Source organism: Mus musculus, chromosome 9 (genome assembly GCF_000001635.26).
Source record: "Mus musculus strain C57BL/6J chromosome 9, GRCm38.p6 C57BL/6J".
NCBI classification, from domain to species: domain Eukaryota; kingdom Metazoa; phylum Chordata; class Mammalia; order Rodentia; family Muridae; genus Mus; species Mus musculus.
Genome location: NC_000075.6, coordinates 51,127,147 through 51,199,235, shown reverse-complemented (window position 1 = coordinate 51,199,235; position 72,089 = coordinate 51,127,147). Strand labels below are relative to the sequence as shown.

At 46.4% G+C, this 72,089-nt stretch overlaps 1 protein-coding gene across 1 annotated transcript; it reads left to right on the top strand.

Moving 5' to 3' along the window:
- The first annotated feature begins 30,411 nt into the window (after window positions 1–30,411).
- On the top strand, window positions 30,412–67,017 carry Gm32742 (predicted gene, 32742). The gene is made up of 31 exons (XM_017313740.1): window positions 30,412–30,526; window positions 38,929–38,971; window positions 39,194–39,411; window positions 40,005–40,166; window positions 40,961–41,143; window positions 41,581–41,686; window positions 41,973–42,068; window positions 42,170–42,341; window positions 42,434–42,596; window positions 43,252–43,431; window positions 44,803–44,977; window positions 45,954–46,069; window positions 46,714–46,833; window positions 47,007–47,242; window positions 47,402–47,523; window positions 48,200–48,430; window positions 49,086–49,421; window positions 49,792–50,172; window positions 51,232–51,402; window positions 51,630–51,787; window positions 53,027–53,167; window positions 53,764–53,881; window positions 54,099–54,283; window positions 54,470–54,595; window positions 54,711–54,903; window positions 55,943–56,065; window positions 57,169–57,317; window positions 57,973–58,059; window positions 59,936–60,082; window positions 60,475–60,672; window positions 67,012–67,017. The coding sequence occupies exons 3-31, from the start codon at window positions 39,253–39,255 to the stop codon at window positions 67,015–67,017; spliced, it is 4,740 nt and encodes a 1,579-aa protein (XP_017169229.1). The 5' UTR covers window positions 30,412–30,526; window positions 38,929–38,971; window positions 39,194–39,252.
- Window positions 67,018–72,089: the final 5,072 nt, after the last annotated feature.

Below are 72,089 nucleotides of genomic sequence, written 5' to 3'. Positions count from 1 at the left end.
CTCAATGGCTTCCAATTGTCCCTGGGTCCTGGTCCAAATCCTCCGTCTAACTTCCTAGGCTCTCTGGTCCATGCTGAATGCCTTCCTTAGCCCTTCTCCTACCACATTCCACCATGCTTTCTAGGGTCCAGCACACTCAGCTTACAGCTAATAAAGCTTCCATCCCAGCCTCTCTCTGTTACAAGCTCTCACTTGTGCTCCTCCCTCTCTCTAGAATGTTCTCCTTGTCACATTCTCCTCCTCTCCCCTGCACCATTTCACCTGGCTGGCTGCTATATTTAACCTTTAGTTTTCAGATAAGGAATCCTTATTCAGCAAGGACTTACTTGCATCCCAACATAGCATACAGCCAGTTGCTAAATGGTCATGCAGCATCTTAGGTCTCCTCACCATCAGCTGTCTTGTTTCCCTGCCAGACTCCATGGCTATTGATGGTATCTCTCTTACTCATCCTGTGTCTTCAATACAGAGAGTGTACTAGTTAAAGAGAACTGAAATGTAAATAAATTTCATGTAAATGATTGGGAAATCTTTGCTGTCCACAATCCTTTCAGGTCTTAAAGTCACTACCTTCTGATGTTTGGGGAGACTACTGCTTTAAGATTAAAACTTACAAATAAAATTTTCACACATCGATAGATTGGGTAAAATTTGATATACACATGTGGGGGGGAGAGAGAGAGAGAGAGAGAGAGAGAGAGCAGAATTTGAATCACCAGAACTCACAAAAATGTAATTCCAGTGTGTGGAAGAGAGAAACATGGGACCCTCAGAGAAAGCTTTCTGGATAGACTAGCTGAATTGATGAGCTCTGGGTTGAAGTGAGGGTCTCTGCCTCAATATAAAAAGTCAAGAGGATGAGGACCAATACCAGCCTCTTGCTCTACCACATTTGTGTGCACATACCTGTACCACCTCTGCATACATTCACACATGCCCTCAAAAATGCCATGCCAAGGAGCTCCATAGCCTATAGCTCCACACAATTTAGCTTAGCAAATGAAATCATTTACATCCCCTGCCGTAAGTGCCGTTATCCTTGGCACTTTCCAGAACCCTCATTTGTGGTCTGTGGCTTGTGGGACACGAGAGGGAAAGAGGGTGTGGTTAATGCCACTGACATAATTAATTACCTCCCATTTGTACTATTAACAAACCTGTGTTTGCCACATTTGGTAATTAACCCCTTTCCTCCCTACTTCCTGAGCCCCAAGACTGATGCTGATGTGTAAATCTGAGACAGTTTCACGGATTTAGAAACACTCACAGATGGCCTTGTGTGTACATGGACTACCAGCCACATTTGCAATATAGCTTCATAGTAACCTCAATCAGATACAACTTAGTTCTCGGGTTTAAAGCAATGGCCCTCAGACCTCAGAACTAAGGGCACCAGAGCCATGAGAAAGACTATAATACACAGATTGCTAGCTCTCACCCCCAGGACTTTGCAATATGCATGCGGATGGCTTGCTTCCACCCCTGAGTTCCTGATTTGGTGGGTTTGAAATTCTGCATTTCTAAGTTCCCAAGTGGCACTGATATTGTATTTACCCAGGAGTCACACAGTGAGAATATGATACTTAAGAATGCTTTATGACCTGTCAGGAGCCATCTAGGACAGGATAAAAGTTAACAGATGACTTTCCTGGAGGTGGCTCACTGTTTTTTTGGATGGTCTGCTATGAGTGAGCTCTGAGAGACATCATCCCAGGATTGCGTCTTGCTATTGATATGCCTCTCCTATCACTATTACATAGTCTAACAATTCCTGGACATCAGACCACCTTATTTGGCAAATTTCCTGCAGATCACCAGCCAGGATTGAGAACCATCTATAAGCAAATGTTTATATCTGATTAAAGACCATGGTCTCCACAGACCTCTGTGAAAATGCCCATCACTATCTCTAACACCCAATTCAGAGTACACAGCCAGAAAATAACAGCAGACTAAAATGATATGTTTTTAGAGGGTTAGGGGATGGTTCAGTCAGTAAACTGATTATCACACAAGCCTAGATACCTAATTTCAATGTACAGGACTGCCATCCCCTCAAAAACATCAAAACAACTTCCTTGGTAGACATTTGATAATTTTAATTCTGGCACTAAGGAGGTAGAAACAGGAAGATTAGCTAGCCTAGCTTCCACATGCATACACATAGCATGAAAGGTACTACTATTCTGGGTTCTAAACAAAGATAATTGGATGAACCTAAGTCTGTCTTCTTGGAACACACAATCTAAGAAGGTATAGCTGTATAATTGTATCTATATACTATCTATATAAGAAAATAACTCAGATTTTGTTATATATTACTCATCCAAATCTGAAGACTGCAAGACATATGTAAAGCTTAAGTTTCATGAAAACATTTTATATGGAGCAAATATATACAAAAACATCAGGAAGAGTAGGGCAATAGTCAGTCAGTCTCAGGAAACGTTGTCAGTGGGAATCACTCCTCTTTTTTGTTCCTGTTAAATGCTCAGCATCTAGGATAGGTTTGGCACTAAGAGAGACTCAACAAATATTTATTCAATGGATGAATGGACTGAGCCTCATATAGCAGCCAAGGGATAGGCCTTCTAGATCTTTCCAGGGATAGAATGTAGGAAGAGCGGAGTTACTGCAGAGAAACCCTCAGCCTTCCCAGCCTCGAGGCGAGATGGCACGAGCTGTGTTTGTGCTCAGTGTTCCCCTGAGATGCCTGAAAGCTTCTCCCACACAACCTTCAATGGCCTCTCAGAATCCATGCTGTGCACAAAGGTCTGACTGTGCTTTTAGCCAAAGGCAAACAAAAAAAGGTGAAATACCGCATCGGAAATGTCACCACAAAATCATTTCCCGGCTGCAATTGTGTTGATTTGGTGAAGAAATTCAACGGAACCGAATACTTCTTTACACACTGGGACTTTAAATGAGAACTCCCTAGCAAAAAAAAAAAAAAAAAAAAAATGCAGATCAAGTCTGTTTGCTCTTCTGAATTATCACACCAGATCTTTCCAGGGAAGGACCTCTGTGAGGGGGCTAGAGGTGCATAGCTGCTCAGGGCTATGACATTTATATGTCCACCATCCTCAGAACTCTTAAGCAAGCATGTCTCTGGCCACACCATTGGAAATTTCTCTATTTCAGAGACCCTCAAAGTATAGCTGCAGGTTACAGAGATGGATAACAGTTGGGTACGTGACATCGACCTGAGATGCCAAAGGTGATTCTTGTGCTTCTGAATTCCCAACCTCAAACAGCCCTGTGTGCTTCTCTGAGGACTCCTATTAGGTCATCTAAAGTTGAGACAAAGCATCTTCCCTACACCATGATGAGACAAGGGAAAGGAAACTGTGGTCTGTTTTACCTAGACTGTGGGAAAATAGAGACCCCTCCATTGTCACCTGTTTATCATGGGCAGATCTAAGAGCTACAGAGGATTCAAGCTGGGAAGGATCCACAAATCCATCCTGAAACTAAAACCTACTCCCTTCTCTCCCACCACCAGCCCTATAACTATCCTGTCATCATTTCCACTTTTATGCATCCATTTTACAGATGGGAAAACTAAACCTCAAAGAGATTAAGCAACACAAAAGTCAACCAGCTAGGAGAGAAAGGACTGGAATCTACCAAAGAAGTAAAATGGCGGCCAAACCAACCTAGTTAGCAATTTCAGTGATATTTGTTGGTGTTCATAATAATGGTGGTGGCAACAGCTCAAGTAATGCTAAATAACAGGAAAAATCAGTTTTTAAAAATATGTGCTATTTACATTGCTACCCTAGGAAGGAAGAGTATGCCACAAAAAGCCACAGAGGGCAGGGGTGGTGGTTCCTCCTTGTGAACTTAAAAGAATTCGAAATAATTTAGACAGTAGCCCTGTATTGGCTGAGATGGGGAGATCTATCCTGAATGTGGGTGGCACCAACCCATGAATGGGGGTTCAAGACTAAATTTAAAAAAGAAAAACCTGGACATTTGTAGCAAGACAGAATTTTGTTTTGTTTATTAAAAAGGACATGAGTGGAAGTGGGTAGGAGAGAGAATGAATTACAGGAAGGACTAGGAGTGACTATGATTGAAATACATTGTATGAAGTTCTCAGAAAAAACAAAGCATTTTATTATTTTTACAAAAAGAACAAAGGTGAGCATAGCACCCGCCTTCGTCATTCTCTGCTTCCTGATTGCAGATGCAGTGTGACCAACTGCCTCATACTCCTCCCCCCTACTTCCTGATTGCAGATGCAGTGTGACCAGCTGCCTCGTGCTTCTCCCCCTACTTCCTGATTGCAATTTAATGTGACCAGCTGCCTCGTGCTCCTGCCTGCACAGCTAGGGCTGCCCATTCTTTCCCACATGGACTAAGCCCTCCAACTGTGAATGAAAATAAACTCTTACTATGTTGCTTTTGTTCATTCTTTTGACATGGCCATGAGAGAAGTAACTAGTTCATCAGAGAACCTTCTGCCCTGGCAACTGGCCTCCTGTGAACCACCTCACTATGACAGTTCCTCAAGAGTCAGCAGACCACAAATTCTCTCCTAACTGATGATGGCAAACATAGGAAGAAAGTAAGATATCTAGGTGTGTAGGAAGCCAACTCTAAAATGGCGCCGGGCGCCAGGTGTGCCGTTGTCATAAACAATATCAGCACAGGTGTAAGTCCGAGTCTGGCACCAACCCCTCCCGGGTGCATACAAATTAGGTGTCGGCAGACTGACCAATCCCAGGAGGACATGAAGCCTTTCCCTGTGCTGGAGAGTATATAAGAAGACCTCCCTGGGTGCCCAGGGTCCCCATAGCAGCATTGAGGCGTTCCTGTAATAAAGGCTGTTGAGAAGAATCCGACCGTGTTGTGTCTTCCTTGCTGGCCAAGGTGGGCACAACATAGGTGGATTCAGAAGGAGCTACCAGATGGAGAATGCTATTCAACTTGAAATCGTTTCCTTGAAAAGAACAAGCAGGTCATCCATGCTCGATGGCAATGATGTCCCTGCAAACACTGATAGCTCTGCACAAGAGCAGATGACTAAGGTGCAGTTGGCAGCATGACCCACTCATCTCCCATAGTTCCCATCACTGATACGTAACAATTCCATGTGTTAGCACATAATCACATAACGTGGCCATCCTGTTATTCTATTATTTTACTATATGATTTTACTAACTGGATTTCTAACTCATTGGTGCAGTTACCATTATCTTCCTCTGTTATATGTTATTCTCCAGACCCTGCTGTATGCTGTGATGGTACCCATACGTAATGGATATTTGTGGTATGATTTACTGAGTAAAATCCACTTCAGTCAGGTTCATCTATCATGGAGACTCTGTACATTAAGAAATTGGAACCATGAACCCAGAGAGTTTGTTTGTGATCCAGTTGAAAACCAAGTTGACTCTCCTGACCTGACATAATAGTGCTGGTCTATAATTCAAGTGCCTGAGAGATAGGAGCAGGAAGGTCACCAGTTTGAGGCAAGCCTGGTCTACATAGTGAGATCCTGTGTTATGGATAACATGACATGGGTATACATCACAATTCAACTACAAAGTACTATGCAAGTTACTTAGCCTCTATGAGCATTAGTTTGCTCAGACAAATTTTGGCAAATAATACACACTCCTGATATTTGGCAAGGCTTATATTAAACAATGTTTATAAAAATCTTTGGAACCATCAACAAACAGTGAATATTTGCTATGGTGACTATTCTGTTTTATAACTATATCTTTACCCTACCTCATCATAAATAGTCACTCTTTTCTTGGTGTTACTACAGAATATTAAAAAACATACCATCATTTAAATAATGATATATATGTAATGATATATAATACACAGGAGATATATATATTTGCCATATACCGATACTAATCATGATAACCTTAATTACATGCTTAGCCTGTGCTAAGCTTTGTTCTACAAGCTATGTTTGTGTTAATTCTCCAACTCCTCATCAGATAGAAGTGAAACAACTCACCCTGAGCTATGAAGGAAGGGACAGACTAGCATCTGAGATGAGGCAGGCTTATCCACAATGCAACTGGCTATACATTGGCTATGCCAGTCTTCTTGGGCTGTGAGTTTTACAGTCATGCTCCCCTTGTTTGGATAACCCTTAACAACTCTCCAGCACTTGGCTCCAGGCTTGTGGCTGTCTATGAAAGGCCTGAACAATGGCGATGCCATCAGCCAGACATATTGGGACTTACAGAGAGAAGATGCCAGCTCTCCAGTGTTCAAATGCCTGGGACCCAAAACCCTGCCCCCTGAACATTTCTGCCTCAATGAAATAGGACATAGCTGAGCTTGATGGCTGACAGATTTTCATCCCTCAAGGAAAATTAATCATTAGGGTTAATAGACCCAAAGCCCCTGGTGGCTCATTGTGCAGTGGGGACATTGTACCTGAGGAATGAGCAGAGACACAGTCTTGGAAGTAATCATGACCTAAATGTAGGGTGATAGAGAGTGGGTCCTTGCAGTTTGATCCAGAAAACAACCTGTGTGGATGACCTGGTCTTTCTTTTCAAGGAAACATTTCCAAGTTAAAGAATTTTCTTGAGTCATCAGAGTCCAAGGGACTACCCAACTTTCCCATTCTAGGAATGCACAAGCTGGCTATAATATGAAGGTCACTGTCATTAAAAGATACTGGCTTGCCATGAAATGAGTACAGATTTATTTGTAAGCCACTTATGACTTTGGTCTTAGATTTCCTCTTCTCTGAAGTTAGTATAATAATTAATCTGTCTCATCGGTTTGATGGGAGAAAGCAATGTTGTTTACATTGTACCAAGTGATTAAGAAACCCTCTGCTTGCAGAATGGTCTACCAAAGCAGCAATGAGGTCCAGCTCATACTCAACATGCGTCATACACCAACAACTGTACTAATTGTTTATGTGTTTGATCCTCACAGCAATTGTATGGGTTGAAAATATGCTCGTTCAAAGATTAAAAATGAAGGCACAGAGTGGCTAGCTAAATTTTTCAAAGCTATACAACTATTAAATAGCTTAGCTGCCACTCAGACCCAAGAGATCTGGTTCCAAGTCCACTCTCCTAACTGCTGAGCTACTTTCTGATAAGCTCCATTATAAGTGCCACAAAACATGGTCTCAGGTAGCTTTCCCTGCTCCCTGAACACAGGGAATCCTTGGCACAGACAGTATTTGCTCATTCTTTATATTGTGTGGAAGCTATCTCCTAAAGAAAACTCTTATATAGTCTTTCTCGGCAGCAGAGGAAAGCACATGCTCTTGATCGACCAGTCTCTGGATGACTATGGCTTCCTCGGAGAACCATGAGTTTGGCCACTGGCAATGAAGACATATTCTCTCTCTGGGAGAACAAGGAATTTAGCATTCTACACAAAAGCAAGCCCACCTCTTCATCAGTAATCCTCAGCACTGCCTATACCTCTACTATCAAGAGTTTCAGACACAAGAGACTGTGTTCCTTAGTTGTCAAAAGTGAACACATCTGCTTTCTTTCATTGTTGTCCTGTGTTTAGTGTGCTAAGAGGAAGGCCAGATAGCATGAAGCCTCTTTCCTCACTAGGAAATTTAGGCCCACAGGGATGACAGTAATGAGGTCATCATTGTTGTCACCCATATTACCATGATATGTGTGCATCTATGCACACCAAAGTCCATTACTATGAACATTCTCTAAACTAGGTACAAGGTTGAATTCCTACCTTCCAACCAAGGAGGCTTTGTAAGAAAGCAGATCTTAGAAGGTGTCAGGATTCATGCTGTCACAGAGGAGCCAGGAATGATGTAAAAAGGCAGAAAGGGCAGCTGAAAGAAGATGGCTAAGGGCAGGATGCAGTGACCTCTGAGAAGAGCAAGTGGGATGCTGGATATGTAGGCACATGTGTGAATGGGCGTGCACTACATACATGTACATGCAGTCGAGTCTAGAGGTTAACCCCAGGGGTTAGATATTAAGGTTTGTCTTTTACTGTTTATCGTAGTGCTAAGTGCTAGCCTCCAAGATTTGGAGTCTGGAGGTAGCCTGAGGGACCCTGACTCCAGCTAATTATGATTGATAAATAAAGATGCCATCAACCAATAGCTGGGGAGAAGAGACATAGGTACATAGTCAGGGTTTAGGTTTCCCAGGCTAGAGACCACGAGGAAGAGGCTGAGGTTCTTCACCATGGGATAGAGAAGGCAGAAGACTATGGACACTGCGTTAAGAGAACATGGCCCAGAGGGCTGCCTAGTTGGAGCTAAGAGCAGCCCAGATGAAGCAGAGTAAGTAGTAACTCAGAGTTCTGGGCAGGAAAGTGGATCCTAACAGCATGGAAGTTAGGCAGTTACACAGCTATTGTGCTGCTTAGGGCATGCTAAAATATAAACACTGTGTGTGTCATTCATCTGGGGACATAAATGGTCTAAGGCAGGAAGGAAACCCACAATGGGAGGTGGGATTTTTAAAAAAATATTTTTACTACAGTTGCACTCAGATGTTACCCACTGGCCAGAGACTCCCGGAGATCCTCCTGCCTCTGAGTTTCCAGCACTAGGATTATCACACCCGGCTGTGTTTCCCTCTGCCAGCCATGGGCTCCGGGGATCCAGTGCAGGTCCTTATGCTTGCCCAGCAACTACTATGTTGATTGGACTTCCTCTCCAGCCCTGAAGTCCTTTCTCCATTCCAGTTTACATTGAGCCTCTGCCAGTGTCCTAGGACAAATTTGTACAGTTTCCAACTCTGTCACCTAAGAGGGTGGCAAATATGACTAGAGATTCTAAAATGGCTGCACAGATTCAACCCATGAGCCCTCTGACCCAAGACGGAAGTCTTGGCAGAAAACATCAGAGCTGGGATTTCTTATAGTTCCATATATCCATAGGCTGGGGGATTCCCCTAAGTAAACAATTCACCTCAATTATTCACTTACTTAGAATTCATCCTTAGAGGTGGCATATAGTGAGAATAAGGACAAAACCTAACCTCCATGGCCAGTGACATGGTTGAAGCTCCTCACTTCATGCAGATTTGGTTTATCAGCTGTGAAATTAGCTAAGAAGTGACCAAAGTCAATCCTACCTCAACTATTTCCGAAAACTCTCAACATCCTCTGCCTGTCTCGCTAACCTTTCCCTTAATGTGTCTAAAACAGGGAGTTATTGAGGTGGCTCCGTGGATAATGGTGCTTGCTGCCAGGTCTGACGAGCTGAGTTTGATCTCCACAACTCAAACAGAAGAAGGAGAGGACTGACTCCTGAAAATCTTCCTCTGATCTCCTCACAAGCACTATGGTGCGTGTGCCCACATGCACACACACATAAATACAAATAAGTAAGTGTTTGAAAATATACATGTTGATTGGGCCTGGCACGTGCCTGTCATCCCAGCACTCAGGAGGCAGAAGCAAGTGGGTCTGTAGAAGCAACTGGGGCTCCAGAGAGTGGGAGCCTGTCACAAAACAAGACAGGTTAAGAGCCTTTTCTCCATGAAACAAGCTCCTCCTGCAAATGTCAACAGGGAGTCTTAGCCTCTCGGCTCTAAACCTTAGAGTCATCCTGATCGATCAGAAGATTCTATTGCTCTACTTCAAATTATGTACACAACCCAATTGCCTCCTAGCCTTTCTCCTCTACCACACCAACCCGAGATATCGCCATCTCCCCCACATTAGCATGACTCCTTCCAACCTGGTCTGGCCTCCACTCCTGTTCTGCCCCAGAGAGTAGCTAGAGGGGGTTCTAAAGCCTAAGTGTACCCTTGTGGCTTCCCATCTGGCTGTGTTCATACTCTCCACTGCCAGGCACCCTCCTGCCTTTGCTCCTTCTGTCCTTTCTCCACTCCGCTCCAGCCACAATAATCTTGTGCTGTCTCTTGCCCAGGCCACTTACGTTCCAGTTTAGGGATCTCTGTGCTTGCCGCCTCCTCAAGTTGGCATGCTCTTCTCTCTTCTGGTCACTAAGATGCTAACTTGTCAAATCGGCCTTTCTGTCCACGGCACATGAGATAGCCACTTAGACATCTCCCTTTCCCTTCGTGGCATGGACAGTCTTGTACAAACAACATGTCTCAAATGGTAATACGCACACAAATCACCTGCAGGTCTTATTCACATACAGATTCTAATTTTGTAAGGTGACACTCTGCATGTGGCCCAGCCACGGGTTACACATGGGGAGTATAGACTTGAGGTCCCTAAGCACACCCACCTGCTTGCTGCCTGTCTACTAGCCCAGCTAAAATGAAGCTTGTATGAAAACCAGAACTTTTTTTTTTTTTGGCGTCTCTATTTATTTATTTATTTATTTATTTATTATATTTTTTATTACATATTTTCCTCAATTACATTTCCAATGCTATCCCAAAAGTCCCCCATACCCCCCCCCACTACCCTACCCACCCATTCCCATTTTTTTGGCCCTGGCGTTCCCCTGTACTGGGGCATATACAGTTTGCGTGTCCAATGGGCCTCTCTTTCCAGTGATGGCCGACTAGGCCATCTTTTGATACATATGCAGCTAGAGTCAAGAGCTCCGGGGTACTGGTTAGTTCATAATGTTGTTCCACCTATAGGGTTGCAGATCCCTTTAGCTCCTTGGGTACTTTCTCTAGCTCCTCCATTGGGGGGTCTGTGATCCATCCAATAGCTGACTGTGATCATCCACTTCTGTGTTTGCTAGGCCCCGGCATAGTCTCACAAGAGACAGCTACATCTTTCAATAAAATCTTGCTAGTGTATGCAATGGTGTCAGCGTTTGGAAGCTGATTATGGGGTGGATCCCTGGATATGGCAGTCTCTACATGGTCCATCCTTTCGTCTCAGCTCCAAACTTTGTCTCTGTAACTCCTTCCATGGGTGTTTTGTTCCCAATTCTAAGGAGGGGCATAGTGTCCACACTTCAGTCTTCATTCTTCTTGAGTTTCATGTGTTTAGCAAATTGTATCTTATATCTTGGGTATCCTAGGTTTTGGGCTAATATCCACTTATCAGTGAGTACATATTGTGTGAGTTCCTTTGTGAATGTGTTACCTCACTCAGGATGATGCCCTCCAGGTCCATCCATTTGGCTAGGAATTTCATAAATTCATTCTTTTTTGCTCTTACATCTCCTATCATTTCCTTTAGGGTCTTGTAAAGGAGACACCATAAATGTCATAGGATGGATGTATTAGGAATCGTGACAGGACAGAGCAAGTACAGATGAACTCTAGAAAGACATTAAGTAAGTCCTGGGAGCTAGGTAGAGTCACTCATGGTGGTTTCCTGGGACTGATGTAAATGTGGTGAGTTGGAGGATGAAGCGGTACCAAGTCACCTGAAAACTGGCCACTGAAATAAAAAAAAATTAGTTAATACAGTAATGACAGAGGAAGCCCAAAGGCTAGATGGACCAGAAAACTACAGAGATGACATGGGAAAAGACAGGTTCAAGAGAAGAGCTTTAGTTGAGACTGTACTGCCCAATATCATTATTTTGGTGTGGATATTATAGGCCCATAAATACACTGCTGTGATCTACAGACACAAAGATGGGAAGAACTGATTCTATTTTATTTCAACCACCCAATTGGACTGTAAGAGACATGTCCTCTGAAGTTTACTACTCCCTCTGTTTAACTAGTCCTCTGTCCACTTCTTTCTAACTTCAAGGATGTATTCGAATGAATACGAAGGCTTGCTAGCCTATCATCTACTAATGCCGCTACTGATGACGATGATGACGATGAGGATCACAGCATAATCTCATGACTCAAAAGGATTTGAAAATTTGAAACAGCAATCACATCTGTAGAGGCTTGCCAGATATCAAACACTATTCCAAAGACTCATTTGATCCTGCCAACAACTTTATGAGGTAGGAACCATTACTACGACTACCGTATAGCAAGGGGCAGGGGGGAATTGCAAAATAGTGATACTTACAATCAAATACAAAATAATGCATGTCAGAGCCATGTCTTAAAAAGGATGGTGAATGAGAACAGGCTAATTTTATCAGAAAACTTGGTGGAGGACGGGGGTAGGGCAGGGTTGCTATAACTGAACTCAAAAATTAGCTATGAAATTTCTGGAGGGCCAGAGAAAAAGGAAAACTTGACAAGCTTTAACCAAGGGTAACCTATGAGACAAAGGGTAACCTATGAGACAAAGCCAGGAACTTTAAGGAGGCACAGTCAGGGTGAGCAAGGATAGAGTGAGAGAGGAAAGCAGACCCAAGTGATTAAGAGGCCAGCAGTAACAAGTCGGGTGAAGCCAAGGTTAGAGGAGGGAGATAAGAGGTACCACATGCTGAGAAAGCAACAGTTGAGGCCATCAAGGCAGATCAAGGTCAGTCAGGACTCACCTTCTTACCCCTGGTGCAGTGCTTGGACCAGTGACCACTAGACCAGTTGGGAAACAATAGAAATATGGAAAATCCGGTTCCACCCAATACAGAGAATCTGCATTTTTAACAAGATACCCCCTTGGGTGATTTGAATCTCCATGCAAGTTTGAAAAGGATGCCTGGCACTCGGTGGTGTGCAGGGTCTGATCTGTGTTCCAGAGCAATCATACAGCAATGGTATCCTTCCCCTACCCACTCTCCAGCTGAGGAAGCTGGGGCTTACCATTGCTAGAGAGAGGATAGTGAGGCTGGATCTGTTCAAATTCAACTCACTTCTATTAAGGATTCTTTGGGCATTCAATCCAGGGGGGGGGGGGTTGGGGGGGAGGAAAAGGGAAGACAATAGCAGACAAACTGTGGGCAGCATCTACCCTGGAGGTCAGAAGCATGGCCGGTGTCAGCTGGCAAATAACAGGAGCCCCAGGAATGGAGAAAGAGCGGGAGGGGAGGGAGCTGTGTGACCGAGCCAGAGCTTTCTGAGAGCACTGCCAAGCTATAACTAAATCTAGTTCAAAAAACAAACCTTTTTACGTTGTAACAGAACAATACAGGTACCCCTGGCCAAGAAGCTGCCTTCTCAGAGACGGGCCACCATTCCCCCACCCCCACTTCAGATACCTGCAGTGCTGTGACACCTTTCCGGCTGTTCCATCCGTTTAGCAAAATGTCAGTGTGGGAGCAAACTGAGAAAGAGCATGTCTTTCATTTGCCAATTAGTCATGTAGCATTTGTAACAGCTCTTGTGTGTAATTTGTGCTGTCGTGTGTGTGTGTGTGTGTGTGTGTGTGTGTGTGTGTGTGTGTGTGTGTGTTGCATGCCATGTAAACTTTCTCTTTTCTTGTGGTTGGTTCTGTTATGTGGGTAAGGGCTGTCCTGTGTTCAGCTGGATTTCCGAGAGCCAAGGAAGGACACACCACATATATCTCATAAACTTTAGGAGGCATAATGATCCCAAGTTCAAGGTCATCGTCACCTACATGGTGAGCTCAAGGACAGTCTGGGCTACATTAGACCTTGTGTCTCAAAAACAAACAGGAGGAGGCGGGGGAAAGGGGGGAAGGAGGAGAAGGAGTAGACACAGAATGTTGCTGGATTGGCTTCTCCTAAAAGAGCTGATGGGACCCTTGGTGTTCTTCCAGGGTGACCAGGCAGGATCTATTGCCATGGGTTGTCCTCATGGCCCCTGCCTGCCCCACTGAGCTTCAGGGAATCCCTGCTACACTTTTCTCTTTCATCTTCATGGGAAACGGCAATTTTACCACACGTGGGTGTGTGATGTGAAGGCAGCAGCTGGTGTTCTTGTCTAGGCTGCTGCTTTGCTGTGCCTTTCCCTGCGCCTTCCTGAGAAGATAAGATCTGGACAGGCTTGTGGTTCTCTCCCACCGGCCCTTTAAGGTGATGCTAGGCCAAGTTCCCATTTCACAGGCCCCCTCCTCACCCTGTGTTTCTAATGAGCCCAGGCTCACTGGAACACAACAGTGGGATATGCAGCTTCCCAAAGCATAGGACAAGATCAAGGTCTCTGGGCTTCCCTTTCTTCTCCTAAGATCCCCAAGCAAAACCTACCCGCATGCCCTCCCAAGCCTACACCTCCCAAGGGGAGATGTGAAACCTGAGGTTGCTAGAGATGCTGCCGCCTTCCCAGCTGATGAGGTTGGGAGAATGAGTGCTTAAGGTTACAAAACACCTAAGATTTTAGGAAGAATCAACCAGTTCTGTAAGACTAACTAGCTAGTTCTGTAAGACTAACTAGCTAGTCCTTTTAACCCAGGAAGAAAGAAACCTTCAGTCACACCTCTTTTCTCTAAAGTTCCCCATCTCCTCCAACCCTCTTCAAAGCCCTTGGCTGTAAACAGGCCATTGGTACAGTTCACCCTGATGCTCCTTCATCCTGAGACATCACTGGAGGGAGATTAAAGCAGTTCTGTGTGCAGGACTCCCAAGGAAGGAGGGTAATGGACAGGGGGGTTATTTCTTTACTTAGAAGCATTAAGGCCGCCTGGCCCAGGACTCGGGCTGAACAGAGAGAAAAGCAGAGGTGGGGTTTGCAGTATGCATCTGTGAGAGCAGGAGTCTGGTGAGGCTGTGTCCCTGTGTGACCTGAGGACAGCCTCTACTGGTGGTGAGTCCAGCAACCTCCATTACCTAAGCCAGAGAAGCAGGCTGCACACTACATCCACCAGAGCATGGGGCCAGAAGCAGGGGGAGGGACAGCTCTGGGGCTGGAGGTGTGGACATCTATAGGAATAAGACAGCCTGAGTTTGGAAAACAGGAGGATAAGGCCTTCATTGTCACTTCCTTTCCTGGCCCTTCATGCAATAAACTTAAGTCACAGTCTCAGTCTCTGTCTGTCTGCCCATGACTCTCTGTCTGTCTCTGACTCTCTCCCAGCCACCCATTTCCTGTCCGCCCTCCCCTCTCCTCTTTTCTCCTCTCCTCAGTCATATCCATGACGTTCAATCTTAAGTACGTATGACTCTCATTTAGTGTCCCCCAAAATCCACTCACCCAGACCTCCAAGGAACCTGAAGTGACACCCTGAAGAACATGTCTGAGAATCAGTTGCACGACAGAGTAGAATAAGATGGGATGCTTCACACAAGCCCAGAGCAGGCTTTTGTTCTAGCATCCATGACTCTTCCTAGCATAGACTGACCCCCACCCCCACCCCACCCTGAAAAAAGGGCCCAGGTGTCTCCTCAGTGCAGCGAAGTGGGACCATGTGAGCACAGGCTCTGGCCCTAGCTCTCCTCAAACTGTATTCTAGTTCCATTCTCTGTGACTTTGCAAAAAAAAAAAAATGGATTTCTCTACACCCCATTCTCTCATGTGTAGAAAGGGGACAGAAATGATCTTTTATAGGACTAAGGGAGACAATGTGTACCTAGCAAGGGACTTGAACAGATCCAATGCTCAATCAGCAGTAGTCATTCTTCTTATTTTTACTACCATAAAAGTCATTGTTAGAACCCCCAACACTTCCCAGAGTCCCAATAAGCTACTATGGACACTGACACCATTTGCCCTGTTAACTAACCCTAAGGCAACCAGAATAGCTGAGGAAGGCTCTTACATCTTGAAGAGCATCTGATGACTTCAGTAATCCTGTCTTCCATCTTTGGTTGAAACCTACTCTTTTGGTTTTGTTTGTTTATTTGTGGTAGACTGAGAGGTTTCCTTGTTAAAGTTTAATCAGATCTGACCGAAGGATTCAAAGCGAGGTTAAGTTCTGATGGGGCTTCTGCCAGTCACGACTTCACATGGCCGCACCTGCTTCTCTTCCTCTTCCTCTTCCTGCCCTCTTTGCTGGTCTGGACTCTGCCTGATATTCTTGTCATAAGGTCATTGCCCAGGTGAGCTCAGCTCAGCGTGAAGCAAAACAGCCCATCTGAAGGCACCACACAGCCCGTGCCGGGAGGGACCTCCTTCCCCCATCTGCTGTTTTCTTACCAAAAAAAGGACTTTTTACTTTTCTGCTCCACATTGCAAAAGGCCAGCCAGAAAGGATGGTTATCTAATCCTGAAATCCCTCAAATGGGGAGCAGTAAGCTGCCTCTAAGTCTTCAGATGCTGGGTACCCAGACTGATGGCCAGCAATCATTCCCTGGGGTCTCTGCTTGGGACAAGCCACTTGGCTTTACATGGTGTCTGGACCCAATTTGTTCTCCAAAAGCTCACAATGTCTGACAGTTTTTGAAGTTCAGTTTTCTATCTGTTTGGGTAGTCTCCAGGGCAGAGCAGCCAGCTGGTCCTGATTGGCACTGAATCTTTCTCTTATCCATACTTACCCCGCTCCCTGCTCCTGAGCGTCTAGGATCCCTCCCTGCTGAACCAGCTGCAAGTTTGTGCACACGAAGTGTTTTTTACATACTCAGGGCACAAGGTGTGTTTTATAAACACACCATTTACACTGCCTGGGAACTTAGGGGCTTTCCTCTGGGCGGGAAACAGCTGTGAGGAGCTTGACCAACCTTCGTTTTGCGGAGAACAAGATGTCACCTTTGACCATCGGTGTGACTATATTAAGAGCTAGGGGTTTTAAAGAGGCGTAGGTATAGCCAGCAGTCATGACCAGGTTCCTGTTGTTGGGCCTCAGGATCCTCCCAGAAATCTGAGCTAAGGAAGGAGGCTCACTGTACACTGCCTCCCTTGTTTCCAGTTTGATTGCTCAGAAATGACTTTGCATACTGCATTGCTCCACATCTGGGGTCTGCATGCCACCTTCCTCCATTACCTTCGGCTGACTGCTGTAGGCTTCTTACATCACAGACTCATGGACTCAGAAGCCTGGAAGGAACTTCAAGAGAGTCCTTCACTCACTTGGCACACTAGATAGTCACTCCTTTCTCTGTTCGAAGAATAGTGTGAGAGTACACAAAGGTGAGGGGAGGTGAGCAAGACCCAGTTCCTGCCCTCAAAATATTGACAGACATCAGGCCCATCTACCACCTCTCCGGTCTCCTCAAGCGGGATTATGCCCTCCTGTTTTGTGTTCCCCTATCTCTGCAGACCCTTATCATGGTACCTACCACACTGCCTATAAAACACACGCTTCCAGAAGACACGCTGCCATGCTGGTGATACTGATATTCTGTGGGTTCTTTTACGTGGTTTTCACAGAAGGAACTAAGACCAGACTAGATACACTACATTTATTGATCATTTCAAGTAACCCAAACGAGATAAGGTTGATGGCTGCCTAGACAGAAAAGGATGGAGAAGCCAGAGAGATACTGCCAATCTTGAGATCTCAAGGAGAAACTGATCAAAATAGAAAAATCTAGCCCAATGCTCTCTTGGCCCTCTGCAAACCTTCAATTATATCTGAATTAGGGTTGTTTGTTTGTTTGTTTGTTTGTTTGTGTTCTAGAACTGCCGAAACAAAATATCACAACTGGGTGGCTTCAGGAAAGAAATTACTTCCTATCAGTTACGGAGAATAGACAGATGTGCACCGTCATCCATCTACTCTCCTGCCATGTGACAGGGTGTCAGCAGGATTGGCATCTTCTGAAGAGTCTCTTCCTGACTTGCAGGCAGCTCCCCTCACATCTTCACCTTCACATAGCCTTCTCTCTGTTCATGTGCGTGATGTAGTCTCTTCTTACAAGGACATTTTCATATTGGCTTATGGACCATTCATGAGTTTGTCTTATTTTCATTACTTCTTTCAAGACCCTGTCTCCCAGTATAGTCATAATCTGGCAGTTCTGGGAACCGGAACTTCAATGTACAATTTGGGGAGAAAATGACACAATTTCCCATAAGAAAAGCAACTCTGGTAGCCAGGTATGGCAGAATATACCTACAATCCTAGTGTGTAGGATATTGTGGTAAGCTTGAAATGAATACGGGCCACACACCAAGACTGTAGAAGAAGGGGGAGGTAAAGGAAGAGAATGTGGAGGGAGAGAAAATGAGGAAGGAAAGAAGTCAACAATGGCACTTGAGAAGTGCTAGGGAGCTTTCCTTAAAGACAGAAACAATCAATCCCAGAGCCAAGATACTGAAAGAAAACTCCATTCACACCAGTGACCAAACTTAATTCTATTTTGCCAACACCACTTGATGTATACACTGCCTTGTTCATTCCCCTTTGCTGAATAATGGGGTCACCCGAATACTTCTGTATTTAAGTCAAGGGCAAAAGTAGTCAACAAATGTCTCTCCATTGGGACTATGATAGAAAAAATTATATGGATGGAGACTATCTCCAAAGAAAACTACTGGCTTGTTTCTCAAAACTCATCAGCAGAACACAGAGGAAAGTTCCAAATGCCTAGTGTACTGGCTCTGTGGAGAAGTGTCAGGCTACCGACAAGCAGTGCTGGTGGATTTCAGAGTGCCAGCCAGAAATAGGGTGAGCAAGACAGAACCAACATGGGGCATGAAGAGATCCAGTCAGTGGCATGACCTCCCCTTCCTGTGGCTCCTTCTGTTGGCTTTTACAGAGTCTTGAATCCTCAGCAGCCTCGGATGCTCTTTACCACTGCTTGCCAGCTGGCTGAGCATCATTTTGGAAAGGATTACAGGATGTGGGCTCCCTGATGAACTGATGCATTGTAATCGGACTTGGCTTAGCTTGATTTCACAATGCCAAGGCAACGGAGGGGGACGCTGCTGACTCAGTGCGAGAAAGCCTAAAGGCAAGCTGTTGGGGGAGTGATTGAGGATGAGGCAGGCCCACAATGAACAACTAAAATGGCTTGTGATGCTCAGAGCCCAGCACCTAAGATACAGCCCAGTTGTCTGAGGAAAAGAAAGTTCCTAGTCTTCTCGGTGGCACCTGAGTAGACCTCAAGGTGAAAAGCCCTGGAGTGCTCACAGAAACCAGCTGCCAATTTCCCTGCCTGATGTTGAAGCTTACCCCCAAACCATCTCAGGCAGGCTAGATGCCACCTTCTAGAATCTCATCCTGAAATTGCATCAATGCCACATACACCAAACTAAGATGCTAGATCTCCAGCTGCAAGCCAGAATATCAGCACCAACACATCTTCCTGAGCCAGGTGATAATCTGGGATTGGCCTGGAGAAAACCACTTTATTCCCCCTTTAGACAAATACTGTATCGATAGAAAGCAGGCAGTAAGCATAGTGGGGAATTGTCTCTGTGTCAGTAGAGACTCTGGAACAGACAGGACAGGTGAGACCATGATCATCTCTCAGAAGAGATGAGACTCAAAAGTCCCAGGAGATACACACAGAACTACATATGCTGTCTACTGTCCTCCCCTTTGGTTGATAAGAAGAACATCATCTACACAACTTGAGGAATCTCTCTTCACAAGACCAGGAGAGTATTTAGCACTGGCCTTCTGGTGAACCTATTCATTCATTCAGTCAGTCAGTCATTCAGCCAAAACATCTTGTCCAGCACTCAATTTATACAAGATATTATATTGGGTATAGGAAAGGATAAACAATAAGTCTACATGCTCTTTCCCAATGAAGTTCACATTCTTTCAAAGAAGAAAGACACCTAGGCTGGAGTCTGGAAGGTGAATGGCAAGTACCTGAATTAAAAGATGAGCTCCAGAAAACAGGCGTGCATGAAGGCTTTAAGATTGAAAGGGTGTGGCAAAATCAAGGGATCTAAGGAGATATGTGTCAGATGAACCAGAAGAGCATATCTCTCAGGGAGAGCATTATAAACTTTCTAGAGGGTTGTTGCTGTTTGAGTAAGGACTGTTCCTTGAAGGCTCTAGTGTTAAAGGGTTCTAGTTTATGGGTTTTTGGATCACAAAGGCTCTAACCTCATTGGTAAATTAAGTTCTTGATGGAGCTATAACTTGGTGGCATTATTTGGTGGGGGAAAAGATTAGGAGGGATCTAGTTGAAGAGTGTGAGTCACCGGGGGTGTGCCCTAAAAGGATGTAGCCCATCTATGGCTCCTCTTTCTCTGCTTCCCAGTTTCCATAAGTGAGTGCCTTTCCTTGCCACACCCTTCCACTACAATGCACCACAGATCAAGAAACATGGGGCCAAGTTACTACGGCCTGAACCCTCTGACAACACGAATCAAGGTGAACCTTCTTTGTGTTGGTTTTCCTTGGGTATTTTTGTCACAGCAATGAAAAACTGACTGACACAAAGATTCTTATTTTCATCTGAGAGCAATGTGAGCTATGGAAGAGTGTAAGGGAGAGGAAATAATGATGTAATAGGCTATGTTGGCCTGAATACTCACCTACCTACCTCATTTTACCTAGAAGCAGAGAGTAAACCCAGCCTTTTGTCTGAGCCCATCAGGATTTGCAAACACCAAACTGGGCAATTTTAGAGCATACTTTGCTTCTAGCAAGCAGAGATATCTAAGTGCTTTGCAGAGGTAACATTTAGCCTTGTGCTTTCAGAGAAGCAGGACATCCCTATAGGCTCCCATCTGAGTCACAAAGCACAAAAAGTGCATTGCTTGCAAAGCCTCCCCTCTCATGGTGGCTGAGAAGCAAAGAGAGTGCTTGCCTCTATAACAAATGTCCCTCTCCTGAATAATCATTAAGCTTTGAATCCATCAATGGATTCTTCCATTCATGAAGTCAGAGCCCTCATGATCCAGTCGCCTCTCAAAGGCCCACTTCAAAATATTGCCACATTTGGGGACCATGCCTTCAGCACATGGCCTTTTGGGGGACACTTAAGAAAACATAACCACAACAGTGGACTTCCACTTCTTTTCTAGCCAAGTCCCTATGCTGCTGACTCCTGATTTATCCTTTGCAGTATACATCGGGGTTGTTCTTGAGGAAGGTAAAGCCCACTAGCTACCCCTCAGGGAGTTTCTCTGACTCTAAACACACTCTGCACCCAGATTCTGCTAGGAGAGCCTCCATAAGTAATGGGGCTCCCCCTACTGACAGCTCATGTGGTGGGGGTACCCAGGGAGAGTGTGGGGATGGGACTCTCTCCACTGGCTGTCTAGAAAAATTAGTTTTCAGGAGTACCCCAAGCTCACCCACAATCTACAACTCTCTCATATGCATAGCTTCATCCTGGAGATTAGAGGAGCCAAAGTCCTTTATGTAAGTGCTGGGGATCCCCAGACAACTGAAAACTCAAAACAAAAGCCAAGCATGGCGATGCAGACCTGGGATCCAAACACCGAGGAGTCTGAGGCAAGAGACCAAATCTGGGCTATAAAGTAAGACCTTGGCTAAAGTGGGGGGTGGAGAAAAGTTTAAATTATAAACTAGGATAGGTCCTTAATTCAGTGCTAGACCATACTGATGGGGTGAGTTTGGGGGTTCAAAATATGTCAAGCTCAAAGAATCAAATATGCCGAGCAACTCAGTTAAACAGCCAGGCTGACAGCCTTCTAGAGAGCTGGCTTACCTTCCCCCAAAGGTGTTACAAAACACTACTCACAACTAAACACAAACTGACAATGTCCAGGGACATGTCACAGAAGTAACTATATGAAATATAACATACATTATTCTCAAAGTACCCTGACATCTAGATAACCCCCAAAAAAAAACCTCTATATGTCTGAACATATATACATGAACAAGCTGAGGTGGACTGAGGGTGCACATAGGTCCTTCTGCAAAACTCCACCTTGGGAAAGATGTATGAGCTATGGTCAGAAGGAAAGGCCTTGGATCCAGAAGTCCCAGAGGCCTGAGCCCTTCCCCAAGTCCTGCCAGGGTAGGAACTCAGAGAGCCCGACATCCCTGTTTAGGTACTGAGTCACCATGAAACCCCTTCATAGCTTCCACAGTTTCAGAAACCACACACAAGAAGCCCAAAGTCTTGGGGGAAAACATTAGTCTCTGCTACCCCAACCAACACTGTGAAACAGTCAGAAGTGGTCAGAAGAGCATGTGGTTGTAAGGAAGATGGAGGCTCTGTGGTTAATCTTAGGGTAACTCCCATCCACAGTCAATTTCACAGTCTGGTACCAAGGATACTGAGTGCTGCTCAAGTAGACGTTACAGTAATCCCCCATTATCAAGATTCCACTGTGTGTGCTAGCAGTTGCCTTTGATCCAATAAAATCTGAATAACCTGCTAAAATCTTACAGCATCCTGCTCCATCTTGTCCAGAATGTCACTCAAGCTGTGTACTAATGGACTATGCCCATTACACACTTAGTGTCTCAGATATCAGGTTGACAGTCTCAGTATCACAGCGCTTATAATGGAGATAACCCTTACATATCAACCTGATGATAGATCATGATGTGTCACTTCATCTCATCATAGACATTATGCTATCTCGCATCATCAAAGGGTGAAGAAGTTAAGTGCAGCATAAATACAGTATTTGAGAGAGAGGAAGCACTCATACAAATTTTATTATAGTAGTTTTATAAATAATTATGTTATCATTTACTGTCAGTCACCTACCATACCTCATTTATAAATTAAACTTTAGCATAAAAGTATATGAAGGAAAAAAAAAATATATATATAGATTCAGTACTCTTTGTGGTTTTGGGAATCTGCTGGGATTGCATAACATATCTCTTTGATTAAGGACGGCCATTATACTCAATTTGGGAGCTGGCTAGACATAGAGGACGAGACATGGGAAGCAATGAAACTGAGCTAGACCCAAGCCAAGGTGAGTCCTATGATACTGGTGACATCATCAGATCATAAGGGAGTCAAGAAGATGCTGCAGTGACAGAGGACCTGATGAGTTGATATGCACCCTCTGAGTCTGACCTACCAGTGAGGCCTAGGGCGGTCCATCCAGTGAACGATAGCTGAGAAATCAGGAAGAAGAGAATGTAGGTAGCCAAGCAACGAGGGGAGAGGGGCTGGCTTGTAAGCAATCACATTTCTTGAGGTCCTAGTACTACCTCTACTCTAAGCCCTTTGGAAAAATGAGTTCACTTTCAAAAGCCTTAACCCTTCCCCCAGGGAACACATAATGGAGAAAGCATGTCTGTGACTGGAGATATGCTTCAGTCGGTAGTATGCTTGCCTAGTATGTACAAGGCCTTGGGTTCAAACCCTGCCATCCCATAAACTGCCTGTGGTCCCAAATAATACTGTAACACTAGAACTTGGAAGGTGGAGACAGGAAGATCAGGAGTTCAAGATCATCTGAAGCCACACTGGTGGGCTTAACATTAGCCTGGGCCATATATGATCTTGTGATGGGGACACACCCTTAGGTCTGTGTGGTGCGCCTGTTGGGAGGGTGCACAATGGGGTTCCATCACCAATGTCCTTTGCAGTGCTGGCAGTTTACCTGGAGTTCTTGTCCAACAGTGACTTCATCTTCACTTTCTAGAGACCCTAACTCCTTAGCTTTTCCCAGTAATTGAAGGACTAGAAAGGCCCAGCTTCCAGATAGTGACCATCACTACACCAGAAGTTACTTTCTTACCAGCACCCATAACTTCTTACCTCTTCCTACATCAAGAAACAGACATGCCTGGACAGGCCTGACCCAACCAGCCCCCAGGGCTAGGATGAGAAAGCTGACATCTCCCCAGAGGTGACTCAGAGTACACATGTACCAACAGACCAGGTCCTCTAGGCTGTCCCGGAGCCTAAGGGTTTCCATCAGGACAGTTACCAGGCAAATAGCCTTCTTCAATGCATGACCCATCAGTGAAGTCTCAGAAACAGAAGTAAAACTGGCTCCCCACAAATAAGTTCACTTCTTTTGAGACCTTAAAATGTGTTTATAGCAGCATTTCTTCATAAAAAGGTAAAGAAAAAGACCCTGCCTATCTCTATGGTTTACTGAAATGTCTCTTTTCTCTCACAATGCTGTAAACCCAACCCCCTACCTACTCTTTTACCCTTGCAAAAGGAACTATTAAATTGAAATCGTTGACCAATGATCTGTTCTCTACTCCTCTCCAGCTCTGAAGGTAATAAAAAAGGTGAAGACAATTCACACGTGCGCGTGCACACACACACACACACACACACAGGCACACACACACACACAGGCACACACACACACAGGCACACACACAGGCACACACACACACACACACACACACACACACACACACACACACAGGCACACACCTCCTCCTTTTGAAGAAAGGCAGCTTGATTATAGACCTTTAGGACCTCCCAGGAGAGGCCAGGGGAGATGAACCGTAGCAGGCAAGGAGGGCCATGCTTGCTCACCCAGACTTTTGCTCATCACTCCCAGAACAAGCCTCTTATCTCATGCAGGCAATACATGGCCAACACCACATAAGACAACAGAAAAAGAAAAAGAAAAAAAAAGGGACTTTTTCTAATAAATAGTCCTTTGCAACTAATCCACTCTTTGTAACTGTCAGGCTTCATGGTGCTGGCAGCAAGCCCATCAGATAACAATGCAGCTGTGACCCGAGAAACGTGAGAAGAGATGAAGATTAATAAAGACGAAAAACACGTTTGGTAGCTACATCTAAGTGGAGGTCCGAGGGGAGCCTTCATAGGATGTCTTAGCAGTTTAGGGATGCCACAGCAATAGGGGTCAGTCAGATTCATGAGACCCGAAAGCAGAAAAGCCGGAGTCTCTTCCCTTCTGCATAGACATGTATTCTTTGAAGCATCCCGAGACAGCAAGAGTGAAAATGGCATCACTTGACAAGTCATATTTTATTGTCCCTAACCCTCCTGACTGAGGACACACACAGCCCAGCAGAGAGATGTCCCAAAGCAATAGAATCACCCACTTATGTTCTACAAGGTCTAGAAAGTAGCCATGACAAAGCAAGGCAGAGCTACAGGGAAAGTGTTTTGACCAGAGATCCTATTTTCTTCACCCACATGTTCAGGGAAATATTCAGACTAAAATCTCTTGAGTTGGTGCTGCCCACAAGTAAGTAGAGTTTGAGGACATACAGATTAGAAATTCTCTCTGTGTGTGTGTGTGTGTGTGTGTGTGTGTGTGTGTGTGTGTGTAATTGTGGAAGAATAAATAAGTTTTGTTTTGTCTTACAAAAATGTGGATGATTGTCCTTAAAGAACAACATCCAAGGCTGACACATAGGTGCACATATGTATACCCCTAACACAGCAGGAGAGGGAGAGGGAGATGGAAAGGCTAGCCTTAGCTAAGTAAGATGTCAAGGAAGGAATAAAGAATTTAGCTAATTTATTACATGTCTATGCCCTTAACTAACTGCCTCCACCACCATCTACAATGAGATCTTCACATTCTTCTCCAAACCAGACCCTCGGTATTATATTCAAATCCTGCCCTACACGTCTTAATTCTTTTCCTCCAGTCCCTGTGAGACTCAGTAGGCCATTCTGAGGTATAGAGCTTTGCAGTGTCTCTAGCCAAGGAACCTCTGTTCTCTCCTGGAGGAGCTAGGGGTTATGAGCCTCGGTCAGGAATCGGGTAGTGATTGTTCTCCCATTCACTGAGACGGGGTTTCTCATTTAAACCCAAAGCTTGCTGAGCAGATAGATATGATTAACCTACAGCTAGATGTAACTAGTCTTACCAGGTGGCTGGGTCCTGTCTCTACCTTCCAAGACTAATATTATAGGTGAGCCACCACATGCCAACTTCAACATGGGTTCTGGGTATCTGAACTCCAGTCTTCATGCTTGAGTGGCAAGCATCTCCGCAGCCCACCTTACATTGTCACTGAATTAACATTAATACTGCACAAAATCCACCATTTTAGTCACTTAAATCATACAACGAAGTGACTTCCAGTGTTGTACAGCCATCACCATTATCTAGCTCCAGAACAACTCTGTCATTCTCCAAAAGAAATACCAAGCATATGAAGCTTGCCTTCTACTGACAGAGCTGAGCGTCATGCTCAAGGGAAGAGAAAATGTGCACATACGGCTGAGATAGAGCAGGCAGGCCGATGAGCTGAGAGGCAACAAACGGACAACTAGAACACTGCTTGAAAGCTATTCTGCTTGAGAAAACACAGCCTGGGAATCAAGAAACTTGTTCAAAGTCCTATGCCAGATGAAGTCACACTGGCTGGCACAGACTTTGTTATCTTCTCCATAATATACAATATTGATAAGGAATCCTTGGATTTTGATATACCTAAAGGCACTAGAAGAAGGGACAATTTTAGAGAGGTTTCGACCAGATGGTTTTGGAATTTTTTTGGGGGGAAGAGGGGAGACAAGGGGAGAGGGGACAGTTAATAACAGCAGCAACGGAAGGCAGTAGATCAGCGGGGCTCCTCGGCAAAGGAACCATGAGCCACAGAGCAAAGCCACAGTGAATGAAGCCAAGAACTCCAAGAGTAAGTCATCATCACTTGCTAAGAAAAACGCCACGCTAGGCCCAGTATGGCCCGTGAAGGGGCAATGCCCAACACCACACGTCCTTCACCAGGCCCCACCTACTTCCACCAGGTCTTCCTAGACAATTTCTTCACTGAGCTCCTGAAAGGCATCCGAGCCTCTTACCCACCTTACTCTTTCTAGGGTCTTCCTCATTTCCCATTGTCAACACTGCCTTTATCTAGACGTCATCTCACCCTTAATTTGTCTCTATTTCACCCCTTCTGATGAGCACAGATCTTAATGACACTCCTTATTCTAACACAGAAAAATACACAACAGTAAGAATAGTAACTACTTGGGTCTGGAAAGAGACCTCAACAGTTCAGAGCACTTGTTCTTGCAGAGATCATGAGCTTGATTGCTAGGGTCCAGATAGTGGCTGACAACCATTGATATAATTCCAGTTCTAGAGGACCTCTTCTGACATCATAGGGCACCAGGCACACCTAGGGGTGCACAATCAAACATGTGAGCAAAGCACTCATACACATAAAATAAAAATAAATAAATTCTAAAGGTAGTAAATTCTTACAGAGTCCTTGCTACGCGTCACACACCGCTATACCAGTGACTTAGCTGTCTCTGTGATGAAATATCAGACCAGGAACAATGTATAGAAGCATTTATTTTTGGCTCACGGTTCCAGAGGCATAAGAGTCCATGATGACAGAGGATGGGAGCCAGAGCAGGGAGCTGAGAGAGTACAGTCGCAGAGCACAGTAAGGGAACTGGAAGCAGGGCAAGGCTATGAACTCTAGGCCTGTCCCCAGTGATACACCTCCTTAGCAAGGCTGCGTCTCCCCATAACCTTATCCCCAAACAGCACCAAAGACTGGAGACTACGCATTCAAATACCTGAGATTATAGGGGACATTGTCATTCAAACCACCATGATTACCCCCCCAAAAAAACCACCATATGCCCCCATTTGATCTCCATAAAAGAACCCAGATGAAGAAATACGCTCAAAGACCCTATGTGACTTTACTCAAAGTCATACAGCCACTAGGAAGCAGAACAAAGATCAGAATTGTGGCTCTTATGAGTACAAAACCCTTTTTACTAAATGTGTGTGTTACATATGCACGTTCATGGAGAATGGAGTTGAGGGGTGTGTGTGTGTTTGTGTGTGTGTGTGTGTGTGTGTGTGTGTGTGTGTGTGTGTGTGTGTGTGTATGGAGGACTAAGATTGACTGCAGATCGTCTCCCAAGACCCCTCCCATTGTCATCGAGATGAGCTCTCTCAATGGAACCCAGGGTTCCCTGACTGGGCGAGCCTGAGTGAGCAGCTTGTACCAGGATCTGCTGCCCCTCCCTCCTGAGTATTAGAGTCACAACGGGGACGACACCAGCATCCTCACTTGGCATTCACATGGCCTCTGAGGATTCAGACTCGAGGCCTCACTTTTGCACAGTAAGCACTTCAGCTGTGGAGCTGTCTTCACAGCCCAGTCCAGAGCATCTGTTCTACTTCTTTTATGTCTGACCTTATAATACAATTTCATTATTTCCCCCTTAGAACCCTTTAACCTCTGTTACCAAGGCTTTGCCTTAACTCAGTGTGCATATCTGATCATCTTACATTATCACTCTCTGCTTTCTGCCAGGTTAGATACATTTTTGAAAGCAGACACCTATATGTAAAAGCAGCTCACACAGACATGGAGTGCTCTCCTTCTCATCTAGACCTCCTCGGCATCTGTGTCTGATTCAAACTCGGGAAGGAAACTAAAGGGCTTACCTGAAGGTAGGATGTCTCCTTACACCTTGACCCACACAGTAAGAGTCTTCCTGCAGTGTTGTAAGGACTGGGGAAGGGCAGAGTCAGAGCTGCTCATATTGTTGTGGTCAGCCTAGAACCCTGTGTTCTGTACCAATGTCAACCAAGTAACTAGAAACTCCTGACACACACGTCAGGCACTGCTCCAAGAACTGAGTTTTCAATGCATGAGTCCCCATACAAAGGCTCTGAGGTCTGTACTATTATTACCAAGGCTTTATCAATGCAGAAATCAAGAAGTCAGTGAAGTCATTTTCCTTAATGCATATGGCTGGTAGATGGTAGAAGTGGAATTTAGACCCAGGGCTTTCTAGTTCCAAAACCAGAGGCAACCTTGACAATCTATTTAAGAGACGATGCCTCCTATCTAAATTCAAATGTACAAAGTTATCACTTAATAAAATGTATGTGTCATGACAACATTGACAGACACAGGGAATATGCAGTTGCCATTGCAGAGAGGCTTGCCATGTAGAGAAGGGACCAACGGGGCAGGGGGAGACACAGGACATGGGACAACTAGATCTGGGCAAGAGTGACGCTGGCAGCCTGTGGGGGCTTAATGTGAGAATGGTGTGGGAAGTGCAAGAAGTAAACTAAAGGGTGACTTCAAAGTTTTCTTCCAGTACTCAACCAGCACACCAAGATCAGACCTCTCACAAAATGCAGACCTGGGACCCACACCACGTAGCCACCAGAAGGAAAGTAAACAAGACTGTTGCACAGTGTAGCTGGGATTTACAGTGGGGGACACAGGCAGGCCATAGAGCTGAGCGTCAGGAACCTCTCCAAGCTGGAGCCTGCGTGGTTGTCGGATGGGTGGGGAGGCAGCCCGTGAGTGTTGCAGAGTCAGAGAGCAGCAACAGACTAAAGGATGACTCACTGGTGAGTGCTGTGGGCACGGACTGCTCAGCCCTTTGATATTCCATTCATTAAACAAGTACTGACTGAGCCCCAGTGGGAGCCAGTACTGTAAATAGGGCCTGAAGACCAGGAAAGCCTTGACCTCAAAGAATCCTTCTTGTCAAGGCATAGGGCCACCTGAGGGTGTTAGATCATAACATCTGCTTTCCAGATACAGTGAGGATAGGCTATGGACACTAAATGACACAGAGACCATTAAACTGCGATCTAGTATGTGGTGTATGGTGGTGGTAAGAGTGCTAAGTGGTAAGAGAGCTAAGCAAGCATTCCTCCATGGAGGTAGCTCACCAACTCTGTGATGCAAATTCTTAAATAATATTTGATTTAAGGAAATCTCCAAGCATGCTCCAATAAGGGTTTATCTTTCCAAATGGAAGAATTATTTGGAGAGACATTTGGGGGTGGAGAAAAATGCAGACCAAATTTAATTATAAATTGCTTTTTCATTGCCTTAAAACACTCAGCCCTTCATGTCCTCAGAAACTGAGTCTTATCACCACCACATCTCCAGCACTACCTCTGACTGTCCTTGAAATAATTCTACAAGGCCTTGTGATTTCACCCAGTTCATGTTCAGCCCAAGGTATAAACATGACCTCTACACTTGCAGGGATTGAAGTTGGTTTTGAAATGTATAGTATAGACAGAAGAGACCTTGAACATCATCCAATCGTACTTCCTTAATTTCAAAATGAAACACTGAGGCATGAAGCTATGAGATGTTTTTTCCATGGTGGATTAGTAGTCCTGGCAGACTCGAGTTTATATATCCAAGCAGGGAAAAGGATCTATCCACCAAGGAAGAAATGAAGAGACTGGGCAGCTCTCAGGTCCTACAAGGCCAGGCTCAGAACTGTACATTCATTGACCCACCTCATCCGTCTGACTCACCTTCTACCAACCAACCTGAACCGGCTGCAGAACAATAAATGTCACTTGACAGCTCAGTGTTCAGACTCTCCCTGGTCATAGGACTCTCCTCCAGTGGGACACGGCTTAGAAAGGCTGGCCCAGAGCTGCCCGGGCTCTTCTGGGGCTACCTAGTTCTGTCCAGAACTCTAGTACAATAAGCCCTCGAGGAACCAAAAGCCATCTCGGTTTCTTAAAGCAAACAGACGTGAGAGCAACAGGCCACAAGCAGGAGTTCCTCACGGGTGATTCCCTTGGCCAGAGTAGACCAGCACCACCCAGGGATGTGGCTGAGCCCCAGGAGCCCTGCCCTTGTCTCCTTTGGGTCAGAGGACACTCAAGGACTCAGACCTTGGTGAAGGAGGAAAGTTCAAGGGCAATGACAAAGAATCCAGAGCCTCTTTGGGGTGGGTGGGAACGGGAGAATGCCCACCAACACCGTCTTGGGTGAGAAAGGGAAAAAGAACTCTTGTTTTCCTTGAGAAGGCTGCACCCTACCTGGGAAGCAAGCTGTACCCAGAAATGACACTTGAGGACCTGGCTTATAGCCATGATGCAATATAGCTCAGGGGTTTTGTTTCCACTTTATAAATGGAGGGAGGCGAGGAAAGGAATTCTTTGGCTGAGTAACACAATACTTCTGAGTCCAGCCCACCAGGCTGGTCCCTGGGAAGAGCAAACAAGCACCCTTCCCTGTCTTAACAGGTTTGTGGACACACGGCCGGCTGCCACTCACTGCACTTGTGAAGCAGACGCTGGGGAAAGGTGGGGAAGCAGACCTCCCACCCCCAGAGTTGGGCCAGAGCCTGGTAAGATCCCATCTACCCACCTCAGAGCTTGCTTCCCTGGAAGAGCACTTAAGGGAGATTCAAACGGTCAGATACAAAGAATAGACACAATCACTGTTCCCACTGTGCTTTGCAGAGGGTAGGGGGTCTATCTCGACTATTTTCATTCTTGTACTCATGGTGTAAGTCAGGCCTTATCTGCCCATTTAATAGATAGTGAGCTAGAGGTATCTACTGAAACAACTGCCAGGCTCTGAATCCACACTTCACCTCCACCCTCACCCCTGCACGGTCACTACAAAACCAGCAGCCTGGTCTTCCTCGGTCCTGGAGACCACTAGAAGGCTTTCCTGCACCAGAGGTCAGACTAACTCACGGCATTGAAGCCCAAGATGGTGAACGAATAAAAAAGCTTTCACCTGACAGGCCTTAGCAGCCTGTCCTGACCCTTAATCAGGGCAGCCAGCCCAGCCACAGCCCAACCCTGGCAGGTGCCCTCTCGCCTGTCCTGCCTGCCCCGCCCATCCACACACTCCTGCCCAGAGCCCTCCTCTTGCTGTTTGTTTTGCTGAGAGTTTCCGTTGGCTCGCGTGTGGGTGTTTGTTGTATTTCTCCTGCAGATGGCAGACAGTGTGCCCTCCCCAGCACTACCCCACCCCAAGGGCTGTGTAGCAAGCAAGCCCGGTAAGGCCGAACAAAAGCCTAGCAGGTGAACAGCCCGTCTGCCGGCGCCTTTTATCCAACCCAAGTCACAGACAATATCTTTACAGAATTCTTTTCAACTCCACCATCATCTGGAACTTTTTTTCTGCCTGGCTCTGGTCCTGCAGGAGCCCCCCAGAGCCTCCATCCTTACAAAAAACCAGCTGCTCCTCTGATGGGGCAAGGGACCCTGGGTCCCAAGAAAGCTATTTCCTTCCTTCTTTCCTGAATCCGTTCCACTCCCCTCAGAACTCAGAGATCCGAATGATCACAGAAACTTCTGGAAAAGGCTGTACTGATCACTGGGCTGTGGAAATCAGAAGTGACTCCAGTCCTCAGCAGAAGGAGGTGACCCTCAGCCTTTTACTTCCCTGAGAGAGGTCATCCCTGAGAGAAGGACGCCCTGGGGAATGGGAATGATAGAGATAATGTGTCTCGGGCCATACAATGGATGCTCTGGCCTGGCCCTAGTCTACTCACCTGGCAGAACAACCTCTGTCTCGAGTCTGTCCGTTTTTCTCCCTCCCCATCCTCCTCCCCCTCTGCTTTTTTCTCTTTCCCTTTTTTTCTCTCCATCTTCCTCACTCCCACTCCCTCCTAACCCCCAACCAAGGAACCAGCTCAGCTACTCTACGAGACAAAGGTTAGAGGACATCTGATGTCCTCAGCACCCGTGCCGAGTCACAACTAGGAGTGCCCATAATCACCCCTGCTTCCCAATCAACTCCCTGTCTCTATGGCTCTACCCAGGGAAGGTGCCCCGTGTTGATAGCTTGCTAGTTGATAGCTTATAGTTGAGTCGGTAAGACCTACTCAGCCTTGCTGGTCGGTTGAGTGGTCTTTTGTGGCCTGAGTAACAGGTCCTGTAGGTAAGGAGCCAAGCTCATTCTACCGTCTTCTCTCGGTTCTTATTCCCACGGGGCCTCAGGAATACCCATTGTGCCCCAACAGAGAAAACTAATGGCCATGACTGGTGATCCTGTTGGCCAGTTCTGTGGCTATCTTCCAAAGGGGGCTTAGAGATGTCCAAGTCAACTGTGCTGGCAGGCTGGGAAGCAGCTGCCTCTCAGCAGAGGAAGAGGAGGCATACCAGAAGACCCACAGCGTAAAAACATAGAAGTCTCCAGGAGTGTCCCAATGGCAGCTTTGTGGATGCTGACACTGGGTTCTACAGTCCCTAAGTCTAAGATTCTTCTACTCCAGTTTGCCAACTTCTAATACAAAATTGAGAACTTGAGGGGTAGTGTACACAAACTCTGTCCACAGTCCCAACACAGTGTAATCCAGGTACAGGGCCAGCCTGCGTCCTACCTTTGGCTCCGGTGGCACCCTTCCTCTTTGCATATGACTTCTAGACCTTCAGGGCCTGGCTCTGAATGTTTCTATTTCTGTGAAACCTCCAGCCTCTTCATGTGAGTCCTAATGAAGAAGCCAAGTGCTTCTGTGGGTCATGCCCCCCGGGGCTTACTAAATCCTACCAGGCATTTTGATAACATCTGGACTGCAGAAGTGTCTCACTCATCTCTGTTCCCAGAGATCTCTCATTACCTCCTCTTCCAGCACCTAACACTCTACATTACTAAGAACGAACATTGAACAAGTGCTTCCCTGGTCAACATATCCAGGATAATCTTCCAACATCTTTCTGATTGGCTACTAGGGGTTCGAAGTCAGACACTCAGAGAACTAGGAATGGGGAAACCAAAACATGGCCCCATCTCCTTGGAGAGCACACACGTTACAAAAGAGAAAATACTAAATAATACTACAGGAGATGTGAGCAAAGTGATATGAGACCCTCACTGGACATCCTCACTGGACGGTGCCATGAATTTCCAGTAATACTTTCAAGGTGTCCCTCTGTCCCTAACTTCTAGCCATTCATCAGAAAGTGGTTAACATGTTGAGCATAATTTTGAATCCACAAGCCCCTGAACTTCAGGAAATGCAGACTTCCCTACTCTATACAGCCTGACAAACATGTGTGGCTGGCCCTGCCACACACTCACCCTGGCCATGCGGCTAAGCCTCTGTGGTCAGGACCCCAGAAAGGCCTCTCCATGATTTGCATATAATCACACAATGCCAGGCACAACAAAGCCACTCAATACAGGAGAGTCTTCTCAGCTGAGTTTAAGGTTTAATCTCCTTAATACAAAAGTTTCTGCTTTGCTTTGCAGGGTTCTGGGACTCTTACTAATGATGCTAAACAAATAATCACTATTTATCTGCCCTCCCCCACCTCCAAGAGGTTTTACCCAGTGCCCCTTGCTGTTGTGGTTTACGGGCCAAGCCTGCACCTGCGCTGTGTGTGAGCTCATTTGGACATCTATCAAGGCTTTTTAAAGACAGCCAGGCATAGGGAGAGCAGTTAGAGCCAGGGAGAAGGCACCACCAGTCCTGGCACTACTGCAGACAGCCCCTCTAGGCTGCCTGTTATGATTGTAGGCCCTGCAAGAAACCCTTGGGAAACACCTTCAGCCCCTCCTCTCAACATCCAGCCCCTTCTTTATGCGTGGAGCTGATCTTCCTCTTCCTGTGGCTACCCTTCCTCCACGTGCTTCCCCTCCCAGACTCCTCCCTTCCATTTCTGCACAAAGATTCCTGTATCCGGGTGTTATTTCTAAGTCAGCTTTCCTGCTTGCTCCTGTAGGCCTTACCAGGTGAGTCAGGGTACCCTAAAATGTCAGCCTCCAGGACCTTCAGGACCAACATGCTCAGAAATTTCTGTCTTCACTCCAGTTGCTTGGTCAGAGTGTTTTCAGAATGAAGCAAGGTCCCCTGCCTCTTACTTTGATGCAGTATTTAGACATTGGTAGGTACTCAGACTTTTGGTTTGAATTGGGTGGCCTGGATATCTTGGTTATCTATTTATCTTAGCAGGCATCAAACAAGACCCTTTATTATGTTTCATGATGTTATAGTGCAGAAGTCTGTTCAGGGCTCAACTGGGCAAGCCTTTTCCTCTATTTCATTGATGAAGGTTACCCTGTGGTCTTTGGATGATAGACGGACTAACCTAAGAGTCTAAAGGTATCTTCTATTCACGGCTTCCAAGTGAATAAGGGTGGCTAAAGTCTTGTGTCAGCTAGGAACCCTCTCAAGTGTGACAGTCTCCAGACAATAGGGGTCTTTTACATGGTATATCAAGGCTTCCAGAGAGAATAATCCAAATGAACACTGCAGAGGCTATAAGGTGTCAGAAATCCCAGAATCTCACTTCGAAAGTCACTGAAGACATCCTCCTAAAGTGTTCTCAGGGGCACTAGCCCTAAAAGCAGTGCAGAACAGTTTCCTGGCACTGCATAGCCTAGCCTTGTAAATATAACATTATTGTTACCAACCTACATGTGCTAGGTTGGTTATCACTGTCATACTTTTCTCCAAAGACTCAAACTAATATCCTACCTACCCTTACTCTGACATACTATAGTATCCCTAGTTAGCCCAGTGCCTGGCCTGTCTCTTATTCCCTCAGCTGTCAGCAAGACCTCAGCTTTCCCTCCACTGTCACAAGACCCAAATTTTTTAATACATTTATTTGAGGATGGCTTTAGACTGGAAAAAAAAACCAAAAAACAAAAAACTTGAGTCAGTTCAGGACTGACACAAAGATACCACCACAAGGCAGACAGTTAATGCTCTAGACTTGACGTCTCAAGCCAGGACTTTCCTAAATGGCTCTAGTTGCATGTCCCTCCTGTTATCAAGGGTTGTCACAATGTCACTGTTCTCAGGTTGTCTGAACCATAGAGACTGGATTACCGGTGAGCAGGGCAATCCGTTTCATTTGGTACTGAGTCTCATGAGCACCTAGCAACACTTAATCAGACAGGCTTCAGCAGACTCAAGCCAGCTGCATGCCCCCTGGCTCCAGTCTGGGAATGGCAGGTGTCTGGCAGGGAAGTCCCTGCTCTCAAAGTGGGGACTCTGTGCAGAAGCTAGAAGGTCCCATATGATGTGGGTTCAGAAATCCCAGAATCTCACTTTGTTGGTCATTAATCATTGACGACATCGTCCACACATGATGGAGACATAGACTTTCCTTCTTTTTTTTTTCTTCATAAATATGTTTTGAATTTTATTATGAAGTATTTAAGCCATGCCAGAAGAAGGAATAAACAATATAATAACAGAGTGCCATGCACCCAAATCTAACTTAAATAAATGATTACCATATGAATTCTCAGGGTTCAGAGGAGTTGAGGGAAGAGTTGAGTCTGCCCATTTTCATGAGGGAAGAAAGAAGCCCTGGTGGGGAAGAGGGAAGCCACCTCAGCATTGATGGTGACTGCTCTAGTCATAGAGGGAGCATTGGTCAGGTGCTACAGCTTAGAGGAATGCTCTAAACTGGGAAACAGGATGTGGAGACCACAGCATGATCTTTCTAGTCCCGGTTCAGAGACTCCCCAAATGGCTTGGTCTGAATTAGTCACTAGCTCCTTAGGGATTCTCTAGGCCTTGGGTGTCACGTCCCAACATTTGAGCTATTCATGTCTACCTGTCTCCCACCTTGGCTGTGAACTCCAAGACTATATATACTCTATTGCCTGTATCTCATAAGCATTTGGACAAAGTCAGGTTATTGAGTTGAAGGTGTGGTTTAATCTTTGAAACCTCCATAATTAATGGTCTGGGGACAGAAGAGTTAATGGAAAGGGAAAGGAAAGATGAGTTAAAACTAAGGGACCAAAACAGACCCATCACCCAGACCCCAGGATGCTAACCAATGTCCTTAAAGGGAGTCAAAGCTCCCTGGGGAAATGGCTGATTGAATGAACAGCTACGGCAGGAAAGAGACAAGAAGAGCTTGAGATCTTGTGATGCCAAAAGAGGTAAGAAAGTGCATATGAGCACGAGAGAGAGAGAGAGAGAGAGAGAGAGAGAGAGAGACTGTGGAGTGGGTCAAATGAACTCTCTAGCCAACAAGTGCAGTATGGCAAGGGAGGAATTACAGTGGAGAAAACCTAACAGTCAGATGACCAAGGGCAACGTAAGTGCTGTCATGCCATGTTCAGAGCATTTGTCTTTGTTCCATTATAAAGAAAACATCACTTTATTGGTGTGGTGTTCTAAAAGATAAAAAACACTCCAGACCAATGACGATAGAGATTTCTAGTGAATCCCACCCAGCTAAGGCCTGTTTTACAGAGCACTTGTGTATGTAGATTGCCAAAAGTAAAGAGACTCTCGAGAAACTTTCCCAGTTAAAGGGAGGCAGGGACATGACTAAGTACAATGTTTGACCCTGGAATAGACAAGGCAGTGTGAACATAGTATGGCCATTAGCTAAAGTACTCACCCGGTATCTATAATTACTAGGAGTGGGACACACGGGAACTCTAAGAGGTTCTGCAAATCTGAAATTGTTCTTTAGAAACTAAGCTTATTAAAATACATACTTACTGTCATATTCCAGGAAAAACTTAACTTTGTAGTTAGACCCACAGAAAATCAAAGCTGAGTGAGACAACCCAGGACACCAACAGAAACCTGGGAACTGGTAGTGTTAGGAAATGGCAGAAATGACAGTTGGAAGCCAGGCACTTAAAGGTGGTGCAGGACTTGAATCCCGGCACTCAAGAGGCAGAGTCAGGCGGATCTCTGAGTTCCAGGCCTGCCTGGTCTGCAGAGTGAGTTCCAGGAAGCCAGGGTCACACAGAGAAACCCTGTCTCAAAAATCAAACAAACAGATGGACAGACAGAAGTGATAGTTGGAACCAGGGGAGATACAGTAGGCCTGGCAGTGACCAGCTATCAGACAACTTGAACAAAAAGACAAGGCCCAGCACTAAGCCCCCTTAGGAGCTTCATGCCAGAGAAGGACTATGTGACATAGGTGAGCCTGCAAAATGGTGCTGGGCTAATGTGGAGTAAAACCCAAGGCCGGTTAGTGTGACTATATTTAAATGCGTTCAAAAGAGTGTCTGCTTAAACTTTAAAAAGACATACACACACACACACACACACACACACACACACACACACACACACACACACACACACCTGCTAACAGCATTTTCTCTCCTCCCTCATTCTAGCAGATACCTACACCCCACTGCTTGGTCCATGCCAGCTCACCAATTCCTGCAAGCTCACAGTGCCACCTACTGGCAAGACAAAAAGCAGGCAGGGCGAACGGCTCAGCAACAAAATAGCTGAAAAGAGTCAGGTGCCTATCAAGGGTCTCTCACAGGCTGAGGGACTCTGCAAAGCAGTGGCCCTACAGGAAGCTATCAGCCTGGAGGACAGTGAGCACTTAAATCTAAATTTCCCCCTCAAAAGAGTCTCTACAAGGAGCCTTTACTTCTACACCTCGTAATTCTCTTTCCAGCCCTGACTGCAAAATAGCATCCAGCGATCGATCCTTCTGAGCTTCTAGGACATCCTTTTAAGTATCACCACACCCAGAAAGGAGCCTAGAAAATAGATAATAGGTCGAAATAATGATAGATCAAAAGACCAAAACTGGTTAAGTGAATGGAATTCCCTTGAACTGGGGTCACTTGTCTGGGTGTCAAGTGGGTGATCTCTTCTTAAAAGCAATCAATTGTAAGTTACTTGAAGGGAACATTGATGAATAACACAGGGCAAATCAAAATCCATTTCTGCTTCCTCCTCCTCCTCTTCCTTCTCCTCCTCCTCTTCCTCTTCTTCATCTTCCTCCCCCTCCCTCTCTTTTAAATTAGGCCTCACTGCAATGTGATATATTGAATTTTTCTGAAGGCTTCTAAGCAACCATCCATCACACAGAGCACTGAACCTGATCTGGGTTTACGCTCTTCACGATACTTCTGGTCTTGTGGGCATCAGTGATTTTTCACAGCAGCCATAAAGAAAGCTGGGCAGTATTACCCACTATCACTTTTTATAAGCAATAAAGCAATGGATTATTCCATTTTGAGAGCCTGCTTTTCTCAGCCGCATCCACTGCTCATCTTCTCTGGGGAATCACCTGGTTGCACCAGGGACTCTGGCTGCTTTGCAGTTTCCAGTGACTTCTTGTATGCATGGTCTAGGAGCACTTGAACGGCGTCACCCATCTGTTAAAACTGAATTTCAGTCCAGAATGGGGCTCCGACTTTTTCACTATAAATGAGGGGGAAGAGCTAGATGGCTCCCTAAGGGTTTGTGAGTGTGTGTTGTATTGTGTGTCCTGTAGCAGAGACAAAAACTGTAATCTCTCTACCTTATCTCTCATGGGGTTTGCACCCAGAATGCTTAAAGGAGTCTGACTATTTGGCCTTGTGAAAGGAAAATGCTGGAACAACCCTTGGCTTCACTCTGCCCAATGCTAAGCTTGCTGGCTCATGCTGCTCGGGAGGAAAGGTAGAGGAGAAGAGAAAAGGAGCCATGGAGTTGCATGGTCTGGGCCAAGGCTGCCCAGAGGACCCATATCTCAGATTTCATCCTCATGACTTATTCAGTGACTGACAGCTATCGCTGCCACCAGGCAGAAGCTGTCCTTCCAGAGCCCAGATCACTCTGCCTCTGTTGAACACCATTATCTTGTCTCCTCATGCCTGTCACCCTGTCCATCACTTTGCCTCCCCTATCTCTCCACCTCTGCCTGATACCTTCCTTGGTGCCTCACCTCACCCACCTCCACATCTGCTTTGCTCTCTGCTGCTGTTACCCCTGCCCAGAAGATGAAGGGTCTCTTCTTTGGTAACCTCCCAGAGGTACCGGTCCTCATAGCTGCCTTCTGCTTCATCCTCCAGAGACCCACATGCCTGGTCATAGAGCATCCTCTGGCCTGCCAAGGTGAGATTGCCTGTGCAAAAGGAGAGCCGGACCCACCAGGATGCCCAGAGGGTAGAGGCTTAAATTAAATTTGTACAAAGAAGTTTGGGAGTAAAATTGAGGAGAGGGGAGAGCTGTGAGGAGAGCTAATGACTAATGTCGGGGAAGAGGAGCCCTGGGAAATCACAGGGACCAGCTCTTGGGTGTTAACCCTTTCTGTCACCCCCCCACCCCACCCCATAGGTAGGCCCTGCTCTGTGCCGACACCTGCCCCTTGTCCCCCTGGAACTTTCCTCTCTGGAATGGGTCCCCATACCACCCCTTCCTGCCACCTCTGCCCTTCGGAGTTCTTCAACCCCTGGCACGGCCAGAATGCATGTTTCCCGTGCGGCTCTGAGGCCACCCAGCCAGAGGAGGGCAAGGACACCTGTGTCTGTCAGAGACCTGGACGTAGATTCCAGGTATGCCCTCCTGCAGTGGGACCCAAGGGCGGGCTGCATTTCCAGGGCTGTTTCGGTTCCCAGTCAAGTTTAGCTCAGGTGTAACCTGACCAATGTAGGCTTGGGAGTAAGGTTGTAAGGTACAGTTAAATGTGAATTTCAGGTAAATACTGGATAGTGTTTTAGTGTCTTATGGGACTAATCAAAAGTATTCATACACCTGAAATTCAGATTTAACTGGTTTCTCTGTGGGGATAGTTAGTTGGATAGTTAGTTACTTTGCTAAATATAGTTAACTTTCTGGAAGGAAATGTCATTATATAGAGTGATCCCTCAAAACACACTTCCACCCAGGCCCTTCTAACCTGAATTTTTCCTGTAAGCCAGCAAATGTGCTTGTAAGCCCTTCTGTTAACTGAAATTCTCCTGTCCTCTTAACTAAAATGATAGTATACCAGTAACCACAGCAACCATGCCCCTGTGCCACTCCAACCCTGTCTGCTCACTTCACCTCTCCTGCCCTCTCTCCTGGTACATCTCAGAAATGTTCACACCTAAAGGCTATTAACCAGCCAGCCTGAGATGGGCCTCCTCCCACACATCCTTACTTCCAGCCCAGCGATGGCCAGTGCCCTTGCCTCCCTGGCTATGAAGACATTGGTGACCCAGTGGGCTGTGTCCAGAGGGAACACCACGACTGCAAAGACGGAGCCACTTGGAACCAGGAGGGGAAATGTCTGACCAAAGAACAATGGAGTGACCACTGTGCCCAGGAGGTAGGAGGGTGCTCAGAGACCCTTGTTGCTGTACCCAAATATAGCTACTCAAATCAACCCTGGTGGTGGTGGTGACAGCTGCACTCCTCGATACCTGTCCCAACATTCTGGGTTCTCAAATGAAACACACACACACACCCTTATATTTTCATATGCCTTAAACAGCTTAATGGTTGGGCCACTTCCAAACCTCCACATGGTTAACACGCTCACCTCTGATAATCGTGAGTTACTACTTACTTTTAAAACCTATACTCCATCTTGGCTGCCCTAAACCCAGACCTGCAGCCCTCTTGGACTTAGTTCCCCAGCACCTACATGCAGCCATGTTCACTGTCTGCTACACCTCAGGCATGGCTTCTACTCATTTCCTAACATGGCAGCTATCTCCCTTCCTGCTCCTTCCTTAGTCCCTTGCCTGGGATCCTCAAGTCCCACGTCCGTCTCTCTGCCCAGCCATTGGCTGCTGGCAACTTTATTTACCAATCAAAACTACCTGGGGGCAGGGTCCCTCAGTGTCTTATGTGCACATGTGCAGATTCTCATGCAATTTGGAGAACCAAATTAACATAATATAAGCAGCATTAGACCAAATCCACAACACACTCTTTCCTCCTGCATCTCCTTTCTACTATTCCAAGTCCAGTCTGGGTTGTTCTACCAGGCAGGCCCTCCCTGGAAACACAGAGGGCTGTACTTTGAAGTCTGACATAGTTCCCATAAGAAAACCTGAAGATTAGTAAGGAGTCCCTCTTCCAGAGAAGTATCCCTGAGCAGTCAGAATCTCTGCTCAGGTGTGTCCCACGCCGGGAGATGCTCGTGGCTATGACCCGAGCCTGGGACTCTGCTTGTGCTGGGGACAGCAGTCGAGTGGAACGTGTGGACCCCTCTGCTCAGGAGAACAGAGACATATCCTGCAGCTCAGCTGTGCTCAGGGCGTCCCACAGATCTTCATCCCTGAAGGCACTGGAAGCCAGGTATGGTGTTCTGAAGGCCAAGCCTACATTAAGCCGTAGTGTGACTAACTGCCCTCAAAGATAGACCGTGTGGGGTGACTGTGTATGGACAGGCCCAGAGGCCACTGTCCCAGCTCACGTCATGTTGCAACCTGCCCTATATACAAGGTTCCAAAGCAATAGAAAAGTCCCTTTGGGCAGTTTTATTTCCTCTTATAATCTCATTAAATATGCAGCAGGCCTTGAGTGTGCTAAGGAGGAGATACATGTCTGAGAGAAAATGATCCAAGGTTGTTTCTGATCTTAGATCTACTATAACACCACCTCCCGTTCATCCCTCCATTCATACGGGGCTCCCCAAGAGATTCTCCACACCTTCCTACCAACTGTGTCCCTCTTGGTGTCTTCAGGAAAGAGCTAATACCCCCTATCTCGAACCCTCACGTCCTCATTTCTAGGGTTTTTACCTCTTGGACAAGCCTTCCTCGCCACGTGCTGTGGGTCATCCCTGCAACTTAGACCAAGGGATGAAGTCTGTGCCTCTGTATGTGATCAATGTGAATGGTAAGAGAGATCAATGGGTAGGGGACACGGGGACACCATGACTCAGGACCACACATGTGTAAACTTAATATTTTGCATGTTTGCATACTCTGTCCTCCTGCAGAAGTTGGGGAGTGGTAGGCAACACCTACCTAAGGGCTCCCTGAGAACAACAGATGGACTTTGGTTCCTCTGTGTTTTAGAGGGTAGACTCTTACAGTGTACAAATCAGGGCTTCCTGGCTTTAGTAGTAGGAAAGTCTCTCAGCCCAGTGCCCACAGGGTCAAAGCTTTCTGTCTCCACCTAGAGCATGGCTTCCAGGGTCTGACCAGACCAGGCCCTGAGCTTCTGCACATGCTGGGCCTGCCTCTAATGGATCCCAGGCATTCAGACCAGGGACCAGGTAAGTCTTTTAACCTCACCATAGGCTCTCCTCCCCTCCTTGCCCTATCCAAGGCTATAGTTCAGGGTCATCTGAAAGTAGCTGCTGTGTCTCCTGCTCAGAATCCTTCCTAGGAAACTTAACAGATGAACATCAGACCTACCCTTGGTCACCGGGTCTCAATTCCACATACTCTGGAGATATGTTGGGTATCCAGAACCCTATAGTCTGCCTCCAAACCAATGATACACTGGCTTTCCTGGTGACTCGTGAGCATTACCCAGAATATGACCTGTAAGTATCCAGAGTCATGGCCCTGTACCATGAAGGACATGCATCAGGCACTACCAGCAAAAGGTAACATGCCCTACTCTCTCCACGCCCAGGGGCCACTTCTACAACACACTGCAGCAGTTTGACTGGGGGCGCTTCCGGGCCCTGGCTGAGGAGTCTCAGCTCTCTGAGCAAAGGCCCCGCCTCTTCCTGCAGCAGTTCCAGCTACCGGGAGTCTACGTCTTCCATCTAAACAGCAACCGGCATCGGAAGATGGTTAGTCTGTGATAGTATGCCTTGTTTAAGACCTCGGCGATCATTTCCCCCTCAAAAACAAAACAAAACAAGCAAACAAAAACCAATGACAGAAAGGGATTATTTGGCACCATCAAACGTTCAGGTTCTCATAACCCTAAGATATGGTTTGGGGTTCACTGAGGTCCCCATCATAGTAGCCCAGTATATGATGTGTTAGGACCGATCTGCTCGGTGGGTGTAAGCATGGTGCACTGCCTGGTTAGGAGCTTTGCTTATCTCTCACGACCTTCCATTTGATCTTCCCTGCCTACCCATCTTTCATCCTTGCACATCTTAAGCCAATCTGCACAGTAACTTATCCTTAGGAACTACGCTCTGCCGTTACACCTCTGGCTACCTTGTCTGTGTCACAAGCGATTTAGTATCTCCTCCTGTTGGACAGAGATCTTCTAAGAGTCCTGTAGACCAAATCCCAGAGCACATAGCCACTTCCCTCTATATGGAGAGTTATCCAATATGAATGGATTTCCCAGGAAACCCCAACTTTTGCCCACTAGCCCCCAAGGATGAATGGTTATCTGGTTAATATTGGAATGCCTGGGCTGCCTCTCTGCCTCCTGCCAGTCTCTGGCAAATGGTGGCACAAAGACTGAACAGGCTTCTTTCTACCTAGTACCTCCGTACTCTCCCCGCTGGGGGCCGGTGCTTTGTGGATGGGCCCTTTGCCATGACGACACCCAGGAATCTTATCCAGACTGGTATTGCCAAAATCCCCAAACCAGTGAAGAAGCCTCACTGGCCAGGAGCCCTGGGGGCGATGCTGTTTCTTCTAGGGCCCTGCCTGATTTTGTTGGTGAGTAGAGCTTACAAGTAGCATCTTGCAAGTCCCTTCCTTCCAATCCTGCTTGTAGGAGGCATCATAATAGCTGCCAAGATGGAGATGGAAGGAAGGATCAGAGGCCTCGGGCCACCAGTGCCATGCCTAACAGAAGGAAGAATAGATACAAGAACAAAATATGACAGATCTGTAGTAAAGCCTTGCATGGGCCCCTGGCCACACAAAGACAGGGCTGAACATTCTCTCTGGGAGGTCAGGATAGACTTTCCAGAAGATACAATCCCTGAGATAGACACAGAAGAGCACGCACGGTCCCTGTGCTAATAAGGGGGTTAGAAAGTCCAGAGAAAGAAGTATCTTATAAATCCAATCAACTACCAGCCAAAGCATTCAGGAGAGGCTGGGAAGATAGGTGAGTAGGTGAAGTGTTTACCTTGCAAGCATGAAGACCTGAACCTGATCCCCAGCACGCATGTAAAACTGAGCACAGCAGCACATGCCTGTAACCCCAGCTTTGAGGAGATGAAGATGAAGATACCCCTGGGGCTTGTTGGCCAGCACCCCTAGTCGAGTCAGCAAGCCCCAGGTCCCAGTTAGAGACCTTGCCTCACAAAACAAGTGGATGGCAACTGAGGAGCAACACGTGGCGTTGACTCTAGCCTCCACATGCATAGACAAAAAGATGCATTAACCTACACACACACACACACACACACACACACACACACAATGAATTGCATTTATACCGAAAAAGCACAGATTTTTTTCTCACCATTATTCTCTAAACAATACATCAGGGCAACTATTTACAAAGTATTTACATTGCATTGGGTAATATACATAAGTATAGATGATCTGAAATACATCACAGGGTGTGGGTGAGTTGTAAACAAATAACATGCCAGCTAATACCAAAGACTTGAGCATCTGTGGGTTTTGGTACCCACGGGAAGTCCTGGAACGAGTCCCTGTGGATATCAAGAGATGACAGCATTAGCAGCAATGTTTCAAAGACACAAAACACCAGTCTTTGGCTCTGGGGACCAAGTGGCTGTGGCTGGAGCCTCTGCCTCTGCAGCCAAAGATAAGGCTAGAACAGCTCATCTTTCTAGCTCTGCTGTGGCCAAAAAGACTAAGGAAGGCTTGTTTTCTAGGCAGCAGATGAGGATACTGAGCGAATGAGAGCTCCTGAGAAGACTTTAGTTTATAATACACAACAGCCTAAGGGCAGGGAAGGGTTAAAGAGGCAGCTACATCGAACAGGGCCTTTCATGGGGTAAAAGCAAAGGAGATGAGATACCCCCAAGCCAAGAGGGGAACTTCTCCAGAAAGGATACCGCTCAGCTTCCTCCTTCCTGCCTTTCCCCGCGGTGTGTGTGCCCTTAGATTCAGTGTAAGAGCCTCAGCTGGGCTCGGAAGGCTGCTCCACACCCCATCTTCAGGACTCACCAGCAAAGATATAATCTTGATGTCTACATGTCCCCAAGGACTGGTATGATATTAGTGAGGAGAGGCCAATCACCCCGAGACTGCGAGGTCCTCAGAGCTGAAGGGAGTCATGGTGAGTGACAATCTGGGATTAGATTCCAAGGGCCCCAAATCCAACTGGCAGGTTCTGCCATGCTTCAACTTCCTGGGTTACTCTTTGCTCAGTCTGCTGCCTAGAAGACATCATTCATCCACTTGTTTTCCCAGAGAGCATTTATTAAGCGGCTGCTGTATACAGATGTTGCTAGGCACTAGGAATACAGTGTAGAGTTGGAAAGAGACATCTGACCACAAATTTGTCAAGTAAAAAAGTAGTACAACCATGCGCAGAGAACTCAGATTAAGAAATGGGGCAGGCCACTGTTGACTGACACACAGATCCGGAACCAACGACCCTAGATTCTCGGGATTCCAAAAGAAATTAGGAAACAGGTTGGTGAAAGAAACCAATTTATTTTTAGGTTGGCCCAATCAGAGAAAGAATCTAATTTCTATCCACCAGGACAGTTTATAGACTATAAGACAGAGGCCAGAGATATGCAAATGTGGGTGTGAGATAGTCGACTGGGTCTTTTCTTGGAGAGAAGGCTAGTTGGACCCAGGCTGCCTCCATGTCTCTGCGTACTCAGTGCTTTCTTTACTGTCAGCATGGAGGGTGTGTTATATTCTTACAAGTTATGTTGTTCCACCACCGAGGGGCAAATTGCAGATCGTATTGTACATCCTGCTGAAGCTCCCCTTCCAACTGTTGCCACTCAAAGTTCAGTCAGAGAGCAGGGTTGGGTTTAAGTTGTGCCTCTAGAACTTCAGTATGCATAAGGCTTTGCAGCAGTGGGGAGGGAGGTCCATGGTCTTCTGACTCCACAAGGCAGGGGTCAGGCACAGCGTTCTGCATTCCGGTCAAGTTTCTCAGAAACACTTGTGGTCCATGCAAGCATCATGCCTTTAGGAGACAGACTGAATCTGCTGAGAACCTGGAAGAAGATACGTTGAAGGTGTGTCTAGATCTGCGTGTGGGGACGCTAATCATACGCCCATCCCTCGCACAGGTGGGACCTGGGAGGACCAGGTAGACCTAGAATGGTTTGACACAGAGGTCTTCTTTGGGATACTGCATCGGCAGTCTCTGACAGTGACGGCCAGTCTCAGCCAAATCAACAAGGAGGTAACTGGAAGGCCCAAAAGGTGCTTCTGTTCATGGCCAGCAGAGACAAGCAGGGCTGGAAGTGGATGCAATGGGGGAGGGGGGATGAATGGGACGTGGGATGGAGCCTAAAGAACTCCGGGGCAAAGGAAAGATAGAAAATTTCAGATTAATTAGGACTGATATTAAGAAACGTATAGACTAATTGACAAGGAAGGGAGGGAGGGAGGGAGGGAGGGAGGGAGGGAGGGAGGGAGGGAGGGAGGGAGGGAGGCAGGCAGGCAGGCAGGCAGGCAGGCAGGCAGGCAGGCAGGCAGGCAGGCAAAGCCAAATAGGCCTTAGATTCCTATCCCTGGTCTTCAGTGACAGACATTGGAAATAAGTCAATACATTAGAAGTCTAAGTATCCAAACTGGCCAGGAGCTGGAGATATATCTCAGTGACAGCATCCGCCTGGCGTGTTGTATGCATGAGGTTTGATCCCCAGCATTGACTTGAGGGGAGAACTTTATTCTTGCCAGTTTTATCCATTTCTTCCAAGTGTCCTCAGAAGCCGGTTCTCTGCCATCTCTCCAGATATTGGCAGTAGAGGGCGCTCTAAGCTTACAGTAAAAAGCTGGTGGCTCTTGGGTGGTAGTCAAGACTGACTAATTCCTCTCTCTCAGCTCAAAGTCCTCTACCGCAAACTTCTGAATGAAGCTGGTTCTCTCCGGCAGCTGTGGGGTGCTCAGCGTGGCACCTCAGCTTCCACTAACCAGATTCTAATCCAGAGAAAGCAACAAGAGGTTGGACTTTGAATTTGCACCTTCCCACCCAGCCTCTGTGCCCTCTCACAGTCCCCAAGCCCTGTCCCCTCCCCACCCCGTCCCTCCTCCCTGCCCCCGCCCCCCGTCCCCACCCCACCAGCCCTGGTGCTTGGAGCCCTACAGGTAAAAGGGGCAATGTGTCTTTGACCCAGGCCGCTAAGGCAGTTGCCATGGCTGCAGAGGAAGAGTCTAGGCAGAGGCGAAGCCTGGTGGGCGAGTATGCAGCAAGCCTTGCTCACCAACTGGAGCTCCTTCACCAAGACCTCTGTGCCAGGCAGGACCAGTGGGCCTCTTTCTACTCAGCGTTGATGGAAGCTCGGTGGCTGCTGAAGGCATCTGCAAGCTCTAGCCCAGAGACGTCCCCACAGCCTGGGCAAAGCCCTGGAGAGTATGTACCTGGTTAGCCTGAATCAGAGGGTGGAATGCAAACCAGGGAAAGAGAGTATGGATGGCTTCACAGAGTTCCAGCAGTAGCGACGTTAAGTGTCCTTTTTCCATCTCTCATTGTCTCTGCACTCTGACCGGCATGCCATATGTGTCTCTGCAGGGTGGATTCTCGGCTGGACACTCTGCTGGGCCGCTTGTCCCAGGCCATGCTGCAAGAAGGTCACCGCTTGAAGGCTTGGGGTTTCCTGGACACTGGAACAGGGGCGGAGCTGCTACAGGCAGGTAAGCACTGATGGCCTCATCAAGGACCTATGGGAACTTAGTCCGTATGTTGAAACTAAATCCCTGCATTCAGGACGTTAGGCACCTCAAAGACCTAAGTCCTTCCCCTAAAACACCTGCAGAGGCAGAAGTGGAAGGGGAAGGACGCGAGGAACCCTGGGAACAGGAGGGAGTTCCTGTTCAATGGCCCCACACAAAAGATGAGGGGAGCTCAGAAACAGGGAGGATGAGGAAGGAAGGCATCACAAATGACAGATTTGCAAACCATATGACACTTCTTGAAAATAAAAGCCTAGCAGATAAATGTGAACAGTCAGGTTTGGAAAATGCTGGGTTTGCCTTGAAAAGATATCCGTTAAAGGCAGAGCAAGTTCTAGAAGTTCTCAGCCCCACCTCAGTACCCACAAAACTTTCCCCCAAAGGACCTTTACCTAGCCTGTAATCTGAGGATACTGGACATTGCAATGGTGATGCTCTGTGCTCAACTCAAAAAAAAAAAAAATTAAAAAGTCTCTATCCTGGGGAGCACTACCCTGGGGAGCACCATTCTTGGGAGCATCATCCTTGGGAGGTTGGGATAAAGTTCCTGCTAACTTCTTCCTGTCTCCAGCCAAGACTCCTAGCCTCCCCAGTCACCTCGGGAGAGGCCCAGCAGGCAGCCTTTGCTTTCCTGCAGCCCCAGCAGGTCCTCAAGAGGGTACTGATGACATCATTGTGAATCCTGTCACCAAGTTGATGGTCCCTGGACCCAACTGTACGATGATACTCCCAGCAAGTGGCCACATAGGGCCCGTACCCCCTGGCTACTTTATCCACCCTGACACTGGGCATGTGCTGCCTGAGGCTGGACACCTGGGATATGATCTGCTGAGCTCAGGGCTGATCCCCATTGCTGACTCTAATGCTGGTAGGACCCTGGCCCACTTCCCAGCCCTAACTTTATTTTGGGCTTCAGAGATAGGGCGATGCTCCCTGGGGACCTCAAGAATGAATGCACACACAGCATGGCTCTGTCCTTGATCAGAGCAAAGCAGTAAACACCTGCTCCTTCACCTCACCCATGACTTCTGCTGGATTCGGGTGGCGCACGCCTTTACTCCAGCAGTGGGGAGGCAGAAGCAGGTGGATCTCTTGTGAGTTTGAGGCCAGCCTGGTCTACAGAGTGAGTTTAGTGCCAGAGAGGCTTCACAGAGAGACTCTGTCAAAAGAAAGAAAGAGGGGAAAGAGGAGGAGGAGGGGGGGGAGGAGAGGGAAGAGGAGGAGGGGGAGGAGGGGGAGGAGAGGGAAGAGGAGGAAGAGGAGGAGGGGGAGGAGGGGAAAGAGGAGGAGGAGGGGGAAAGAGAGGGAGGATGGGGAGGAGGAGGAAGGGAAGGACTGGGAGGAGGAGAAAGGGGAAGAGGAGGAAGAAGATGAGGGGGAGGGGAGGGGGAAGAGGAGGAGAGAGCTGTTCAATGAATGAGAGCAGGTCCCACAGCTGCTGTCTTCCATGATCTACAAAACGGGGAGTGGGGCAGAGGCTAGCAGATGGGGTGTTGCTAACACCTCCCCGTCTCCCTATCCAGGTGATGTCCGAACATCAGAGGCCGCTATTCTCCCCTACATGCCCTACCCAACGAATCCTGTCACAGGCTGCCCAGCAGATACTCACCTGCCCATCCTACAACCAAGAAGAGCATCACAGCTGGGGGCTCTCATGTCTGACCCCATCACAGGCATCGAGGTGCCTGTGCTTGCTGTGACTTTGCATCCCCAAACCAGGGAGTGGCTCACTCTCGGGGGAACATACTGCAGTCCTCTCACCAAGACGTTGGCCCCTTTGGAACTGGGGGGACCCATGGAGGACCCAGTCACAGGAGGCATCGTGCCAATCCTAGGCGTTGGGCTGGATGAACACACAGGTCTCCTGGAAACTATCAATGCCTTCCACCCTGTTGCCCCTGCCTGGCCTAGCTGCCCAGTTTCTCCCAGCCTCCTATCTTCCTCATACTCTGGTCAGGCTGAAAACGATACCCCATTCTCTCTTTCCACTCTACCTCTGCTCCCAACCCTTCCCTCTTCTTCCAAGTTTCCCTCTCCTCTTCCCCCATCTCTACCACAGTATCCCCACGGTAAGTTTACACTAGAAGTAAACCCGAGGGCAGCTCCTCCGTTTTTCTTGCCCTTGGTGCTGCTGTGGCCCTGCCCTGCCTTCCTTCTTCCCTGTGCCTTGCATGTTTATACCACCACAGGTCTCTTTCCCACTTAACCCTCTAGGTGTCTTGCTTCCAGGTCAGGTGCTTGCCGTAGGAGGGCTTCGAGATGCCACCGGGAGCCTCTTGATGCCTGGTGACAGCTTTGTGGAGCCACTGAGTGGGAAGACAGCCCGGCTCCTGGGAGCTTCCCAACAGGCAGGGCAGATATCAGCCCACGCAGGGGGGTCACAGGCCCTGCTGGATGCCAATGTCTTGGTGGCCCAGAGGCAAGTGATTATGATGCTCCAGCAGTGTCGGGAGACCACAGGATCCGGGGCCCAAGAACTGCTGGAGTCTGCCACAAAGGGCATGAGACAAGCCCTGGCCCTCAGTCTGCACCACATCCTCCAGCAGGCTCAGAGGCTGGAGAGGCAGTTGGCAGCAGCGCATGACATTGAAGTCAGTGGTGGCTGTATAGGTATGTGTTGCTTTGGGCCTTGAAATCCCAGCCCCAGAATGGCTCCATATTTCAGTTCCTCACAGCACAGAACAGGGCGCCTCAGCTCGGCTGGCCTTGCATATGTGTGGCCAAAATAAGAGACAAGTTCAGGACCAAACTCTTGTCAGTGGCTTTAGGCTGCCTTCCTCGTCCATCCTCCTAATTACTCCAGTAAGTCTGATACTTTGTGTTTATAAAATGAACAGTCTTGCGATCTCATAAGGTTCCCAGGCTCATAACCAGCCTGACACCCATCTTACATGGGACCCTACCAGACAGGGAGTTGAGTAGCTTGCTCAGCAAGGGTTCTCCACTAGTTGGCAACAGAGTCAGGCCCAAGGCTGGAATCCCCTAAGCCCTCCACCCCCTTCTCATTATTATTCCTTAACAGTCTTCCCTTGCCATCTATAAACTCAGGGGAAGAGACACCCTGTGTTCCACCTCTCCATATGGCCCTGATGTGAAGGGTCAGGGGAGGAAGGAAGAGGAAGTAGGAGTGGCATTTTCCTGAAGTTTATCTCACATCTCACTCTTTCTAGAAGCTCCCATCTGCCCACAGTGTGACACACACACATACTCCAATAAGACCCAGGGTTTTTGGGTTAGAATTGACTGGACTTTGAATACCTATCCCTTAACTCTTTGACCTTGTTTTACATCTTCAAAATGAGGGTTAAAATTGCAGTACATCATAGACTTCAGTAAAGGACCAAATAAAATCTAATGTATGTGGAGTTCTTAGCTCAAATCCTGACACATTGAGTGAATAGGCACTCAGGAATAAGAGTCCCCACCTCACTCCATCCCTCTTCTCAGTGTGGCCTGGAAGCCTTTCCCAGCTTCCCCAAACATCTGGTGCCAATCAGGCCATGCTAACATCACATCTTCCCTTTCGAATTCAATATGCCACCGTGGGCCCAAAGGAAACATAGGCCGTGTTTATACAACAGTTTCTCTGGTCGGGGATGGGACACTTGGAGCCTGGAAAACACTCGGGTGGTTTTGCCTAACCCCCAACTCTTCTTCTCCCAATATCAGGAATAATGTGCTATCCTGGGACAGAGCTCTGGGTCCCAGCCCTGTATGGAATGGAGATCCCAGACCCTGAAGGCTCTGGGCTCATGGTGCCTATCCTGGGCATGCATCAAGATGGGGATTCTGGTGCTACCACACCCCTGGCAGGCACAATGCAGGATGCGGCTGGTGAAGGTGAAAAGCAGAATGGACCCCCTCAAGCTCCAGGGGATCAGAAGTGTGGCTTAGTCCCTGTGGGAAAAGCCTTGCGAAGCTTAGGAGAGGTGGCCCTGATCCTTGGACACAGGCCGGGGGTGGGGGGTGTCAATGGATCAGGTCCTGGGTCTTCTTCCTGTGACTAGGCTTCCTTCCTTCCCCTATATCTGGTCACTAAAGCCAGAGGTGGCTTTGGCTTCCCACAGGTCTTGTCCCAATCTCCATTGGGGCTCAAGCCATAGACCCCTTAACTGGAGAGCATGGTCCTGTCATTGCTGTTCAGATGGATCCCTCTGCCAGAGTGGCAGTGCCCGTGGTGCAGGTGCTGGAGGCCTTGCCGCGTGGAGTGAGGGACCCAGAGCTGGTATGTAGCAGGGGCTTCTTCAATGCATTCACTCACTCAGCAACCACATGATGAGAGCCTCCTGGTTCCAGGCGATGTGGGAGGGGTGGAGATGCAAGTCTTTCTCTAGGGAAGTACTTCAAACCCTGACTAGAGGCGATGAGGATGTTAAATGGGTTCAGGGGAAGGGCACTGGAAGAAGACAGAGAGACGTTCAAGAAGGGTTTACAGGAAGAGAGAATGCTTGGGCCAAAACTTGAAGGGAGGCAGGGAGTGGCCACTCCAGCCTCAGGACAGCAGGAGAAACAGAGAAAGCAAATGTGTGACCAGAAGGAGGGAGAAAAGAGGCAGAGAGGCCAGTGAGGACAACAGGAAACAAATCTCAAGTGACCCGTGCTTAGAGACTAAGACGTGTAATGGGAAAGCCATGTGGACCCAATAAAGAGTTCTAAACACATATGTAATGCCCTAGGGTAATTATTTTTAAACTGTCAAATTTGAAAAATGAGGAATGGCAAAAAGTTATGTATAAGCCCACTACCTTTTTTAATTATATAAATGAAGAAGCAAAGGGCCCTCCCACCACCAGCACCCTCTGTACCCACTGCCAGTGTTCTGCAGACACCACTGGCCTCTTCCATTCTCACCCACCAAATGCAGCCGCTGTTAACAGGTTGTCACACCTCCTTCCAGACATTTTTATGCCTATATATAATCAGCATTCTAGAAATTTCCCTCTGGCACCTGTGCAAAGCATGAATGGAACAGAGCCAGGCCAGAGCAGGAAGCCCTGTCAGGAGGTTGCCGCGGTAACTCAGCAATTGGCAGATTTCCATCAAAATAAAAGTGATTTAGTGTCTTAGCATACATTCTAAGCCCAGTTACAGCTTCAGACACAAAGATGGATATGTATTGAACGCTTTTGTGATAGAAACCAGGAAAATTAAATTTGAGTCCCAACACCACCATCTCTTAGATCTGTATGAAGGAGCCAGATAGGGGCTGGAGTTGGTAGCTATTCTCAGCCATCCTGACCATCCTCCCCTTGCTTTCCCAAGAGAAATGTTGGGGCAGACGCTCGGGGACCCTACAGAGGCTAGATGTCAGATGGGAGGAGAGACTGGGGAGCTGAAAAGAGCTATGGGGTTGTTTTCCCATCTCCAACCAAGTCAACTGCTCCACCAAGTGTCAGGGCATACTGAGGAGCCCTGCAGGTCATGGGGCCTGCAGATGTTTGGCCTCAACAGTCTGACATTGCAGCAGAGCCTCATGGAGCAGGAGCTAAGGGCCCGCCGGCAGTACTGGCAGCTCCAGGAGCAGGAAGAACAGTGCCTGGCAGAACACTTGTGGCACCTGAGCCAGGAGCTCCGTTTCCACCCAGGCCATGAAGCCAGGCTGGAGGTAAGGCCTAAGGTACCATCCCACTGTCCCCACTCCTTCAGAAACCATACAAGTCCTTTTAATGTCCACAGCCCTTGTTTCCCTACTGGCCACAAGAAAGGAATCCATCTCAGGGCAGAAAGTCGCTATCTCAGTTATCTTTTCTATTGCTGTGACAAAACACCATGATTAAGGTGACTTATAAAATAAAATGCTTACTTGGGCTTATGGTTTCAGAGGGTTAGAGTCCATGGTGGCAGAGCAAAGGCATGGGGGAAGGAAAAGAAGAGAGCTCACAATTTGATCTGCAAGTTGGAGGCACAGAGAGCACACTGGGAATGGCATGGGTCTTTTGAAACCTCAAAGCCACATGACACACCCCTTAATCCTTCCCAAACAGTTCTGCCAAGTGGGGACCAAATATTCCAATATATGGGTCAATGAGGTGTTATTCTCATAAACCACCATAGTCCCCAAACTCACCAGGTTCTAGATCTCAGTTATCCCTAAGTCTCTCAGCTGTGTGGAGGTAGAAGGGAGGCTGGCATGAAGTGGGCCGGCTTAGAGCCCTACGTTCTCATCAGGGCTCAGCCCTTGGTACTTTCTGTCCAATGTAGCTGAGGGCTGCTGAGGAGGCTTGTACAGCCCTAGAGGCCTGCTGCCTTCAGGAGACAGAACGACGAGCTAGAGCCCTGAGCATGCTCAGCAGCCCAGAACGGCACTTGCTTTCTCAAGGTGGGTAACAAGCCCTACTAGTAGTGCTTTTATGCACCACTGCCAGGGAGCACAAGAATTCCCTCCACCACATGAATGTGCACATCCCTCCCAGGTCCCCACTAGGCCTTGGCTCACACCTGGCAGGTTCCCTGGCTCAAATCAAAACTGCTGTCTTTTCTTCCTCCTCCCATGCTGGTAGCTGTTGCCATGTGGCCTCTCTCTTTGCCCTTTGCAGCAGACAGAAAGGAGTGGGAAGAAGAGTCTCACGTGGTGCTGGGCATGCGGAAGGTCCTTCACATGTTAGGGCAGGCCTCAGAAAAACTCAGGAAAGAGTCCCTCAGGTTACAAGGCCAGGAGAAGGAGGTGTGCTTACAGCAGAGTCAGGATCAGAGCCCGCAAGTCTGCAGTCATCAGAGGAAGGTAAGGCCTGAGGCTGGCAAGAGGGTCCCATGGGATAAGGACACTCTACACCATTGTAAGGTCCTTCAGGGACATTTAATTTTCAGGGACTGGTGGGGCCAAAGAACGCTGGATAGATGAAGAAGAGCAAGCAGAAAGAGTGAAAAAGGACCATTTAAATGTAGCATTATGTTTCCTCTGTTCTAGGTAGTACAGCATCTCTCTGATGGGTTTCAGGAGGTGGTGAGGGACAGACAGAACTTCCTGGGCAGGGCTCTTGGTCAACTTCAGTACCAGCGGGAGCTCAGCCGTCTCCAGCTCTTGCATATCCAGGTACTGGTCCTCGAGACATGGCCAAAGAGTTCTGAGTTTCTATCTTTGATGGGAACTGTGGATTTATGAAGTTGGGGGATCTAAGCATGAAATTCAGCTCTTGCTTTCACCCTAGCTTAAGGTCTCGGGAACTCCTGTGTGTTTGGAGAATTACCCTGGAGAGAGATTCTATGGAACAGTCACCGCTTCTCTTGGGAAGCAGGCTGCTGACTGCCCCCTGTTGGTCCCTTTCCTGAAAGGCATCACTGCAATGCTCATAGAGGATCGAGGTTGTCATCTAGAGCTGGAAGATCAGAGGCCAGGAGCAGGTCAGGCCAGTCACTTGCCCACCTTCCTTTTCTTCTGACAGCCCAGACTATGCTCAGATACTCGTAATACCGTAATTAGGGCTTCAGGAACCACGCAGCAGGCCACAATATATTGCTTAGAAAAGATACAGAGAAACATGATATATAAGTTATCTATTACTGCTATAGTTTGTTAATAACTACTCCATCATATCAAAGCTTTAAAAAAAAATCTCCTTTTAACTTCTGAGTCAGAATCTGGATAAGGTTTACCGGGTGACTCTGGCTCAGGGTCTCATGCAGGCTGCAGTGTAGGTACTGGCCAGGGTGACAACATCTCAAGGCTTGACCTAGGCAAGATTCACCTCCACACTCACCCTTGAGGTTGCTGGCAGATCTTCCCCAGGTCAAAGCTATTAACCACAGAGTCTTGGTAGTGCAAAGCTCTGCTTGCAGCTGCTTCCCTCTGAGCGAATAAAGCCAGTAAGTGAAAGCCAGCAAGATGGGGGGCTTTTATAGATTCTTGTGCATTCATCCCAAAAGTGACATTCCATCACTTGCCCTATTTTATTCAGTTGAAATGAGTCACTAGACCCAGCCCACACTCAATTGGGGGGGGGGGGATCACACCAGAGTTAACACATGTTGAGAGAGATCACTGGGGCCATCTTAAAAGCTGCCTGTCATACATAATGCCATATTTGGCAGAGAGAAGGGTTACAGGAGAGGAGGGAGAGAGGGAGGAAGAGAAGCTAGCTAGCTGTACTGGGGATTAACCTAGGAGCTTGCACATGTTAGACAAGTACCCTACCACTGAAGTACATCTCCAGCGTGCTCCCCTGCCCCCCACCCCATCTTTTATTTGAAGACAAGGTTTTACTAAATTGCACAGACTGTGGCCTTAAACTCACTCTGCAGCCCAGGCAGGCTTTGCACTTGTGATCCTCCGGTCTCTGCCTCCCCAAGCAGCTGAGAGTACAGGCCTGAACAACCAAGCCTGGCTCTTGGGATCTTCGTTTGCTTTGCCTACATTGCTATGTTCTCATTCGCTCATATTCAGATGCAGACAAAGTTGACCATACCGAGATGCCACCATTACTCTCCATCATGAAGAAAATAGATACCTGGCCCCAAGACCCCAGGGAAATGGCTGAACTACAAGGACGAATGCACCTCAGACCAGGTAAGCTCCTTTCCCTCAAAGATTATTATAATGTACTCTAGGTAATGATAGCACAAACTCCAAGCCTCATAACAGAGAATCTGAGGAATATGAATGCCGCCTCGCCAGTCACCCTCACCTCCCTGCCTCCACCCTACTCTGACCCCCAAGGGATTTTTCAAAGTGCTGTTGAGCTATAACTAGTCATTTCTTAGAGGACAGTTCCTAAAGGTAGTCTACCTTCCAATCCAACACTGAGTATCAACCTTGGTATGCAACCGACATAGTAAATTGGACTTTATGAGAAATGTAATAAGACACGAGGATTAAAAACAGGAGAACAAAAGAAAAGAGTATTTTTCCCCAGAAAAGGGGCACCCAGATCACTTCGCCAATGAGGGGTATTTTACAATGCCATGTACTGTTCTAAACCTATGGTAACTCATTTATAACCTGGAAAAATAGGTGTTTTTTTAATAGTCACATTATAGGTAAGAAAACTGAAGCTTCTGTATTGTCGTGTTTGCCCCAGAAAACCTAACTCTGATTCTACTGCTCATTTCTTATATAACTGAGAGAACCAATACTCAGAAGCATGTGACTCTCTCAGGGCCATACACAGCCTGCACATGGACAAGGTCCTCCTACAGCTAGCTCTGCTCTCCTCATTCCATGGCGCTGCCCCAGTCCTCTTGGGAATAAGACAAGTGTCTAAAGTCCCTTTTAGACATATACCCACTTAGAGCAATTATGTAAAAACCCATTAGAGAGAGAGTTTTATAGATGAGCAAAAATCTGAATACATCCAACATTACTAAGTGTTTTCTGTCTGCCAGACACAATTCTGAGTATGGCACATCTAGTGATCCAAGCATTAAAATAGAGAAAACGACTGCCAACTTCCCCATGCCTCCCTCTAGGTCTTCTGTTCCTATTGACTGGGGCACATTCTTCCCTGTGGATGGGCACAGGCTTCACTGGAGGATACACAGATGGACAGATGGACGGATGGATGAAGTGAACATTTTTCTAAGTTGAATTGTCATGTTTTGTTGTTGTTGACGTATCATTACCATATGAAGGAAAACAATGACATTATTACCGCTTTGTGTTGATATCTGCAGGACCAAGAAACTCTCTGAAGAATCTCCTGAAGGCTGAGACAATGCAGGAAGAGCTGGAAACTATGCAACCCTCAAAGCTTTCTGCCTGGGAATTTGTGGTTTACCAGTATGGCCTCTCTGTCCTACACCTCCTTGTTCCCCATCTTCAGGTAGGTCTGTTTCTAGAAATCTCCCCAGAAGCCATGGAGGTCAAGGTGGCCAGGAGGAGGCTCAGCAACGAATTCTCTCCAGGAAGAAACTCCTGCAGCAAAAACCACCTCCTTAAGGCAGCTCATGGGAGTTATGTCAGCAACCTAAAATTGAAACTCTTGAATGATATTAATCACATACAGAAAATGAATCAAAGACTGTCTAGATGCCAGAAAAGGTTGATAATTTTCATGAGGTAACTCTTTCAATTGCTTCAAAACCCCGTGATACCAATATGGTTACATTTGCCATTTTTACATGGAGAGAGAAAGATACAGAGTGGTTGAATCAACTTACTCATGATCACAACCAGGAAGGTGGAACCAGGGTTAGAATTCAGGAAATATGATCGCAAACTCTAGGTCTGCCTGCCAGTTGGGAAGTGAGGGTTGAAGTGAAGGTTGTTGTTTATACCAATAATAACTGGTATAAATATAAAATACTAGCTGAAAAGTTCATTTTCCTGTAATGAATTCCCATTCTACTTCCCTTGAATGTCCTTACAATGTAAATGGATCTTCCAGTGCATTCGCCTCTCACTGTGCTTGGTGATACATAGCTGAGAAAACTTCTTAGCAAAAGGTGAGTTTGGGTTGTGTTTGTGACTCTTTTCAGGCTCCAGAAACCACCCTACAGATTGCTTCTCACGTTCCTGCCATGGAAGTCTCAGGAAATGTCTTCCAAGGTTCCTTCTTCTATCAGGTGGTGTAAATTCATCCTCAGATACAGACTGGGGATTCTGGGATCTAGTCAAGACGCAGAGAAGCAAAAGGAACAGATTTTATAAAACATCCCTCTTCCTCAAATCCTAATGAATTTTATTCCCCTTTGAGGGGGGAAAGCCATTAACTAAAACATAATAAATGTCACTGAGTAAGAGCTTTCTCATCAGCAAAGTGCAGTGTCCTGGCTGGTACCCCAAGAAGCATAATGGCCTTGTGCCTATTAATGGATCTCTGCCATTGGACAGCTGGCGTTTCCAAACTGGTATTTCCCGTAAGAGTCATGGTCCCAGCTTCAGGGTCTCTTGCACAGTCATGCCTTTCTACAGAAGTGGCCCTACAGTTGTCCTGCCTCAATAGCTCCTTGGGTACATCTCGTGGAAGCCCCTTCTTGGCAACTCAGAGCTGATGATGAACTTTAAGCAGTGATGACAGTCCCCTCATGACCCATTCTAAGGAGGACCAGCAAGTCAATGAGACCCAGAAACAGTTTAAATGTGGTTAGTTGTGTATCATTAGGGTTTTTAATAGGAACTCACAAAATAAGCATTATTTCATTTGACCTACAAAGAAATTATGAACTCAGCAAGAATAGTTCCAATTTACTAATGGGTCAGGGAGGGAGTCAGGATTCCCACAGGAAAGACACTAGCTGTCAAGTGCCTTTCTTACATGTATTGTATTGCTTTCTATCTCAGCAGTCCTACAGGACAGGCACTCTCTGTCTCCATTTATAACTGGACAGTGGAGGCCGAGAGATGTTCTGTCACCGTCTAAGTGTTAGCAAGAGTTGAGACTCAAGTTCCGGTGTCTGACACACATCGCATCCTCCTAACCCACAGCTAGCCCACCATGCAGCTCTGAGACTGACTCCAACCATCTTAAGCAGTTCCCTGGGGAGACAGATAAGATGTCATTTCAGATAACTTCCCTCACAAGTGATCTGAGAACCCGATTATGGTAAAAGCAAAAAGACGAACCCTGAGACCTTCTGAGACAGTAACTATCAATCTGTGCTCTGTGGACTGCCTGCATCGACTACCTGTCCCCCAGCCATAGCCCACAGAAGCAGAAATCCTGGAATGGGCTCTCACAATAATACCACCTCTCTTGCAATCCCTATTCAACTGAAGCTGGAGAGGCCTTGCATAAGGGAAACCATCTTAGATAATCCAAGAAGAGACAGACAAGCCACTTGGCTCTGAATTTCTAATAGTCTGTTTTCTGTAAGATGGAAAATAAAAACCTTAAGAGTTGGGCTCTTGAGATGGCTCAGTGGATAAGGATACTTGCCACCAAGCCAGATAAACTGCATGTTGATTCCCAGAAGAGGAGAACCAACTCCCTCAAGTTGTGACTTACACACACACACACAGACACACACACACACACACACACACACACACACACAGAGAGAGAGAGAGAGAGAGAGAGAGAGAGAGAGAGAGAGAGAGAGAGAGAGAGAGAATGCAAAACAAGAAGAAGTAAGAAATTGAGAGAAAGGGGCTGGAGAGATGACTCAGCAGTTAAGAGGTCCTGAGTTCAATTTCCAGCAACCACAAAGTGGCTCCCGGCCATCTGTAATGAGGTCCAAAGCTCTCTTCTGTACATCTGAAAACAGCTACAGTGTACTCATATACACAAAATAAATAAATAACTCTTTTTTTTTAAAATTAAAGTGGACTAAATTATTTTTCCACAGTTGAACTAAGACACATTTTTTTCTTCATCTCTGATGTTTCCTTTCAGTAAATTATCATTAAATCCAAGGCGTCTTATTTTAAGTAAACTTTTCCTGAGTTGTGGAAGTTTTCCTGAAGTTGACATGTCTCTACTTGGGCATCTTTCTCACTCAGAGCACTGAAAGCACCCTGTTTGTTGAGAAAGAGTGCTTGGCATCTGTGGGGAGTTTTGTTCTGCTCTTGATCCACTGCCTGGCTCACATTGCTACGGGGGACTTTAACCAGGACTCCAACCCCAGGTTTCTGGAGTTGTTCTATAAGGTACTTATGACATATACTGAGATTTTCTTTCTCTGTGACTTGGTCATCATTCCCCAGAATAATAAATGCTGTATGCTTTGCAATATGTTGGCTCTATTAGAGACCCATCAGTGACCTTTGGTTCCCACTATCTGGGGAAAGGCTTTTCCTGGTCAGACTTCCTAGGATAGCATATGGCATCATGCATGTTTCAATTGAGATGTAGACTAGCTCTGAGAACAACACCATGGCTTTGTGACAACACTGTTGGTGCATAAAACTCACCGCAATTGTTAGGGAGACAGCAGGTAAAGATGGTCTCAAGCCCCATTTTCCTTTCAACCATTATTTGAAAGCTTTAATAACTATTACTCCCAAGTCACATTGATCTGTCTTTTCTCTTCCTTAACCAGGGGCTGAGAGTGTACTTCAAGGAGGCATTCACTACTACATTGCAAATGTCAGCAGTTCCCTGGGACAATAAGTTTGATAAAAACCTAAGTGCTATTCTGTTAAAAGAGCAGCCAGTCTCTGAAAGAGAAAGAGATCTCCTCTCTAAACTCATTGAGAAGAAACCTGAGCCTTGCTTGGCAAGAGAGTCATCAGAAGAGGTAACTAACTTTATCTTGTTAAAAAAAAACAACTCCTTCACAAAGAAAGAGGACTTGATACATGGCCCATTCAGTTATTTCCAACATTGGCTTGAGTTGCCACCCCTATTATCAAGAAATAAGCGGAAGTCTATTGTAACCTCATTATGACTCAGAGACTAAATGAAAGTGTAAAATTACCCCACACTTATCCAAATATAATGTGCTGTTTTCTATGCAAACTTGACTGTGGCCTTAATAATAAGCTATCATTAAGGACCTTTATGAAAATATTATCTCATAATCCTTTTAAGAATTAAAAAAAAAGATCCTGGAGATACAGGAGAGCTAAATAGAAGCTCCTAGAATCCATCTCCTCCTCCACAAAGAATCAAAGAAATAGATACATAGTTACCTTTTAAGGTGAGCACAACCTTGAAGCAACAGAGAGTCTGGGAACAGGAGAGGCTTGAGGCCAGGCATCTGCTACCCTGGCCCCACAGGATGGGGAGCCTCACCAACTCTTATCAGTGCTGATGTGGGCAACTGTAACTACTGGAGAGTGTCATGGCTCTCATAGACCAGCAGCCTACCCTGCACTATGCTACAGGGGGACTACACTGCGATCTAACTGCTTTGGTAATCTGAAATTTGCACAGTAGCCCCAATTTGGACACATTTGGCTTCTGTTGCTATATCAAGCACCATGGTCAAAGCAACCCAGGAAAGTTTGGCTTATATTGTATAGTCCTTTGTCAAGGAAAACTAAGGCAGGAGCCTAGAGAGTGCAAACAGAGCCCACAGGGAGATGCTTCTTATTGGTTTGCATTCAGACTCACCTTTCTCGTGCATCTCAGGCCTGCCTGCCCAGGGATGGCATGGCCCACAGTGGCCTGAGCACTCTTCTATCAGCTAGTGATCAAGAACATGTCTCACAGATGTGCTCACGGGCCCACTCTCACGCAAGCAATTCTCTTTTCTCGGGTGTGTCAAGCTGATAACCAAAATTAACCATAAGTCCATCCCTTGTCAACTTGGCACATAGATAAGACCCTGTGAACCATAACAGTTCCTTTCTTGCTTGCCCTCCATATCTCATACTCAAGTCATAAAGTACAGTGCAACTTTAAAAGGCCTCATAGTCTTTACATTTTTTTTCAATAATTTAAAAAGTCTCAGATCTCTTTAAAAACCAAAATCTCTTGACTGCAGGCTTCTGTAAAATCCAAAATAAATTACAGACTTTCTTATTTCAAGAGGAAAGAGCTGAAGCACAGATCACAGTGTTACAATGACAATCAGAGGGAAGCTGTGTGGTTTGGGGACACTGCACTGTAGGGGGCAGTGGTGTGACACGGGGAAATGGAGGTGTCCCCAATCCAGAACCATATCAGAGCACTCAGCATCTAAGGTCCAAGACATAACCAGCTACAAGTGAGCATGTGCCAGTGTAGACCTGAGAACAAGTATCTCCCACCCTTCCAGATCCTGCTACTGCTAAGCAGGGAAGCAATACTGTGGTTTACACTGATGGCCTCGCCATCTTAGCAAGAGTGTGAGAGGGGGTCTAAGTAGCCCTCTGGCGCTGCCTGGAAGAGTAGTGCAGAGCAGGTGAGCGCAGCTCTAATCACATCCTTGCCAGCAGCAAACACAGATCAAAAGGGGGGGGGGGGGGCAGGAAAACTTTCCCATAATCCCATTGCCAAGAACGCATTAATACCAGGCATCCAGCAGCAGCAGAAAGGAATACCATAGTTCCAGCTGCCACCCTACCTATAGATTTCCCACTGCTGCCCAACCCCTACATCTTGTCTGACTGTACACTGCTGTCAGGACAGAGTATGAACACAACAGAATGGTGCTGAGGCTCCCACCATTGTCTCTCTCCATGAGTGATGTGAGACAGCATCATCAATTGCTCCAAACACAAGGTGCTCCAGGCCCCTCACCACTACTTAGGCTGCAGTGCTAGACCGAGTCCTTCATAAGTAGTAGAGCTGGCAACAATAGTGCCTAAAGAGACTCCAATTATCCAATAGGAGCCACTACTCCCATTGTGGTAGTAACTAAACAGTGAACACCCCATATCCAGAGAGCAGACCACATCCACCGCTATCTATACCAGAGCTTCCTAGATCACCAGTATCCCCTCTTACAGAGCCCACCAAGATAGTAGGCAGGTCTCTTTGACTCTACCATAGTTTACACTATGTAACCTCATTAAGCATAGTTAAAGATACTACAGGAAGACTACACTGCAGATCTATTGCTTTGGACCCAGGGCTAGGCAACATATCATGGCAACAAAAGCATGTAGCTGAGCCTGCTCACTTCAAGGCACACAGGAGGGAGAACTGGAAAGGAGGGGGCTCAGGTGTACCTTTCAAGGCACATTTCCAAAGGCCCACTTTCCCCAGGTAACCTAGCATTTCACAATTCCAACAGCTCCCAACAATCCATTCACATTTTGAATCTACCACTGAGTTAAATTGTTGGTTTGACCAAAGCCTTATGGTACACTTATCTTTGGAGCTGCCCTCGTCGGCATACCCAAATGTGGTGCTTGGCTGATGATATCTTTGGCACCTCTCAATCCAATTGGGTTGGCCACGGAACTCTGTCATAGGCCAACTCCTATGGAAGAGTCCTCAGTTCCCTGTCCCTGTCCCTCAGCGGTGAGTACCCTTCTGCTCACTTTCTCTTCTTCCTTACATTTCCTCACTCGGCTCCCAGGGTATTAAGAATCCTCTGGTTTTCTCCTGTGCTTCTGGTTTTTCCTCCCTGTCTCTTTTCCGGTATTTTTTCTTCTCTCTGACCTCTCAGAATTAGAGGATCATAGTTCTGTCCTGTGGATATATTTGTTTCCTAACTCAATCAGATCAGATTGCTAAGTAATTGTATGCACCTACATGAGTATGAAGTCTCACTAAACAGGTCCAAGACCCAATTTTTCATCTTTCCAAATGTGATCCACCTAAAAGCATGTTCATCTTGGTAGATGGCAACTCCATTCTTCAGATTTTTCAGGCCAAGACCTTCGTTTTGTATTGTGTACCACACAGCCCACTCATTAGGAAAGTCCTGTTCTGCCTCCAGAACATACTCAGAACCTGACCACTGTTCAACGAATGGTCCTGCCACCGCTTAGTGCCACCACCATCTCTTGTCTGGATCTCTTGAATGTTTGGATGTCTCGATAGCAATTGGCCTCCCCAAGACCACCCTTGCCTCTCTCTTCAGTCTAGTCTCATCACAGAAGAGGGATCTTTTAATAGGAAAACCATATCTTCTCAAAATTGTCTTGTGACTTCCCATTTCATTTTAAATAAATGAGAGGAGCCAATGCCCCTTCTCACCTTCCCCTACCAGTCTGCCCACTTCATTTACCCACCTCCAAACATGCGGTGTACACGGCTTCTGAAGGGTCCCCTCTGTCTGTACTGTTCTTCCCACTATCACATTGCTTCTTGAACAGGAGTGACTTTTGCACACACACCCCAGGACATTCATCAATGTCAGAGACATTTTTGATGCAATGACTCAGGATAAGGAAGTACTATTGACAAATAGTGCGTAGGCAACAAGGATGCTGCTTATATAACACATAGGAAAGATCACACAACAAATAATGGTTCACCCCAAAATCTCAACTGGAGCTGAGCTCCAGAAGCCTGGTCCAAGGAGGAAAAACACCGGACTCCCTCATCACCTTTGTCTCTCTTGTCTTTGCTCACAGGTCAGCCCCAATGCAGCCTCACATGCAGTCAGACAGCCCCAGTACAGACACGCTCACATGCAGTCAGTCAGCCCCAATGCAGACCACCTCACATGCTGTCAGCCCCAGTGCAGACAACCTCACATGCAGTCAGCCCCAGTGCAGACACCCTCACATGCTGTCCCAGTGCAGACACCCTCACATGCAGTCAGTCAGCCCCAGTGCAGACACCCTCACATGCAGTTAGTCAGCCCCAATGCAGACAACCTCACATGCTGTCAGCCCCAGTGCAGACAACCTCACATGCAGTCAGCCCCAGTGCAGACACCCTCACATGCAGTCAGTCAGCCCCAATGCAGACAACCTCACATGTTATCAGCCCCAATGCAAACCTCACATGCAGTCAGTCAGTCAGTCCCAATGCAGACACCCTCACATGCAGTCAGTCAGCCCCAATTCAGACAACCTCACATGCTGACATCCCCAGTGCAGACAACCTCATATGCTGTCAGCCCCAATGCAGACCTCGCATGCAGTCAGTCAGCTCCAATGAAGACACCCTCACATGCTGTCAGCCCCAGTGCAGACACCCTCACATGCTGTCCTATTTTGCAGTCTTTTACACTCATTCACGACTTCTTCCTCACTCTGCCCTGGTTTGTTTTTTCCTCCATTTCTTTCCAAAGTTTTCCTACTCGTCCTTTTCTTCTCTGTTTCCTCCATTGCTTCAGTATGAGCTACGTGAGAACAAGGATGTCAGTTGGTTTTATTTTCTGACTTAGCCCACTTACCAGACTTTGCGTGTACTTAGCAATGTATTTCTTTTGAATCTGAAGCTACACAGTGACATTATCAAAGCTGCCGGAGTTTGGGAGGAGGAGCGATAGGAACACTGATTATATGCCTGTCATGTGTCAAGTGCTATGCTAAGAATTTTACATGCACTCGCTGACTAGGTTCACATTTGGCTTAGCAGACCCAAGAGTACTTAAGTAAGAGAAAGGAGAGTAACACTGCCCTTCCCGCTCTCTACAGTATATTAAGAAGAACAAAGAGCTTCTCCTCTTCAACAATATGGAACATTTCATTAAAAGCATCCTTTCTGCCAAGCAATAAATCTTAATAACATTAAGAGCTGGACTCAGCCGCAAAATAAAGGTGAGATGCCATGTCTAAGTGCTGATCAATAGCCCTGGAATTATACTTTGCCATATACACTCAGTGTATTGGTGTGTGTTTAGGACTGTGTTTATAACTGGATGTAACAGCAGATAAATGGATTGAGAATTAATAGTGGTGTGGTTTAAAGCACATTATTACTCAACGAACCTTTTTAGTACCAACAGATAGACCTTAGATCTTAGAGTACAAAGGATCCAAAAGATTATACAGTTTATTCCTCTGCCCTTATGCAGAATAAGTATTTATTGTAGAGAAAAGAGACCCTCCTTCTCCCCTCCCCCATACCTCCTCCCTTTCTCCTCAGTGAAGAGAAACCTTCTATGGATATCAACCCAAATTGGCATATTATATTATAGTAGAACTGGATGTATCTTCTTCTATTGAGGCTGGACAAGGCCATCCTGTTAGGGAAATGGGATCCAAAGGCAGACAACAGAGTCAGAGACAGCTCCTGCTCCTGCTGTTAGAGGTCCCACATGAGGACCAAGCTGTACATGTTACATCTGTGTAGGGGGACTAGGTCTGACCTATGCATGTTATCTGGTTGGTGGTCCAGGCTATGTGAGCCCTTATGTGCAAGGTTAGTTGATTCTAAGTCACCAAAATTACGATTTTATAATATCTATAAAAATGGTAGCAGAGAGAAGGACATCAATGTCTGTTTCCTAATGTAGTGACCTATAAATCAAAATCAGGATCGGCAACTGGTTACCTCCAGAAATAACTGGCGCCAGTCCCGGACTTAATTTATTTTATTTAAAATTATCTCTAATGCCTGAGTTGAAGACTACCCTTATGATTTTTAAAAAATGTTAATACAATTGTAAAAGTAAACAAATCCTATTCATGGATGGGATACATAAGCTTACAGTTTGGCATGTACATACAACATAATAGGATCTGCTTGCCACAAAAACAAAGTAAATAAGGAAATCTCTAATGCATGTGTGTGACTATCAACTGGAACATGAGCAGCTTACCAGGGGCTACACCCCCCCCAAGGAAGAGTGGTCCTCCTTCAGCATCTGTCAACAGCAAATATCTCCTCCAGTAGGAGCGGGGCCTCACTTAGTAAATACTAACTAGAATTCCAAAGTGACAAACCAGGCTCTGCCGCAATAGAGCAGGAGACGTCTGCATCTCAACAACATTTGGCATTTTACATCTCTTGTAATTTTCCCCTTCTTCTGGTATATGGTATATGGTATATGGTATATGGTATATGGTATATGGTATATGGTATATGGTATATGGTATATGGTATGTGGCAGACAGTTTGAATTTTCATTTTATAATAACCATTGTGACTCGGCATCTTTCACGTGTGAATATTCAAGTGTTTGAGTATCTTGTCCATTTCCCACTGAGCTGCCTATTTTCTCACTGACCTCTAGAAATTAATTTTCATAATTTTATGAACCCTGTAAGGATAAAAAAATAACTTTTTCACGTTTTATTTTTAGATCTAGAGAGGAAGGTGGAAAAATACTCAATACAACATCTGATAAAATGTAAACAATTTATCTGAAAATATCTGTCTTATCATGCATAAGTCATACAAATATATAGTAAAGTTTCTGTCACAGAAGAAACAATTTTGGTGATGTTATTATGACTAAAAAATAATTACACCTGGTGTCTTGTTAGGTATACTGACCACTTCCTGGAATAGGGAAATCTCTACCACTGTGTAACATGAAGTAGTTAGAAGTATAGGGACATTTCTGAGGACATGTCAACATAGACAAAGTAGCTGGCGCACACATTTAAGGCAGAAGCAGGCAGATTTCTGAGTTCAAGGTCAGCCTGGTCTACAAAGTGAGTTCCAGGACATTCAGGAGAAACCCTGTCTAGAAAAACAAAAACAAAAAAACAAAACATAGACAAAGTAGACTATGTGTCGATGTACTTAAGATGGAAGCTGTGTGTCAATGTAGACAATGTAGACTATGTGTCAACTTACTTAAGATGGAGACTATGTGACAGACAGAATTCTCTGCAGGGCTTGGCTGAAGCACCCCAATCAGTAAGATGTCATCTGAAGCTGAAGTTTCCAGGGTGAATTAAAGGTCAGGAGAGAGACCATCAGTACATGGAATATTTGCAAGAAAACTTTGAAATACAAACTCCAAATTAAAAACCTACCAAAATTACAAATCCAGTGGCTGCAATTCGAACCTTTCCTTGTTTGGATAATTCTTTTTATGCACTGCAAGATGAATAGCAGAGATGATTTTTTTTTTATGTAGCAACTGTTAAGGAGCGTCCTTGGCAATGAAAGGAAAGTGGACTAGTTGAAGATTAAAACTTCATGCAATAGGTTTGTAGACATCCATGCAGTCCTGAGTTCAATCTCCAGTGCTTGCCCCACACCAATAAAACAATAAACGTCTACACAAACCTTACTTGGGTAACTAGTGAACAGTAAGTAATCAATACGTTCATTGGTTTGCTCATTTTGTTTTGTTTGCCCAATACTGAGGCTCGAACCCGGGTCCCTACACACAGGAAGTCATGACCCCCAGGCCAGTTTGGGCTACATGATGAAACCCTGTTTCAAGATCCAAACAAAACCACTTGAGACACCATAAGATTTTTTTTTAATTTTTAATATTTTTATTACGTATTTTCCTCAATTACATTTCCAATGCTATCCCAAAAGTTCCCCATACCCCCCCCCCACTTCCCTACCCACCCATTCCCATTTTTTTGGCCCTGGCGTTCCCCTGTACTGGGGCATATAAAGTTTGTGTGTCCAATGGGCCTCTCTTTCCAGTGATGGCCGACTAGGCCATCTTTTGATACATATGCAGCTAGAGTCAAGAGCTCCGGGGGGTACTGGTTAGGTCATAATGTTGTTCTACCTATAGGGTTGCAGATCCCTTTAGCTCCTTGGGTACTTTCTCTAGCTCCTCCATTGGGGGCCGTGTATTCCATCCAATAGCTGACTGTGAACATCCACTTATGTGTTTGCTAGGCCCCGGCATAGTCTCACAAGAGACAGCTATATCTGGGTCCTTTCAGCAAAATCTTGCTAGTGTATGCAATGGTGTCAGCGTTTGGAGGCTGATTATGGGGTGGATCCCTGGATAGAGACACCATAAGATTTATAATTAAGGTTTAACAAGGGTTTTTAAATCAAGCCATAAAGCACATCTGCTCAGAAGTGGCTCTTGTTTCTTCCACCTGTGTCATTGACTCAGCGTTCTTTCCTACTGCAGCTGTCCTCTCAGCTTAGCTCTATTTGTTAGGTTAGTCATTGTGCAAAGTAAGGAGTAAATGTGTGTGGTGGTTTGAATGACAATGGCCCTGCATGCTCATATATTTAAATACTTGGTCACAGTTGGTAGAAGTGTTTGGGAAGGATTAGGTGGTGTGCTGGCTAGTTTTATGTCAACACAAGCTAGTTTTATGACAACACAACTCAGTTGGTAGAGTTACTTGAAAGGAGGAACCAACTGAGAAAATACCTCCATAAGACCTAGCTGAAAGGCATTTTCTTAATTAGTGATTGATGGGGGAGAGCCCTGCCCATTAGGAGTGGTGTCATCTCCAGGCTGATGGTCCTGGATTCTCTAAGAAAGCAGGCTAAGCCAAGCCAGTAAACAGTATCCTCCACAGCCTCTGCTTCTGCTCCTGTCTCCAGGTTCCTGCACTGTCTGAGTTCCTGTCCTGACTTCTTTCAATGTTGACTATTGAAGTTTAAGCCAAATAAGCCCTTCCTTCCCCAGCTTGCTTCGGTCATGGCATTTCAACACAGCAATAGTAACCTTGCTGAAGGTGTGACCTTGCTGGAGGAGGTGTTTCACTGGGGCCACCATTCCCAGTTAGCTCTTCCTAACTCATGATTGAGAGCTGCATGTGAGCTCTCGGCTATTGCTCCAGCATTATGCCTGCCTGCCTGCCTGCCTGGGGCCCCATGCTCCCCACCATGGTGGTCATGGATTAATTCTCTGAAAGTGTAAACCTACAATAAACTCTTCTACAAGTTGTCTTGGTCATGGTGCTTTGTCACAGCAATTAAAAAGTAACTAAGACAGTGTGTGAACTTTAAAATGACTACATTAGTTGCTATTCTGATTCCATCACTTGCTGCTTCAAAACGCTGACACCAATAGAATGGCAGTTGCTCTCGCATACTTTACACAAATGAGAATCATTTCTCAGTACTGAAGATTGACCCTGGGCCTTACGCATGCTCAGGAAATGCTATGCCACTGATCTGTGCCCGTGTACTTTTGACTTGCTATCAGAAACACTCTCTCATTACGTGGTTCAAACTTACCTTAAACTTGTGAGGCTCCTGCCTCAGTCCCCTATATAACTGGGATTGCAAATCTGACCCACCAAGCCAAGCTCGAACCGGGCACTCTCAAACCAACATTTAAGAACTTCACAAGATTAAAAACTCTCTTGCACTTAGAGAAGGATTTGATTTTATTTATATTGGGTGCCTGTCCTCAAAAACTTAGCTACTCAAATAAATTATGAAATACATTCCCCCCAAAAAGCAAAGTAAAGATGAATTAAAGCTGACACAAGACTCCTTAGGATAGTAAGGCCAAGAGTCCAGGGCCCCTGGGAGATATATCAAAGGAGTGCAGAATTTTTCCCCACTCTTGGCTGAACAAGGTACCTCCCAGAACATGATCATATTAATTCTCTGGCCAGTTCCTCAGGCTTTCCATCAGCTCTCCATTAGTACACAACACCTCCCAGCTTTCCATAAGCACGAACTTCAAAATGGAAAGGCCGCAGACCCAAGGCAGGATCACATTCTCCTTCCCACTTGCACTGTGTGTAATTACTGCTAAGTCAAGTCAACAGCAAGATCCGTTTTGAAAGTCTGAGTTGTTGGTGACCTTGAGGGAACTGGCTTGTGTGCACACACTCATGGGAATCCTCTCAACCAGACGGAAGGCAGGAAAACTGCAGCAGACGTGGGTCACAAGGATTGCCATGACAAAATACCAGACGAAAGCCACTTAAGGAAGGAAGGAAAGGTTTGGTTTTGCTTATGGTTTCAGGGACTTCAGCTTATTGGAGAGAAAGCACGGCAGGCACTAGGAGTGGTTCAGTGCTGTAAGGTGGCCAAGCACATCATGGCAGTCGACCAGGAAGTGGAAAGCAGGGACAGAAACAGGGCTGTGCTACCACCTTCAAGGCCTCTCTCCCAGTGATCCAGCCATGGAACCACACCCCACCTTCTAAAAGGTTCTTCAAACTCTCAAAACAGCGCCACCATCCAGGGAACAGGTGTTCAAACACGAGAGCCTGAGGGAGACATGTCACAGTCCCATCTAAACATCATGTTTTACCAACTCTTAGTAAAAAGGACTCTTTCCCCAGATTGTAATTCTTAAAAAATAATTTGAGTGCTAGAGAAATGGCTCAGTTGGTAACAGCAAACATGAGGACTGGAGTCCAAATTCCCAGCTTTGACATAAAAAGCCAAACACTGCTGTACATTCCTGTAACCCTAGCCCTGGATGGCTGTGCATGCCTGTAACCCTAGCCCTGGATGGCTGTGCATGCCTGTAACCCTAGCCCTGGATGGCTGTGCATGCCTGTAACCCTAGCCCTGGATGGCTGTGCATGCCTGTAACCCTAGCCCTGGATGGCTGTGCATGCCTGTATCCCTAGCATTGGGACGAAGAGCCAGGTGGGTCCTAGGAACTCAGTAGCCATCCAGTGCAGCCTAAACAAACTGGAGGAGAGACCCTGCCTCAAGGCAACAAGTAGGGAATAGATGTAAATATCCAGTGTTGTCCATCTTCCACATGTACATGCACAGATGCCTGCACTCACACTGACATGCATGCACCACACATATATAGCATACCCCTATTCCACACACACATCACTGTTTTTTCATTTCTAAAGTGGATATGTGAACATCCACTTTCAGGAAGTTAAGTAGATGCATTCTTCATACATCTCACAAAATATACAACTAAAATTGTGTGTGTGTGTGTGTGTGTGTGTGTGTGTGTGTGTGTGTGTAAAGAACTATAGGTAAGGCAGCAGAGTGGAAGGGAGCATCAAACCTAAGGAAAGAAATGACAAGGTCCACAAATGCTCCTTTGCTAACCTGTGTTCCAAGATTGGAAATGACATACTCAGTAACACTATACACTGCCACTAAGTGACGATTATAACAGACCCCAGAATTCTGCTCACCCTTATCCAGAGGTCCAGGACAGACAGCAAGACAGACAACTTTCTACATGATAACTGCTTCACTGCATTAAGCCACAACCAAAAGTGCCCATGGGAAGCTCAGAGGGAAAGCCACCCATGGATTGTTGGGTAGAGCAATATAAATGGTGGGGTAGGAACAAGAGAAGAGAGGTCTAGAGACCAAGGGGACAAAACCAAACATCCTGCATTTGAGACAACAAAGTAACCAAAGGAACAAAAGCCAACCTGTGAGCAAATTTAGCAAGGGAAATAACTGAAGAAGTGCAATGATTCTCCAACAGGATAAGCCCTAAGAAACTCACATGTCATAGGTATACATATGCAAACCAAGAGCAAAGTG

Coding starts and splice junctions, on each gene's coding strand:
- Gm32742 (XM_017313740.1), top strand. CDS start 39,253: ATGGGTCCCCATACCACCCCTTCCTGCCACCTCTGCCCTTCGGAGTTC. Junction 46,070..46,713: donor TCAGCCAAATCAACAAGGAG/GTAACTGGAAGG, acceptor CCTCTCTCTCAG/CTCAAAGTCCTCTACCGCAA. Junction 47,524..48,199: donor GGCGGAGCTGCTACAGGCAG/GTAAGCACTGAT, acceptor GCTTTCCTGCAG/CCCCAGCAGGTCCTCAAGAG.